Consider the following 70,123-nt stretch of genomic DNA (forward strand, 5'->3'; position numbering starts at 1 on the left):
CATGTATACCAACCAAAACACTATTAGAATCATCTAAAAAAACATCTGATCTTGATGCCATTATGGCCTGGAGTAACCGCTACTTCTCGAGCAGCTCCATCCTGAATGCGGTGCTTTGGTGTTAGCGGACTCCTTCTGCGTGATGGGTTCCAGCATTGCAAGCCATGCTGCGGACAACTCTGACGCATGTCGAGCTTGCGAATATGGAGGAGGAGGTGATCCTCCACTGCGTGTTGCCGTGTTCTCACCAGTGCGGTAGATGGCGGCGACCAATTGGGTTGATTTGGTGCACGATCAGAGGCTGCGGATCTTGGAGAAGCTGAATCATGGAGCGGACAATGAGGCGGCCGTTGGTGGTGGGAAGGAGGTGGTGTGACCTCAGCCAACGGCAGAACGGTACAGAGCAAGAAAAAGCTCAGAGGGGAAAGGGCAAAAGGAGCAGCGCCTCACCGTGGACTTGACAGTGCAGCCTAGGAAGATGGGGGCTCCCGACAGTGTCGACTTCGACGGTGACGGCCGGCTGGCCAGAAGCGGAGGAGCACATCGAGGCGACTTCAGGAGGGCCAATTGGTCGATGCCGAGCTCGGGAGCAGCGCAGGGGTGCAGGAATCACCAGAGACGGAGATCGGGCGGTGATGGAGGCCGGCCACAGACGATGATGCCGCGAGGGTGGAGGATGGTGACGTTCATGGAGGCGGCGAGAGAAGCGGGTGCGGGGGAAGGAGGAGACACGGCGCTGATGACCGGCGACGACGCCGTGAGGCGAAGGGTGGCGGCGGCGGGAGAGGCGTGAGTTGTGGGAGTACGGGGGAGGAGAAGGTGTGGCGACGTACCGCCGCCACCAATTGCGTTTTTTAGAAGAGTAAAGATATATACTCAGACACCTTAGAATGATCAGAATAGTAGTTTTAGAACAGCAGTGGGTGTGGTCACACTACACACCAAACAGATGGGCAAAAATACCGGGAAACCAAAGAAGGGTGGGAGGAATGAACAAACCTTGTCCCCCAGAAAAAAAAAAGATGGGAGGAAACGAGGTGACCAGCCAGCAACCTATCGTACTTTCCTTCTGCTCACGCCGTAGTTCCCTGCAACCTGAAACCAAACAACCCCATGGCGACCGTCCATCCCCCCTATTAAAGCACCCAGCACGCACACAACCAAATCACCGGAGTAAAAAACTTGTGAAAACATCAAAGTGGTAGCAAGGAGTGGTCCTGTGAGGCAGCAATGTCTGGCCTTGGGCTCGGTGACATCGGCAGGAGCGGCAATGGCAGGAGCCATGGCAAGGCGAAGCTGCTGGCCCTGGGCAAGGGGCTCCCTGAGCATGTTCAGCCCCAGGACAAACTCGTTGAGACCTACCTCCAGGACACCCGCTGCGATGATCCTGCCACCAGGGCCAAACTTGAACGCCTTTGTGAGTTCTCTTCCTTTGTGTTGTCTATTGTTGTAGGGTCTGTTCTTTGGCGTTTGAATTTGGATTTGGTGACATAGATGTCTCTCTTTGAAGAGATCCTTCGACACCAGTGAATTGACAAGACCGCCAACTGGTTGTAGCATAGTAAATCTACCATACTTTAGCTCAACTATTAATTAGCATAGGTGGAAAACAATATTAGCACTGTGGGAAAGACAGTAAATTTTCACTCAAGTGTATAAAATGTTCACATGATCACTATTACTAAATCACAGTTGCACCTTTCCTTCAGAAAATAAGCAGGAGCTAACCTATTTTTCAGCATAATATGTGGAAAATTGAATTAGTGCAATCAGAAAGACAACAAATTTTCACCTAGAAATAACATGCACCCATGATAAGTATTGCTCAGTTACAACACCATCTATTTCTGGTGAGAGCTGGGCAATTGACACTACTACAGAACCACAATATATAGACCATATTTGTTTCTTTATGTTGTCGTTTGCACCAGTTCCTCCAATGAATGCATAATGATTCCCGTATTATTGAGCTTTACAGGCAAGACCACCACAGTGAAGACAAGGTACACTGTCATGTCAAAGGAGCTCCTGGATGAACATCCAGAGCTAAAGACAGAGGGCACTCCAACATTGACACCACGTCTTGACATCTGCAACGCTGCAGTGCTTGAACTTGGTGCTGCTGCTGCTCATGCTGCCCTTGGTGAATGGGGTCGCCCTGCAGTTGAAATTACCCACTTAGTCTACATCTCATCCAGTGAGCTTCGCCTCCCAGGGGGTGATCTTTTCCTGGCAACTCGTCTTGGCCTCAGTCCAAACACTGTGCGCACTTCCCTTCTCTTCCTTGGCTGCTCAGGTGGTGCTGCTGCCCTCCGCACTGCCAAGGACATTGCTGAGAACAACCCAGGTAGCCGTGTCCTTGTAATAGCTGCGGAGACAACTGTGTTAGGCTTCCGGCCACCAAGCCCTGATCGTCCATATGATCTTGTTGGTGCTGCCCTGTTTGGTGATGGTGCATCAGCTGCAATTATTGGAGCAAGCCCCATCACTGCAGAGGAGAATCCCTTCTTAGAGCTTGAGTTCTCAACTCAGGAGTTCCTACCAGGGACAGACAAGGTGATTGATGGCAAGATCACAGAGGAAGGGATTAATTTCAAACTGGGGCGAGATTTGCCAGAAAAGATTGAAAGCCGGATAGAAGGGTTCTGCAGGATACTCATGGACAAGGTTGGGATAAAGGAGTTCAATGATGTATTTTGGGCTGTGCATCCTGGTGGGCCAGCAATATTGAACAGGCTAGAGATTTGCCTTCAACTTGATCCAGATAAACTCAAGATCAGTAGAAAGGCCCTGATGAACTATGGGAATGTGAGCAGCAACACAGTCTTCTATGTGTTGGAGTATTTGAGGGATGGGTTGAAGAAAGGGATGATAAGGGAAGAATGGGGGTTGATCTTGGCTTTTGGCCCAGGCATCACATTTGAAGGAATGCTAGTCCGAGTCATCAACTGAAACTCAAAGAGGAGCACATAGGTTTCTATAAGCTATTACATGGCACAATACCATTTCACACTTAGTTATATAGTCTAAAAATCTCATAAGGAGCATAGAGTCTTCATGGCCTATGCGTACTACTTAGTCCCCATTTTATTGTAGTTGATATTTATCAATTATCAAACCATGTCAGGCACTCAAGTTTGTTCCCAAGACACATGTACAAGTCAGGCATTAATACCACACCTTGTTGCACTATATGGCTTGTTAACTTATAATATTTTTAATGTGAATAGTTTTTAATTCGCGCTGGATGTATCATGGGCACAGTGCATAAGCAAAATTATACCAGTCCAACTACCTTCCTCTCAAAAGGAAAAAGGGAAAAAAAGTAAGCAGAATAACTTAATGTAGAGTAGTATCATGACTCCCTTAGCATTTCAACAAATATGTAACATCTTTTTGAATACTACTACAAGACAAAGAAAAGATAGAAGCTCTTACAGAAAAGAGAATATGAAATGGAACTCCTTACCATTCTGCTTCATAGAGACATCCATTACATTCTGATCTAACCTTTGGACCTTGAAAACTAGCCCCAAGATAACACATAGACAACACTAGATCCCATGTGAGTCCCTTCTTTTCATTGTTATTCAAAGGCCAAAACACGTAAATAAAGCAGAAGTAATGTGCATGCCTCCTGCAAATCAAGGATTTGAACTTTGCGCTCCATCTTCAAGAGATAATTCTGCAGCAATCTTCTCCCAAGCAACTATAGCATCCCCTTTCACAAGAAAGTTCATCTTGGCAACAACATCCTTCGCCTCTGTAGACCTCCCTCCTTTCACCAACCCCTCAACTAAACCCTTGACAGCCTCAAACGTTGGGGCTGCCTTCATTGCAAAGCAGCTCTTACAAATCCACAGTGCATCATCAAGCCTTTCATTCTCTACCAAAGTCCTAAAAAGCACCACATATGTCTGCGAGTGCACAGACACTCCCAAGTCACTCCTCCCCTCCCGCCTCTTCATCACCTTCATCCTCTTGAACACCCGCATTGCTGCACCGACATTCCCCTCCTTGCAGTACCCCTGCACAAGAGCATTGTATGTAATGTAGTTTGGTAGCACCTGCTTTGACTCCATCACATCAAGCAGCTCTTCCCCCTTGAATGTTTCACCCTTCTTGGCAAACCACTGTATCCGGCAGTTGTAAGTGACCACGTTTGGCTCCAGCTTGTTTTCATTGATCTCCTTCAGCAGCTTCTCAAACTCCTCACCATCGTCCTGCGCAGAGAACCCAGCAAGGACAGTATTGTATGATATGATGTCCGCAGGCGGGCGGTGCTTAAACTTCTTTTTGGTCATTTCATTGAGCATCTTGCGGGCCGCCGTGAGCTCGGAGTTCTTGACCAGAGCGTGGAGGAGCACGTTGTGGGAGGCGCGGCCAGGGGCGACGCCAAGGGATGATTCGGCAGATTTGAAGGTGTACTTGAGGTCGTCGAGGCGGCCAGCGCGGAGAAGCGCATCGAGGAGGGCGGAGAGGGAGACGTCGGAGCGGGCCTCGGGCACCGAGGAGGAGAAGGCGCGGACGGCGTCGTCTGGGCCTGGGAAGAGGGAGAGGGCGCGAGCGAGGAGGCCGGGGGAAGGCGGGGCGGAAGCGATGAGGAGGTCGAGGAGGGAGGCGGTAAGGTCGGGGCGGCGGAGGCGGTCGAGGCGGGAGGCGGCGAGGGAGAAGAGGGCGCGCGAGGTGTGGAGGCGGTGGAACTCCGGGTTGGAGAGCGCGGAGGCGACGAGGGAGTGGACGCGGGTGGGGTCCGTCTCCGCGCGGACGGCGAGCTGGAGGTCGAGGACGGAGGCGCGGGCGGAGGCAGGTGCCGTGGGGTCGGGCGTGGCCGTAGGGTCGGGCACGGCGGCTGGGACGGGCGTCGGCGCGGGATCGATGTCGGGGAGTGCGGAGAAGCGGCGGATGAGATGTGCGGAGACGGTGGGCGGGTGGGCGTGGCGGCGGCGCAGGAGGGACGCCATGGTGAGCGAGCACGGGGGTTTGCGAGGGTTTGGGCCTTTGGGGGGCTTTCCCCTTCCTGTGCTGTGCAAGCTCGGCGCCTAGAGTGCTAGTCTTTTTTTTTTTTTGAGAGAGAGAAACATCTGGTTTTATTGATTAAGTAAACAGAATGCTCCTCTCGTACTAAATTCTTGACTCAAATTATTTATTCTTAAAAACGTCCAGATACATGTAATATTTCGATAACAATTTAGGATCGAAAGGAGTACCTTTTTTGAGAGAAACATCTGGCATAATTGATTCAGTAAACAGAATACAAAGTATTGAATAAAACCGACAACAAAGATCCTAAAGAAACTATAGGTTACATCGAGATTCTTTGAAATAAAAATCACCGGATATGTCATCCGCATCTTGAAAATTTTCCATGTCGGTCGTGATGAAATTGCTGAAGATCAGATCTGCACAAGCTAAATTAACCTCGTAGGTTTTGAATAGCCGTATGAATCGCTCACCGCAACCGATGAGAAGCTAAGATCGTTGAACGCACTGTGGCCGGGGACACACCCCTTGTAAGACAAGTTGTTGAACTGCTAATTCGTCGAGTCGACGAGGAAGAAGATCAAAATAACGAAATACAAACCGCGAGATCCACTAGCTCCATGGAGTAGATCGTGATGACTACACCAGGACGAGGATGGACACAGGAAACCATTACTGTATAAGTCGTCACCTCCTCCACCATAACGCCCTCGCGAGGACACAAAACACACAAAGAAGGTACACAAACTATAACCAGACGTTGACCTATGGTTCCCCTCGTCACCCGATGCCGAATCGGCGGTCGGAGACGAGGGGAGCCAAAAGAAAATCTTTGATTTGGCTGCACTTGCTTCCGGTGGCTAGTGTTGGAGTGCTAGTCAGTTTGTACTATAGGTGGCCATCGGACCGGGCTTTTGAAAAAAAGCCCAGAAGCCCGGCGGGCCAGGCCCGAGTGTACCAGGCCACAGATTTAATTGGGCCGGGCCGGCCCTTGGTCGGTATGTGCCGAGCCTGAGCTTCATCCTCAGGCCCCTGGGCTGGCCACGCAAAGCTCGTTTATTTTTATTTTTTTTATTTTTTCATATCATACTTCCATCAGCTGGTCCTGGGCCTCTTTCCTACTTCTTTTCTTCTTCTTTTTGGCATCCTCTCTTGCTAGGCTGAGCCCAACTAGCATTATTATTTTGTTTTTTCCTCATTGTTGGGCTGGGCCAGTTAGTGTTTTTTTTATGTTTCTCTCCTTGCTGGGCTGAGACGGGCCCGAGCTATTTTAGAGGCCCAATAGGGCTTAAGGGGCCCGTGCCGGCATGTTCAGGCTCGGTGCCATGCCTAGCCCTGGAGGAAGAGTTTTGGGGCCGGGTTGGCCCCTCTAGCCGGGCTTGGAGGTATTGGGCCATCATTACTACTATAGGTGGTCAATGGGTATAGCAGTTATAGATGGCCATCGGGCCGGCCCGGCCCGACACGGGAGGCCTGGGCACAGCTCGGTCAAGCCCGACAATAGAGGGGTCAGGTTGGCCCCAAACGGCAGCCTCTTGGCCCAGGCACGGCACGAGGCACGTATCGGCCGGCCCGGCCCGGTAAGTACCACGGACCTTAAAACAAGCCCCCTAGGACTTGAAAATCCCTTTTAACTATAATGTCTTCAAAAAATCAGAAAAAATATACTCCCTCCGATAGATATTACTTGTCTCAAATTTGTCAAAATATGGATGTACCCGTGTGTAAAAAGAGTCTAGATACATGTAATATTTCGACAAGTAATTCCAGCCGGAGGGAGTAGAAAAATTCGGAAAAATATATAAAATGTACAACTGAGGGAAAGTGTATATGGGGTAAATGTTAAGCTTTATTAGTTGTGTCGTTAAAAACCTTCCACCTCTCGGAAGGAAAAATAGTGCAGCGCCCATAAGGTTAAGGATTATAGCACAAAATAAAAAGAAAATTATAAATGATCAGTTCTTGGTCATCTTGACGTGCTTGGCGTGGTGCCTCTTCAAGTGGTCGTTTCCTCCGTGTGTGTGGGGAGCATGGTGTCGCACCGCCGGCCACTTGCACTTGGCCTTGGTCACAACCTTCCTGATGAGGGCATCCCTAGTCCTTTGTCATCATTGCCTAATGATGATCTTGCTGTTCAAGATAAACCCAATGATCTACGCATTGGACCAATTACACGAGCACGTGCCAAGTTATTAGAACAACAGGTGAACTCACTCCTAGCTGCACCTAATGTTTATATTGATGAGAATTTTATACTGCCTAAGTCTTTGTATCATTGTGTAATCAGGTTTGAGGCTGAGGCAACCGTGGAGCGTGGAGGAGAGGAGGCCGCGCGCGAGGATCATCAAGTGCTGTTATCCAACATCAAGATATGCGCGAGGGAGGAGAGGGAGGCAGGCGCACCACAAATGAAGATGTAGGATATAAAACGCTAGAAGAGCAACTTGTGTGCAAGGGGCAGCCAACGACAAGAATGATCTGCCCACCACAAGTTCAGTACAAGTATGAGGCGCACCAGGACAGCCTACGATGAGCCCGACACGTCTAAGGGGCGCCCGAACCTGCGAGTCCTTGTTTATGCCAAGTCCTATTCGAATTGTTTGTATGAGTTTGAGTCAAACCTAGTTTGAGTCTGACTCTGAGTCCGTTTGTGTGTTTGGGCTGCCCCTCGCCTATATATACAAGGGGTACGCCTAGTGTTAGGGTTAGACCACGTTTTAGCTTATTCAGAACCTTTTGTTGAATTGCTCCAAGCATTCATCTGAAAGTATATAATTCCTTTTTGTTTCGATCAGGAATTTTACCTACACCATATTCGTTTCGATAGGGTGTTTTATCTACTGAAAAGTTCGAGCGTAATCTATCGTTCCGCTGGGAATTGGAAGATTGCGAAACAGCTTGTGGTCGGCGGACTACTGCGCAAGTGTGCGGTGTTGCGAATTTCCATTGGGTTGCAAGTTCGTCGTATGGCGATGGGTGAATAGCCGGAAGATTTGTAGAATCATACAAGTTATCCACATTACTCTCTGAGAAGATCGGGCCAGCCCATATCATCCACGTTGCATCGTTTTTTACTTGTGTTTAGTTGTTGGTCGTCTTCCTTTGCGTAACTTCTTTTTCTGTTTCCTAGATCTTATAGGTTTGTTTCCGTGTTCTACTCTAAGTCGGCGAGATCAGTTTACCCTTGTTCTAGTCGGAGTCACCGAGATTAGTTTTGTGGCCCGGTCCTTCTTCTAGCCGGCTTGCTGTTTCTGCGTCAAGTTTAGATCGGTTTCTTGTGTCCGATCCGAGTCCTATTTTCAGTCGGCCAGTCCTTCCCGACTTCGAGTACTTTTAGGTTTCCGAGTGCTAGCCGTTTTCCTTATTTGCGTAAGCAAACCTATTTGAGACTAGCATATCTTTTTGCTCACGGTCTGCTCTTGTTAAGAAAAGATCCAATTCATCTGTAAGTTGTTTCCCGGCAAAGCTTCCGCCGCAAGGAAAGAGTAGGGGAGGGCAAAAAAAAAAGAGTCTGAGACTCTCTCTGAATTTTTTTCGAGCCTATACTGTTTTTACCCTTCCGGGATCGTTTTTAGCTATCCGCCGTTGTAGCGGAAATTTTTTGATCCAAAATTTGCTATTTCCAATTGTCGTTTGAGCAATCTTGTGCCCGATTCCTTTGAGCTTTTGCTAGTGTCTCTCCTTGTAAATTGCAACACGAGCTTACCTCCGACGTATCTCATATTTTCAGCTCTTCCATATAGTTGCATTTGCCCCAATTATCTCCACCGTGTGTGTTTCCTGTGTGAGTTGAGTCATACGATCAACATTAGGCCTTGTAAATTTGGTGTTGTTAGGTATCCCAACCAAGCTCCACCTTATACACCTTAGTTGTCGTGTGTGTGATAGTGTTGACCCATAAAATTCGCTTGATCACACACACGTGCGTGTCAGCCACCGCAGCGGTAAGTAGCTTTTTCAATTCACTTCGGAACGGTAAGATACCTTGTTATTTTCAGTTCTGAGTGAGTTGAGAGTTTCCACCTATATATGTACACTTGGTTGCTGTTGTTTTTGTTTCTACCATGTCTACAGACGCTGATCAGTACGATGTGGAGAAGAAGCACGATCCTACAGCCTCGGTGCAGTTCTATCAATATGAGGCGCTTCGCAGGCACTTTGAGCGTCAACTCGGCCTCCAAATTGATCCCCTCACAGAGCAAGTGCAGAACATGGAGCTGAAAGTGGACAATAACGAGAAGACCGTGAATGACACGCATCAATCTATCCCTGCGTTGCAGCAGTCGGTTGACACGCTATAGCAGTCCATTGGTGCTATTCAAACCACTTTGGAAGGGTTGCAAGGTGATGGCGAGAGTGTCCATGGTCGTGAGGAGGAAGATCGTGAGGATGATGGCGCTCGACGTGAACGGTTTCAACAAGACAATCGTGATCGTCGAGTACACCATGACATTCCCAATGGTCGCGGGATGGGTGGTCGTGGTCCGCATGGTTGTGGATTTGCTCATCGTGATGTTGACAGTGATTACAGGCAGCCACACCATCGTGATGATGATGGCTTGGGCAGGCCCAAGTTTACAATTCCAAAGTTTGAAGGCTCCACTGATGTTGAAGAGTATCTCAATTGGGAGCTGAAGGTTGAGAAATTATGGCGCATGCATGAGTACACCAAAGATAGAAAAATCAAGTTGGCGTCCTTTGGATTTGAAGGTTATGCTTTGCTATGGTGGGAGAACCTTGTGCAAACACGAGAAGAGGAAGGATTGCCCGCTATTGTTACTTGGTTGTCCATGAAGCGCGAGATGCGTGAGCGTTTTATTCCACGCAACTACATCCGTTCTCTTTATGATAAGTTGCAGAATTTGAAGCAAGGTACCAAGTCCGTGGATGACTATCATCAGGAGATGGAACTTATTATGCAGCGTGCCTGTGTGCGTGAAGATGCCGAACAAACCATGCAGCATTTCCCTTTCTGGTCTGAACTTCAATGTCAAGCGCATTGTCCGGCATTACCAAACCATGATATCACGGAGTTGCTGCATCAAGCACGTGAAGAGGAGGCTCAGTTGGCGGAGGATGCGAAGTTTGCTGCACGTACTACCGCTGCCAAGGTCGTTTTACACCACGGACAGCGAGCAGCGCGTCTACTCCTAGTACGGCATCTGGGTCACGTGGCACTTTCAATACCAAGCCCGAGGCTACTGTTTCTAATGCCAAGAAGCCAGTGCAGCCCGCTACTAATTCTGCGTCGTCCTCTAATTCTACCGCTCGTAACAGGGATATAATTTGCCACACCTGCGACAGACGAGGCCATATCCAGCGAGATTGCCCCAATAAGAGGATTATGCTTGTGAATGAAGAAACAGGTGAATATGAGTTCGGTGATGAGGTTGATCCCGAATCTGTTCTTGAGGAAGATGAGGAGGATCCCTATGGTTCATTGACCCAATTGTGTCAAAAAATTAATATATGCACTTGCCTCCTAACTCCTACCAATTTGGCATTGTATTTTACATGTTATGTTTTATTGAAAGGGAATTTTGATCCCTAAGTGTTTTGGTATTAATGACAACATGATTAGTGGAGTAATCGTGTGCTTGAGCGTTTCAGATTTGAAATCAACTGGCACAACACGACTTGTTGCCCTAAAAAGGAAAAAATCGTAACGGTGTTTTATGGCTTTTTATTTATTGTTGAATAATATGAAGTCAGTACTATTAAGAGGGAGTACACATGGAAAGGTAATGCGTGAATCAATTTCACGTACACAAATCTACCATATTTGCATCCACATAAAGCCTACCTGTGCGAGAGAGCCACCGAAAGTCTAGCTGTGTTGACAGGTTTGTTCCAGGCCCGGAACTTCCGTCCTATCTCCAGTAGGGCGGAACTTCCACCAAACGTCCGGCCTACCCCCGTGATGCTTCTGTTACTTCCTGTGAAAATGGCGGAAGTTGGACTAGAACAAGGGTAGAACCTCCTGCTCCCATGGGCAGACTACGCAAATGAAGGCCTAGGTACGTGCCCCCGCTGGGAGACTTTCCCGGGGCGTTGTGTGTGCAAGGCTAGGTGGCAACTTGGAAATAGGTGGCGCGCGCCCTCTGCACTCGCCCAACAGCAGCTCAAAGCATTTAATGCTCTTGCATGCTGCAGGCGAAGACTAGGGCTGACCGATCAAGATTGACCAGACGGCTTGCCCCGTCCCATCAGTGCATGTGGAGGGCCGGCACGTGGAGGATGCCCCTGGCAGACCTCGCCACCGCGTCACACAGAGCGACGCGTGTATGGGTGACGTGTCACCCATGTAGCTCATCATGTGATATTCCCTTACAGTATAAAAGGAGGCAACGCGTGTATGGGTGACCTGTCACCCATGTAGCTCATCATGTGATATTCCCTTGCAGTATAAAAGGAGGACCAATGGCAACTTTAAAAGGGTTCGAGTCTCACACATTGAGCAGCACATGCAACTCTGCACTTGTGTAGCGAGTAGTCACCCCCGGGAGCTAGCAGGTGCCCCTATAGCCAACCCCCCGATAGATATAAGCAAGAGCAGGACGTAGGGTATTACGTCTTCGTGCGGTCTGAACCTGAGTAAAATCCTCGTGTGTTGGTGAATGTGTTCTTAGCATTTGTAAGCAGACCCAGCCCTTTTCCTCCACCGAAGAAAAAAGGGACGTGCAACATCCTCGGTGTCGGAATCAAGACACGGACACAATTCCATCGTTGGATCCATGAAAACATCAAGATAAGAAGAGCAGACGAGCCCTTGATTTCTCAATGCAGTTTTTTTTAATGGCATCTTCGTTGATCGCGAAGACAAGATAGAAGACACACACAAGACACAACAACGAGATCTCCAGAAAACACCGGCTCCGAAACAATTGCAGAACCGACCCCCAAACAAAATGCACCTTTCTATAGTCATTGTTATTTAAAAAGAACTTATTGCATGGAATCGGACAAGGAAGAAACCTCCGTGTCGTAGGCCGGGCTTAGACACCGGGGATGCTAGGCACCCCCTTTCAGGTTTGGCAGTGAGCGTTGGGGATCGCTCCGGCAATCGCCGGCGAGATCAATGTCAAGCGCAAAGAGGCACAGGTCCGTTTACCCAGGTTCGGGCCACCCTGAGGTGTAAAACCCGACGTTCTGCTTCTAAGTTTGTATTAGCCAATGAACAAGTGCTTTACAGATTGCGGAGGGAGTCCCCGGATGCTCTCTCCTTTTCTGCTAAGTGGCTACTTGCTATTTCTGTGCTAAAACTAGAAAAAACCGACCCCCCCTATCGTTGGCGTTGGTCCTCCTTTTATACTCGAGGGGATACCACAGGTGCCTCGATGCATGAGGGACAAGTGTCGAGCAAAGATCCTAGGCAGCTTCCCCTCGCTGTGCTGGCATGCATGCATGACGCATGACACAAAGCACTGTACCTGGGGCGGTACGTGCTTTGGATTCACTGAGAGCCACTCACTGTGGGCTGACTTGACAGGGAACCACCCTCCTATCGAAGCATTTAATGCTTACTTGTGCCATACTCTACGCCCTGACCAGCCCTGCTCGCGGGGAGCCTGCCGAGCGGCCACGTGGTGTCAATGCCCTGCCTGCTGCGTACCGACCCTGTGGTAAGTGCCTGCGCCAGGAAGAGCTCTCCCGGCAAGTGACCTTCCCGTGGGACGCCCTGACGGAGATTCTCTTGTTGCCTAACGGGGTGACCCCCGCAGCCCGGCTAGTCTTGCCGGGCCGATGACTTTCCGAGCAGCTCGGACGGTGCTGCCCAGGATGCTGCCTTTGCCAGAGGCATCCGGCAAGTGAGGCAACCCACGCGTTAAGCAACGGTGGTATCCCGGGTGCCACTGGTGCAGCACCGTCCATGCCTACAAACCTTCTTCCTTGCCTAGTAACCTTCTTCCATGCATATCAGTATTTTCTTCATCGGCGCTAGAACGAGATTAACCGTTTGATTCACCCAGTTTGACTCTGTCGCGAGATCAGGCTTCAGCTTCTTCGCCATTCCGTGCAGAACAGGCCAACACTTGGTTTGAAGTGAGAAGAAATGACGTGTGGAAATTTATATCGCAAGAATATGCGGCACGACAACACAAAAGACAGTTCCACGAAGGGCATGGAAATTTATATCGCAAGAATATAAACTCTTGCTACCAAAATTGGCGATGATAATTTGAGGCATTTTGTTACATAGAGTAAGGACCCAGGGGACCCTGAACAACCGGACAGCAAGAATTGCAGGTACAATGTGTATTTTAACGAGTTACCTACGCCTGGGCGGATCAGAGGATCTACGCTGTTGTCGCCCATCAGTATCTAGCTTCTCCGTATCCGACTGTTTAAGTTTTCTTGCCATATCATCTGCATAGCGCCGCCAAATAGATTCTCGGTCTTTGCTTGAAACCTTGTTGTACCTTGGATCAGATCTTAGAAGACCTTTCGCTTCGCTCCAAGAGCTGATTGCAGTCTTTCCTTCATCTGTCGTCCGGGCTGCTATCTCCTGGGTAATCACCTCAGACAGAAGTGCCCGGAAATCACGGACGCAACGCTGCAGGGAATTATATAGACCAGGTCAAAAGCCTGCAATAACTCGGAGCATGGAAGCTCACATGATACAAATTACGAGAAAATAAAAGGATACTTATCTACTTAAATGAAGTAGCAGTGACCGAAGCATTATTTTTTTGACAGGAAAACTGTACGGGAGGCCCATACAGTAAAATTTTATTGAAAGAAAATAATACAAGAATGTTATAAACCCAAGCATCAAAGCTCGAATAAACAAATGTTGGTGGCAATCCAATCACCTATCCAGATTACCTCTTAAGTTTCTAGAAAATACAACAAATAGTTATCTGGTTGGTAGGCATACATGTATCATGATCTTTTGATGTAACAAAGCATGCAATATTTTAAAAAACTTCCGTTGCAGCACACAGACATTTAGTTAGTACTTGTAATAACAGCAGAATTTGATATGATAGTTGAATGTGAATCTGCTAAAAACTTGGGGTGCTGTTCCTTTGATAGTGAAGAAATTAACTGTAACAGGCCAGAGGCTCAGCATCCAGCAAGCAAACCACAATAAGCTTGCAGCCACGAGCCCACGACACTTGAGCAATATGAAATTCCTAATCTAGTATCTGCAGATGATCATAATAGTTGGAATTTACCTCATACAAGTCCTTGACATGGTCACGGAATAACTTTTCAGCATCACCTTGGCCTAAGTCAGGATTTAGTGCACGACCTTGTGGGTCCTTATCAAGTTTTGGTTTGGATTCTGTCCATGATGCCTATGGAAGAAAAATAGCATTAATATTAATTATAATACCACAGCGATGTAACATGCCAATAAGCAAAAGGAACTGTAGTAAGTAAATCCAAATATGCCAAAAGGATGTCGCTTAAGTACCTAAACAAACAGATCAGCTGAACATCAAAACGTGCAATACATACGATGAACCAGAAGCATGTTCAGTTGGGTTAAATGTAGGGAGTAACTCAAATCACCTTTGGGTCTTTTATAATTTCAACAAGTAAGGCCTGATATGAAGACACGGCATCTTTTCTTCGGATCTTCAATTTTACCCTCTCCATTTCCTGCTCTTCCCTTTCTTTTCTTTTGCGAGTTTCACGTTCCCTCTCCCTTAACTTGGCCTGAGAATACGGAAGACAGTACATGTGAAGCCATAGTCAGTAAATAAAGCATCACACAGTTCATTGGCTAAGTTGACTGACTTGTTCATCCACTTTGGCCTTGGCAGCTTGCTCCACCTCCCGTTCAGCGGATTTAAGTTCCGCTATGTATTCATTGAAGACATTTTCTCTCTCTTCATGCTTCACCGCTTTGTACCTTGGATCGCTACGGATATGTTCTTTCACCTGTATGATGCATAGGTATGATCCATCAGATCACAAATAAATACTCCTATATTCAACACATTTGTCTAACAAGTAAACATCGGACCAATAGATTTTACATGAAGTTCAGTAAGGGGAGGAGCTGTTTTAGGGTGAAAACTGGTTCACGGATAAACATAGTGATACAAAACTTATGCCACATCAATGTAAACACCAGGGAGATGAAACCTGACTAGGGTAAGCTAGAGTGTGAGCTATCATATCAAAACGGACATCATAATTCAGAAAGTCCATCCAGATGATACTGGTTAAGTGGTAACTTGGGAAACAATTATCAGTACAGCAACTTTAAATAAATCAGTGACACTTATTATGGATCGGAGGGAGTACTTTCTAACAGGCTATCAGTCTGTCACTAGACAGCAGACCTTGCTATGTCAGACGCAGCAATTGACTTGGCCTTGGCCAGTTTCCACTTTCCAGAAGAGCTGAGCTAATCAACAAACAACTTACACGGCATAGTACAAAATATCCTGTTTAGACAGTAATATAAATTTAAAAATAAGTGGTCTGACAAATCCTGCTATCAATATTGCTCCCTCCGATCCAAAATAAGTGTCTCAGTTTTGAACTAAATGATCAGAGGTAGTAGAAGATAACAAAAAAGATCATGTATCTAAATGTCTATTATACTCTACAAGTACAGATACAGATAAAAGGAAATTATAACAAGGCAGATTACTTTACAAAAATCAGATCGCCTCCTTTGTCTGTTGATCCTTATGCAAGATTTTTAGTGCAGCGAGTAGAAGGAACTTACTTTGGTCCAATGGCTAGTTGAGATTATATCTTTACATTCTCGAAGCATTGATTTGAAGTCAGTTATCAAAGCATTCCGCACAGATTGAACTTTCTCTTCAATAGCTCTCACCCTGCTCAAATATTTGGAAATGCATCATGTAAGTGTACATAACCACTAATTTGATTTGAAAGATGTAACTGAAAATCCTTAATAATAACATTAACATAGAAGTGAGTGGCCTTACTTCTCCTTGAAAAGAGCCTCCCTTTCTTTTCTATCCAAGCCTTCAAATCTTGGATCAGTACCCCTTTTTCTTTTGAATTCCTGGTAGCCTGTTTTGGGATCAATGTCCTGCATTTATGTAAGCATGACATTTAAGAAAGCAGTGGTTTCAAAAATAGGTGACAAATGGAGGCTGGAGCCATTTGGCAAATTTAAAGGAAAACCTCAAATAACTTGTAAAAATAATCAGTAGAGAACCTCAGATGCTTCTTCCAGTAGCTGTTTATATGCCTCCACTGCAGCCTTCTGAGCAGCTCTCTTCTCTTTCCGTTCCTCGTCAGCACGTGTCCGAACAAAGTGGTCAAATATAGTCCGTCTTGTCGAGTGACTTGGAATAGCCTGTAGTGGCCAATCTATCATTAATATCATATTCATTATGGAATTAGCAATGTACAGTTACAAGTAGTAGCAGAAGGATGACCAAAAGCAAATAGATTGCACATTACTAAGCACTATAAAAGAAGTTTCTTGTGTGAGCTTCTACTTAAGTGGGAAGAGATACAATTTAGGGCCTTTTTTGGACATCACTAATTTCGTTTGATCCTTTCCGAACATACAGTATAAGAATCATAAACTATGTACTACAACATGAGGGTCTGCTTCGTTACAGCATAACTGGGACTGGAAAGAGAAAGCACATGAACAGTTGGCATCAATGTGCTGCGCGGTGTTGCGCTGCAGAATTTCCTTATGCACAGAACTTTCCTAATCCAAGTAAACTATTATTGCTATGGATCGAAAGAAGTAATTGCCCATTAATATAATATAACCAGAAGTAGTAAAATTAGAAGGTTGTACGGAAAAACCAGAACCAGAATCCATCCAATGAGAAATTGTCATATATTTAAAGTCTGAATGCAGATCACAGTGAACTAGGCTTGTCCACTTTGCTCTGGTCTCCTTTACAGGAGTTAGCTTATAACAGGACCTAGAAAGTCCAGTTTCCCGCACAGGAGTTAGCCTCTAACAGCGCCTATGACAGTTGTCATTAATGTGCCGTGCAGTGTTGCACTGCAGAATTTCCTTACCCACAAACCTTTCCTAATCCAATTAAACTATTATTGCTATGGATCGAAAGAAGTGATAGCCCATTAATTAGTAAATTTAGAATAAAAATAAACCAGAACAAAACACACACCCAGAATTCATCTAATGAGAAATCGCTGTATAAATAAAGTCTGAATGCGGATCACAATGAACTGGTTTTTCCGCTTTTTCCTGGTTCCCACACAGGAGTTAGCCTCTAACAGCACCTAGAGAATCCAATTTCGTGCACAGGAGATAGCGTCTAACAGCGCCTATTTAGGGACACTTTATGCATTTCCTTCAACGGCAATCAGGGTAGAGTAAAATACACCACTAGTCCATAAACTCGGCAGAAATGAACACTTTAGTCTACGAACTGGAAAAACACATACATAAACCCATAAACTGGGTTTACTGTAACACTTTGGTCCAAAAAATGGGTCAGCGGGGCTAAAACACGCCGGCTTAGGCTAGGACCGCGGGTTGCTACTTGACTTTCTCAGGGTTTTTTTTTTTGCAAAGTTGCCAGGCTGGTTAAAATCCATCTGGAATTCCCCAAAATCGGCGGCAAAATCCTCTTGCATCATTTCAGGTTGATGGAGCCAGCAGCAGCCTATACAGTTGCACTGCTTATTGTCCTGCCTCTTCCTCTTGATGGAGCAGCAACAACTATGTTATCCTGATATGTAGCAACAGCAGCTCTCCCAGACTGGTTTTGGGGATTTTGCTGCAGATTTTGGGGAATTCCAGATGGATTTTAACCAGCCTGGTCATTTTGCAAAAAAAACAAAACCCTGAGAAAGTCGAGTAGCAATCCACGGTCCTGGCCTAAACCGACGTGGCGGCCACGTGGTGTGGTGTGTTTTAGCCCCGCCAAACTGTTTTTGGACCAAAGTGTTGCAGTAAGCCCAGTTTAGGGGTTTATGTGTGCGTTTTTCCATGTTGTGGACTAAAGTGTTCATGTCTGCCGAGTTTATGGACTAGTGGTGCATTTTACTCATCAGGGTAATATACAGGAATAACCAATTATCACATCAATTACAAGAAGGCATTGACCGTGCACTATTAGAACTTGAACTATGTAACCACAATTATTTATTTTGTGAAGGAAATCATATCACTGCCTTGAAAATGAACCACAACTACTTCAAGACAAAAACCTGGTGGAAATGGAACATAAAAAGAATCCTTAGAGATTGTGGCCAGCATTTACTTTGTTATCCGTCTGTAACTGATGTCAAGATGTGCTCATGTTCTCGCCCTCAACGAGAAATAATTAAAAAACAGACCACCGATTAGGTGCAACTTTAGTCACAATATCTAGTCATGCAGAAAATTCAGTAATATATTTAGAAGTGAACTATATATTCCATTGGAAAACCATCTGAATCAATATTTCTCTTTTGTCTGCTATGCAAGAGCTATCCTGTTAAATACTATTATAGCGCTTAGCTCTCAGTACTCTTTGCATTAATTATTAGAGGAAAGATGATCTGTTTCGGACAAGTAGATATCAACTAAAGGAAACCTACATCATGTTACGCATTACACGGAGGAAGTGTTTCCCTAGCATGTTGCCGTGTTGGCAATAAATGAGTATGGCAATTGAATGCAGGACAGCAGGAGTGGGGCCACAAACTTGGTAAACCATATAATGGCATGAAAGGACTGGGATCACGAATTTTACAAACCTTAAAACGTGGATCAAATACTAATTTTGGCAGTTCCTTCTCCCACTTTGAAAATGGTGCTACTCCCCGTTCCTTTAGCATCTCCTGTGAAAATCAAGAATGCATGCATGACATGCTATTACTTCACAACACCAATAAAAATCATCTAGTTTCATTAAAACGCAACTTGTATTCAGCTATCCTGATTCCCATCTACATACAGTACAAAAAATGTTGGCTTACCAAAGAAGCACGAAATAGCATATGGTTAGAAAATACAAACAGAACTGAACAAGTATCAAAAGTTATCTTGAACTAGAATCTCACAGAAAAACAAATTTTGTGGAGAGGCAAAGATCTCTCTTAGAATCTATTCTGGAACCTGGAAAAATGTCACGAGAATCACCTTAAACTCACGAATACAATCCTCTTTACTTGGTCCATGTTCCTCATCATCTGAATCTGAAGAGGAATCTGACATATTTCCATTGCCATTATTATCCTTTGGCTTCTCTCCGTTAATTGAGCCTTGCTGTCCCTTAGGTGCACCATCAGCTGGTTTAGATCCATTCAACTCGGATGCAGTAGATGAAGGAGTAGCAAGAGGAGAGGACAAACTGGAAGCACCAGCATCCTGCAGTTTCTTCTTTATTAAATCCAATGCAGAAGGCGATGCAGAGGCAACTGCTTGCCGAAGTGGCAACGAATCGCGGCCACCTGTCTGTATGGCAGGAGTACTTATTTCAACACCTGTTTCTCCCTTATTTCCTACTGTGCCAGCATCGTGCAGTGATGAATTTCCTTTCAAGCTACCAGAATCAGCATTCTTGTTGAGCTCAGCCACTTCAGGCGGAAGTTGCCAGCTGCTAACCTGTTCAGCATTAAGAGATGAGCTATACATAATAAATTCATGCGAGACTGGAAGACCAACAACACGAACCCAACATAGTAGATGTGTTGACTTTCAAAGTCATCATAAAAACATACCTTTTGTTTATTGTCATAATAATATTTCTTTCCATCACTTGTCGTTACTATGCTCCAATCTGTACCAACAATTTTGTCCCTGAAGAGTAAAATATGAAGTTCAGTGTAGCAGTAAATTTGTGGACATGAACAGAAGAACACATTGGCGTATATGTTATTTAGGAGAAGAGAAAAACAAACAAAGAGGCCAGAGACATTCATAAAGATTGCTGCTTCTAACAATCTACAGGCTGTATGGGACACATGGGTTTCAAACGAGACCACTTAAATCTCACAGGAATCTTTAGAAAACCATGTTTCTGGGGCCTGCATAACACTGGTCCTTATATACAGACGTGTGTTCAGGATAATATCTTGGATTGTACCAATCAAAGATAAAAGGCAAAAAATTGTTCAGGTTGAATCTTAAACATTGAAAATATTGCAATCGCCATGAGCTAGAATATAACATACTAAACATGTTACTCCCTCCGACCCATATTAATTGTCAAAATATTACATGTATCTAAACGCTTTTTAGGCATAGATACATCCATATTTTGGCAAATTTGAGACAATCAATATGGATCAGAGGGAGTAGTATTTTTTGGTATATACTCTGTCCGTTCCTTAAATTGTGACTTATGTGGTTCTGTTGACAGTCTTTGATCAAACATTACTTCATCAACATGTGACTTATGTGGTTCAAGTCATAACCATGAACAAGTACTTTTGAATACGAGTACAATGATATCAATTTTATTTCACACAAAATATATTAATAGACTAATTCTTGGTCAAAGGCTCGGTCAAAGGAAACAATATACGCCCTAATTTAAGGAACGGAGTGAGTAGTTCTTAGCATCCCATAATTGAGAAAGACCTTCTAACAGTTTTCGAAATGTTAATTAATACAAGACCTGGCATTAACTTTTTCAAAAGGGTGACTTTAGATTTTCCAAAATGCGAGATAATGGAACACCTGATAATAATATAACTAAAGTAAGTTTTTAAACTTTGCCATCCATGTGAACATGCAATTTGACAATTTCTCAGTTGCTGTGCAGTTTACCAGAAAAGCATAGGAACAATTTGATTACAAACTATGTGCTATATGATTATTAGAACCCTTAAGGTACACAAGTGGGACATATCAAACTCTACTTACAACCTTCACATACCAAAGATAAAAATTAGTCAAAAACTCAAAATAGCATAAGATAAACAAGCAGTTCCACAGACATACCAAGAAGCTGGTACTGGTTGGGCTGCAACCTTCTCAAGCTATAGCAAAACAGGAAAAAAAATGACTTAGATAAACCGTGATGCTAAAGTGTCATATCACAGACTAGAATGAAGCTATATTACTTGATAAAGCTATTCCTCTGTGCAACTACCTCCCCCATATAACCAGGTGGTCTTTGATAAGTTGATTCTCCAGTCAAGGCATTGTAATAATACAAGACACCTGCTTCTGTTTTGTGTGCAGACCATGCATCTGAATCCTGTATTCCTGTAGATCTTTTGTCCTCCAGCTGATCATTGACTTGGTTTCCATGTCCTTCAGCATTACACATAATCATAAGAAATGAACAATTAAACAGAACACTAAGGCTGAATATCAGATCCTGTAAATTATAATACCTGTTGGATGGGGCACAGCTGAAGTATGAAGTGGCTGCTCAGATCCTGGATTTGCTGGTGGTAGCTCCTTGGGATCCCCACCAATTGTTGTGACGCCAGGTGGTTGGATGTTGGTGACAGATGTAGTCACAGCAGAAGTTCCAACCATTGGCCTACCAAGTGGTCCAAGAGGGCCCGGTGGATACGACTGGAAGGGAGACTGCAGAAAACTAGTAGGATGTGGAGGATATCCCCATAAAGGTTGAGGCGGAACAATACCAGGTGCTGAAGGATATGATGGATAGAACTGTTGCTGGGTAGTCTGTGGAACGGCACCTGGAGCAGCACCTGATGGTGATGTTTGGGGCAAAGAAGAAGCAGATGGGGCTACAGGTCTCCCAAGGAGGCTTGGTGGAGCAGACAAGTTTGAAGACCGTTGTCCAGGTACAAAACCTCCAACAGCCCCAAATACCTCAGGGCCGGAGGCAGGCAGTGACTGCATGGTATGGGGACTTGCCTCTGAGGCACTTGGAGCATCCAACTTGGAAGCACTAGCATCCAGATTACCCTGTAACAATAATTCAAAAGTTATTAGTACCACATTCATAAGATTCGGGCATATAGAAGCAAGCTGACTGAAGCATGCAGTGATTAAAGAAAACCAGGAGGCTTGGGACTGTGCCTGTTGTGGGTTTGAACCATAAAGAATATTAGATGTCCTGGGTGGCACTGGAAACGGTGATCGGATAGATCCAGGAAGATTTGGTGTCATAGCTCCTGGGAATGGTGCACTTGGGCGAGGTAATTGCCCAGGAGCTGGAGGCTGCAAGGATGCTGGCGGAGCAAACATAGGAACTTGAACAGCACGGTTTGTCCCCTGGAAGAAGTGGCATTAAGTATTAGAGGATCAGTGCGGTCAGATCATTAACATGTGAGAAAAACTAATGACAAGAACGACAGTAATGCTAGTAATAATAAAGCCATGAGAAATTACAGTGTCAAGTTGAAACTGCTGACCAGTAGGCAAGCTAGCATTGGCATGTGAGACTACATTATATGAGAAAGAAGGCCTGTTCCCAAAATACTGCTGCGGTGCTGGAGGCTGAAGAGCTGCTGGAGGCATTGGAGAAGCCTGGAAATGAGAAAAAAAATGATAAGAGTACTACTTACAATAAAGATAACTGTTGAGTTGTTTGAAGCAATCATAAATTCGGTAAGAGTTATTGCAGAAGCAAGATGCAAAAACATGCATTCAGCCCCAGACCCCCCCAGACCTTGCACCGCGCCACTGGACCCCAATCCCCCTTGTATTGCTCACTCTTGTCTCTCTTCTCGCTCCCAACCCGATCTAGGGTTTGGCACCACCGCCTCCCCTGTCACCCCTTCCCATCCTCCCTGAAGTGAAGGCCCACAAGCGACCAACTCAGTTCAGATCCAGGAGCCACCTACCCACCCCGTCCACATCGAATTGGCTGGCCATCCACCCCATGGTCGCTGGCCACCCCCAAGCTTGACCTTTGTCCTGAGGACGTCGTCCAGTTCCACTGTATCACAGGTATCTCACTGTCCAGCTCGTTGCCACACACCGCTAGGCTACTCCTCTGTCCAGCAGCCAGTCCTGCAGCAATGTGTCAGCTCTCCCCCAGTTCACTAGCCTGCACGTCACACAGCTCGTAGGATCAGTAGTAGTTGTTCAAAGTTCAAACTGTATCAGGTTTCCCCCAGTTCGTCTAACATGTTAATTCTCCCTGTTCATAACATGCTGTACAGGAATCGCTAGCGATTGATCCACTTGATCATTGTTTGTCCAGTTAAACTCCATGACTGTTCTCCTTGTTGATTACATGTCAATTCATATTTTCCTTCCTTGATCAGTTGCTAGCAATTAAACAATTATTAATCCTGGAGATATGTGTAAATGGTCTAATGGATGGTTCTAAATTTCTAATCATCAAGCTTCAGGTTTCAGCTAGAGGCTGGAGCAGATCGTTTGTTTTACAGAGCTTGATGTCAAATGAGAGAGCACCCCAGTTGTATTACTTCAGTCCTCACAAAATAGTATGGTATTATAGAGCTCATATCCGAAGAAATTCCAGCATTAACTAGTACATCTAGGTACACTTGGAAATTTTCAGGCGTACTTGTTACGAACTGAGATACCACTTGTTGTCCATCTTGCTATGCTATTTGGTTATTTGGTGCCTTGTTCCTCGCTGATAAACTGATACCTCACTTGGTTATTTGGTGTCTTGTCGTTTGCTGGTACGAACTGACTTCATGTGGTCTTCGTCTTGTTATTAGAGGTTTGGTGCAAGGGATCTGGAGAATTAAACCTGTGACCAATTTTATCTTTCCTTTACTTTTGTCTATGCCTTCTTTCTTCGATACTACCTCCACTCCTAAATATAAGAAGTCTTAGCTTTGTCCTAAAGTCAAACTTCTTCAAGTTTGACCAAGTTGATGGAAAACTATATCAACATCTAGAATATCAAATAAGTATACTATGAAAATATATATCATGATGGATTTAATAAAACAAATTTAGAGTCATAGATGTTGGTAAATTTTTCTATAAACTTGGTCAATGTTTAATAAGTTTGACTTAGGACAAAGCTAGGACTTCTTACATTTAGGAACATAGGGAGTATTACTTTGAAGATGTTGAGGAAAGTAAACTAGAACAAGATGTTCATATATGTATCATTGTATATAGTGAAAAAAAGATGTATATTTTGAGATGCCAATGCCTTCTTTGTAATACTAGGTGTTTATGCTGACAGATGTATATTGTAACATTAAGACCTTTCTTTTATTTGACTTGCACTCAAGACCTCAAGTAAACATTGAGAACATGTTTTTATTATGACATTGAAATTTATTGTGTTCGAAATTCATCTTATTGCTTAGTTCTGTGGTAAACAGTAAAAAAAATATAATCAACTAAATATGAAACAATTGAATTCCAATCGTACTACAGACTTTTTCTACTCAAATCAGATAATCCAGAAGCCTAAAAGAAGGGAATAGACAGTTTCTCAGGGCTTCACGTGGCAGCAGCTTCTTTGAGAAATTCAGATGAAGCTGGCTTCTTGGGAGGCTGCAGCTGAAAAGAGGGGGCCAGAAACTAACAAACCCACATACTACTACTGCAAGCTTCAGCATCACTCTTGGTAAGAGGACTAAAGTAGGGATGACGTTATGCATTTGCGATTCCCTATAGGATATCTTTTCGGCATTCCATGTAAAGACTGTGTCATCAATTAACTCAGCCATACGTCCGTGGCCCAGAACTTGTCACCAGAGTTAACCAAGAGACTAGTCCCCACAATGTTAGCGCCATATGTCCTTCCAGGAAAAAATTACAGTGCTATGTGTGCATTAACACACCAAAACGTAAAACGAAAATAATTCTCCCATATGAGCGCATATAATAGCTGGGTAAAGCATGTAAGCTGAAGAACAGGATGAGATACTCCACCGGAGAGGACGATAGCTGCTGGTTTGGCACACCGCCACTCACCTGCCGCGGGGGTGGCGCCCTGGGCAGAATGTTGTAAGAGAACGCGGCCGACGAAGACGACGACGGCGGAGTCACGTACGCCGCTGAGCCGGCGAACGGCGGCCGTGGGGGCCCTGGAGCGGCATGCGAGGCAGGGGAAGCCGGTGGAGGTGGCAAAGTAGCACTGGAGGTGGAGGGGGGAGCGGGCGCGGACGGGGCATCTCCAGCTGCCGTCCTTTCCACTGCTGCTGCTGCTGCTGCCGCCGCAGCGGCGCCAGGACCGGACGCTTCCGCCACTGGGGCGGCCGACTCGGGCCGAGGATGCTCTGCTGTAGGTGAATTGTCCTCGTCAGAGGAGACCACCGCCGGCGTCGCCATGGGAGTATACGCTGGCCTAGGGTTTTGCGAGGTGAAAGGAACCCGACGGCGCGTCGCGAGAGAGAAACGACCGACGGAAGCGATGAAGTGCGAAATTGGATAGCAACGATGTTACGGGTCGGAAACTTTGGCCCGTGGGCCGTAACTCCTAGTCACGCATATTCTGCGTTTGCCGCTCTGTGCCTCTGCTCTGAATGGCGAATGCCTCGGGCGGGCATAGCCCGGGCCGAGCTTCACAAAGCCCGCACTAAAAACCCGAAGCCCGGGCCCAGCCCGTCCGGCCCAAAAGCTGGAAAAATTGGTCCTTTCGGTATTAATCATTTTCGGGATAAAATGATTTTTACACCTATTTTCTAAAAACCATATACTTTTAACCTATTTCGGGCTTTCGAGCCGACCTTGGGCAGGAAAATGAGGCCCGGCCTAGGACACCAGGCTTTCGGTCAGGCCGACCATGCCCATGTCTACTTGAGCGCGGTGTGTCCCCGGCTTGAACAATGTTAGTGATTTTATTATCTGAGGTGGATGACTCATGTGGCTTTTCAAATATTCCAGCTTGTGCTAGCATGGTGCTCTGAATTCCGTCACCAAATCTATGGAGAAATGCCAAGATGTAAAGGATGGATCTAGAGGCATTTATTTTAGAGGATTGTGATGGAGCTTTTAGTTTTATCGATGTCCGTTTCGCTTGTATTATTTTTTACGAATCAATAGTTCTAAAAAAAGCAACGGTGTGTTCCTTCAGCTTCAATAAAGTCAGACTGTTGTCCTAAAATAAAAGAACGGTGTATACCTTGGACAGAAGCGCTCTCGGCACGACAGATGTGGATGTGGATGTTTTTTTTCTTGTAATCTAAGACTTAAACTCCAATAGTGTTTGAACTAAATTGCAAATGATTTTCGTTGTTGGAAATCTATCAGGTGATCTTAAGATCTAATTCACATACAGATATGTGTTTTGACACACAAAAAACATTTTTCATTTTTGTCCTACCTTGAATGCGATTATATAGACGCTAGAACGTGCAGCTGCAATTTTTCCGTCTCCCTGGCGCACACAAGTGACGACCTCACGTTCTCATGATGCAAACAAATCCGTTGATACATTCAGACACAGGCAGCGGTGGGCCCCGTTAAAATACCAAATCCAAACACCTATTCCTTTCTCCCCCAACATGGTTTCCCAGCCCCGATCCGCCCCACGACCAAATCAACCTGGAGCGGCTGGAGCCTCCAAATCCGCCCGAATCCACGCCGGAATCGCTGCAATTTCACGCCGCCGGCCGTGTTAACCGCGGCCATCGTCCTCCGCCGTCTCCCCTGTCCCGACCCACGCCGAATCAGCCTTGATTTGGCAGCGCCGGCCGCCTACCTGGCTAGCCGCTGCGGCCCTCATCCTCCGCCGTCTCCCCTGTCCCGACCCACGCCGAATCAGCCTTGATTTGGCGGCGCCGGCCGCCTACCTGGCTAGCCGCGGCGGCCCTCATCCTCCGCCGTCTCCCCTGTCCCGACCCACGCCAAATCAGCCTTGATTTGGCGGCGCCGGCCGCCTACCTCGCTAGCCGCGGCGGACCCTCATCCTCCACCCCGCACTAGTCGCCTCCTCCTCGTTGGCGGCGGCAGCGGCCCCAGCGGAGACGGCAACACCGGCCCTGACGCCGCGCGAGATGTGCTCCAGGGCGACATCGTCCTCTAGGGCGTCGAAGACGAGGGCCTCCGGAGTGGCGTCCCAGAGCTGGCTGAGCTGCTCAGGAGCGTCCAAGGCGGCCACGGATGAGAGCTCGTGAAACGTTGCAAAGAGATCATCGAGGAGGAGCGCATCCAGTTTCGGTGAGAGATCTTCGGTGGCTGTACTCGTGTCCGTTGATGCTTGTTGGCTGCTCGGAGTTGGGGCAGGCTGGGATGGTGGTGGTGGAGCCCTGCGTCGACGTGCTAGGCCTAGGCTAGGCTAATTGTGTTAATTAACGCATGTGACTTAGTCCATAACCAACCTCATGAACTGGTGTGATCACACGTTCTCTGTTTTCCAGGATGAGCTCGTTAGTGATCCAAATTATTAGGAGAGTTACTAGCTTATACACGTTGTAAACTTGTACCTGTATTTGAATCGATCCGGTGCAGCGAACACGAAGTTTGGCTGTTCCCAAGGGCGGCCGGGAGCCTCGGCGGGTTCAGCGAGTGGTTGGCAGGGCTGTTGCTGCCCACCACAAGCTCCTCCATGTGCAAGGGCCAACCGGAAGAATTTAGTGAGATCTGAAAAGATAGTTGTGTTTTTATCAAAATTAATTTGTCACACTCGTGTAAAGTTGCGAGAACGGCTGACAAAGTTGCCAGCTTTAGAAGAAAATTGTCTACATAAAAGATAGCACACGTTAGCAAAAGCAACGATCGGACACACCAAAGATGTTTGCGATGGGGTGAAAAATTCTAGAGTGGAGCAAAAACTGTTAGCGGGTGGAACCAAAGTTGCTAGTATGCCGATCAAAAAAAAGTTGCCAGTACGTGAGTCCAAGATGTCTGTATAGAAAACAAATTAAGTTGCTAGCATGAAAGTCAAAATTGTCAGTATATTAGCAAAGTTGCTAGTCTGTGAGTGAAAATTGCCGATATAGAAGCCAAAGTTACCCGCATGTGAGTAAAAGTTGCCGGTATAGTAGCAAAAGTTGTTGGCATAAAAGTCAAAGTTGCTAAAATGCATAATTCATTGCTAAGATACTCCAAATAGTTGCATAATGTTGATCCGAGTTGCCGCATCTTGCACAGAGATAGGACCGTGCTTGAATATAAAGTTGCTAAAATGCGCAATTAGTTTCTAAGATAGCTAAGATATGCCAAATAGTTGCTTAGAACTGACCAAAAAATTGTTGCATCTTGCACAAAGATTGGATCGTACTTGAATAAGTTGACAAAATGTGTAATTAGTTGCTAAGATACGTTACAAAGTTGCTTAATGTCGATCCAAAGTTGCTGCACATTACACATAAGTAGGATCATGCTTGAATACGAGGTTTGCTAAAATGTGTCATTAGTTTATTAAGTTACATCAAATAGTTGCTTAATATTTGATCCGAAGTTGTCGCACCTGCACAAATATAGGATCGTGCTTGAATGCAAAGTTGCTAAAATGCATAATACGTTACCACAAATAGTTGCTTAATGTACATCCAAAGTTGTCGCATCCTGCATAGAGATAGGATCATGATTGAATGCAAAGTTGCTAAACAGCTTAATTAGTTGCTAAGATATGACAAATAGTTGCTTAAGATTGATCCAAAGTTGCTGGTATAGAAGCAGAAATTGTCAGTATGAGAGTGAAAGTTGTCGATATAGAAAAAAACAAAGTAGCTAATATGTGAATCAAAGTTGCCGATATAGCAGCCAAAGTTGCTAGTATGACAAAATTTACCGGTACAGCAGCCAAAGTTATTAGTTTCTGAGTAAAAGTTATCGGTATGCACTCAAAGTTGCTAATATATGAGTCAAAGTTGCGAGTATAATAGCCAAAGTTGTTAGTGTGTGAGTGAAAATTGTTGATATATTAGTCAAGTTGCTAGTGTAGCAGAAACTGCTAACAGGTAGTAAGAAAAGTTGCTTGTGTGAGAATCAACTTTGCCAGCATATGAGTTAAACTTGGTAGCATATAAGTCAAAGTTGTTGGTATAAAACACAAACTTACTAATATATGAATCAAAGTCAAACGACAAAGTTGCAAATACATTAGCTACAGTTGCTCGCAGTCGAGCAAAAGTTGAAAATACATGAACCAACGTTGTCTATATAGGAGCCTAATTCAATGGGTGTGGTAAAGCGAAAGTTGTTAGCGGAGGTGCAAGAGTTGCGAAAAAATAGTATAACTTGCTTAAATTACACAGAAAGTTGCTAGCCAATAAAATTTTGTCAAAAAGTACTCACATGGGGTCTAGTTTTGAAGCACTCGTCGTGAGAAAACCAACGGTGAAAACAGATTAGAATTTTGATGCTCAGTTTGAAAGTTATGTCTTTTCGAAAAGTTTTGAAGAAAAGAAATTCACATGGTGGCATCAGTACTTCCCATGCAGCCAGCTTGAATGTATGGCATTAATTAATGGGTTAATTAAATTATTTTAGCATGCCGCGTGGATGGGTTAGGAGAAGAATCTGCGGAGTTTTTTCTGTCTCGTGGGAACTTTCCTTTTTAGGAGGCCGCTCGGAAGCCCAACTGAGCAAACGTTTGCTCCCTAGTCGGGTTTTGGTTTGTTACTTTAAAAGACATAAAACAAACGTAGAACAAAGTCAGAGGGCAGAACAATTTTGTGAGACAACAAACTGTACAACTATAGAACATAAAAAGGCATGACAATTATGAGACATGGCGTGTCGGACGAAAGACAGAGGACATGACATAGAACATCATGTGACATAAAGCAAAGCAACATGTACAAAAGAGATGACAACAACGCCAAACCTCTCGGTACCCCCCACACTATCTATCCCCACCGTGCTAGCCTGCCATGTGTCCATTTTTAATTTACTTCTCGCTTTAGTCTTTGTTTTCTCTTTCTTCTCGCTAACACATGCATGTTCCTTTGCTCTTCCCCACATGTCTCTTTCTCATTTCTCTAACACATTTATCTTTCTCATTCATGCATGGTCTGTACATCAAACCTCAACTATTTGTTCGAAAAAAAGATACGTGTCATGTACTTTGATGTATCTTGATGTACTAGGAGAAAAAGTTAAATATCGTCCAATGTTCATATAAAATTGATGATAGATTTGGCATGTACATGTCATGTACTTTAATGTATTCGTCATGTACCTTGATGCATTTGTCATGTACCTTGATGTACTCATCATGTACTTTGATGTACCCGCCGTCCTCTACCATGTACTACACATTGATAACGTACTTGTCATGTACCAGGATGTACTTAGGCGGGATACATAACCACACGACAATTACAAGACACCATGCAAAGCAATGACCAAGATATATATTGTAAGACCACATGCGGAACCAAATAAATGTGTTCAACACATTTCGATGGAACCTATCGACAAGCCGTTAGGGAGCACCGGTATGACTAAATTAATGGTGAAAACATAACGTAATTACAATGCTCAATTTCAAAAAATATTGTATTCAATTTCTAATCTAGCAAATACATACTACCTCCTTCCAGCAATATTAGGTGTATTTGTTTTCCTTTGACTAAGCTTTTGACTAGAAATTATACATTGATATATAATTTATGTGGCATAAAATTGTTACCATTGCATGTGTATTACGCTCGAGAGGTTGCGCCACACTTATCGTGTAGAGGGTGCCCGATCGGGGAGGCTACCATTTTTTAGCAAAACCGAAAAAACACACACACACTGAAGCTAGGTCTTTCTCCAGAAAAAGAACTATTGAGCCAGATCTCCTCAAGACAAAAAGGAAAGGAATCTAATGAATCCTTACAGAGAAAACTATACAATTCAGCTTACAAAATTTAAGTATACAATTTACCAGCAAGCAAATAAAATATAAACTCCCATCAGAAATATAGTAGGCAACTTGAATGCCTTTCCCTTATCCACGCCATGTTGTGCACCGGTGTGACAAACTAATTTGGGTTAAAAAAAAGTTACACAAAAACATAGGTTGTTTAAAAACTACGCAGTCTGAATCTCTGAATAGAGAAGGAAAAGAGAGGCTACGCTACCCAAAAAAAGGGTTACAAAGACAACACGGAGTATTAAAATTTCAGTAGCCTCGACACCGCGCCATGGAAAACAAAAAGTGAAGTACAGTGCCATAGTGTAGCGTCAGCAAATATGTGCAAGATCCTCTAACTCTCCGGCCACTCCAAGTGCTCAATCGGCTGTCCACTAACATGCCATGCGCCTTCAGATAGTTCGTCAAACAGTTGGCTGTATCCCCAACCCACATAGCCGAGGAAAAACCACAAATCCTCGGCAGATTGCTGGCCTGATTTGATCCCCCTGATTACCCGGCTTGTGGCAATTATATTTCCATAATAGAGACCGGGTATGACTTGTGCATACCCCTCGAAAACGACTCTCGACAAACTCACAAGGTGGTAACCCTGAACCACAACAGGTCCACCGTAGAAGAAAGGGGCGAGCTTGATAGGCTCCATGGAGCTGTCCAAATTCTTGAAGGCACCCCAGCTTAACCGTTTGTTGATGATTAATCCATGAAAGCCCTCATGAGAATCAGCCGATACAATGAGAACTTGGGCGTTATCGAATGGAACAGCAGCACCGAGCTTTTCGGTGGCAGTGAGGATGGACCCTGTGACGATATGCACCTTGCCCCTTTCTGAATGACTTGGATGGGACTGGTGACCAACACTGCTGCTGTTCTTATCGCTGATGTGAAACTGGAATGATTGCGGTGCTGGTGCATCATGTCGCGTCACCATCTTCTTCCGCAGAAATCCTGTGTGCCAAAAAGAGCAAGGCTTTAGAATACTTATCTGCCATAATTATACTGAATAGTATCATTCCAAAAAAATAATTAGTATCCTTTGCAAAAATAATACTTGGTAGATTCACAAAACTATCATATGATCTTTGCTGTAAGATTTGAGAATGCATGAGTCAGCTGTAAACTAGTCAAATAATAAATTATCGAGTAATAATAGGCAATATAAGTATATAACCTCAAAAGAACTTTGAGCAGATCTTTGTTGATGTGGCATTCCCTGAGGTTCGAGGACTACCAGGTATGACGGTAGTAACCTACAGTTGTATACTGGACAGCACATGTACACAGTGGAGAGCACAGACTTTTGTATTGTACATGAAATGGTAACTTTTACGAACGACGAGTATCCCTACTACTTATAAAGTTTCGAGTTGGTTGTGAGTTCACTCCTCGCCTCTCACTCGTACTAACACGTGAGGCCATAACATTTTAAAAAGGCGCAAATAAAAAAAATTGGAGAATGGAGAGGAGACTTGAACTCAAGATATTACATTCACTGACATATGACATGGAATAGAGAAGCAAATTAATGGTTTTAACTTATTCTAATCCCATGCGACCAGGTCTGTACCGAGAATTCAGCCAATCCTTGTCTTCCTACCTCCTTTCTTCCATGTTTAACTATTATTATCTTGTTATATGTGAAGTGTAATTGTTTGTTGCATACAACTGATGGTACTGCTGCTCTTTTTTGTTTCGTAGCATTGCACGGGCACTATGCTAGTAGTCAGCAGACAGTCACAAGATGCTTTTGCACCAACCTATATATCCCGACATATGGTGAGAATTGCTTGCATGAGACTCCAGAAATTCAATTAAATTAGCCACTGACATTCCTCCTTCATATGATATTGCGCTTTTCTTCTCCGCAGGAAAAAGTAACACCGTAGGATAAAACTCCTCCTATGTGAACATGAAGGTTACATTAATATTAGTCAACATAATCACTACAATACTAAAAAATGGTGATATTATACAACGCATCAATTTAAAGACAGCTTCGGAACCAAAGGTTTAATCAAATATCATGGTATCCACTGAAACTTTGACTGTTGAGACAAGACCAAAACTCATACCAAAGCCCTATGAGTGGCAGATCTAAAATTTCAGTGATGTCGGGCCATTTTCACACCAACAAAGTTTTAAAGGCATAGCACAATTCGATGATTTTATAGAGTTTAGGAAAACTAAACATGCATTTTGAGTTCAAATACTAAACCGAATGTGCTGCACAATTTAGAGACTGTGAATGCATTTTAGTATTTTACGGTGTAAAACAGTTCAAGTGTGCTATGAAACTCTAAAATTACTCAGGTTTACACATTTCTACATAAAAATCTTGAGTTCATCATCAGTGTTTACTTTCAAAAAAGACTACATGTCAAATTATTCAACAATTGACCACCCATGCTTTGCCTTGAAAAAGTACTTTTAAACACGAACCAAATTTGTCAGTAGAAGCAACACAACTTGTAAATGTAGAGGAACTTTTTTCAGCAAGCTTAATAAAATGCTCGACGTTGTATATTTTATTAGATTCTTGAACCTATCATTTTGTTGGATCTTGCGGCTCCATGCATCAATAAACTAGTTTCATCTTGCCATCAAATGTAACTAAGTTAAAGTAAGTCTCCACAACAATAGACTAAACTAAACATACCCATGCCCCCATGGGCTCCGCACTAGATCCGCCCACAAACCCTATAGAACTCTCAGAAAATTGGTCCGCCTTGTAATGTAAGGAGTAGTTTATTGATTGATTGATGATGAATGGGTACATGCCTCCGTTTATTGAAAAGCTAAAGAACTCTCAAGATGTGGAGAATTTTTTCGCCGTACATGCTACAAATTTGACAATGTTTTTATTTATTTTTACTAGAAGATTTGGGCTCTGTCATAGAATATATAATATTCTTCTGTAAAGTTGGGAAAAATTAACAGATAGCAAATATGTCATAGAATATATTATAACTACCTTGCCTGATGATTTTAGTAAATGATGGCAGTCATTGGTTGTGCAGTCCATCAAGTAAATAACTGGAAGGCCCATCGTAGTAGATTCTCCATTTTTCTCTGCAACTTAAAGGATGAGCATTAGTTTGAAATATTACATAAATGATGTTTAGCAACATCTGGAGGAACAGGCCATAGTAAGATGTTCTCTAAGGATGACACGGCATATATATACTACTACAGTGGTGTTGCATTAGTATTCGTACAATTTGCCAGTCTAGTTTATAAGTTGTACATTTTATTATATTCACTTTAAAACAAGTCATAAAATGGTATGATTCACTGGGTGATAGCATCATTTTCTTATAGAAAGTGCAAAGCTTGCAATTTCAGACTTGTCATGCATTTGACTCATGGGCTATCATTCATGACATCTAGGATTCTAGATAAGATTCATTTTCTGATGCTAATCAGCATAAATGGAGTACAGCAAGGTGACTAGCATTACATCCGGAAATCCAAAAGGGAACTTAAATAGCAGGAGAATTTTGCACTGTTTGAAAAGACAGAAGGGCAATGGAAGCTCTCCACTTTCAAGTTTCAACTGATGAGTTTAGGATAGTACCTTCGGTCTGCAAATTTTGAGTGTCTGCAAATTGAGCGTTCAAACTCATAAAAGTTTTGAATGATTGGTGCAACTCACGGACAACAAGATCTATTCGCTGGCAAAACCCACACCAAGGGTTGCTGAAAAGCACCAGCACATCTTTCTTCCAAGCAGATGAAATATTCTCAGTATTCAGAAATGACATTCCGTTTTCTGAATCACAATCTTCAAATCCAAAGACCAGGGGACAAAAACTAATTGCTGTCAATAGAGGGATGGAATTTGCCTCATGGAAATCAAGATTGACAAAAGGCGGCCTGGGAAGCTCCTTTGAACTTATGAAAGTTGAGGCCGAACGATAATATGAGGAAAGATTTTGATTCACAAAATTGTCAAAATAATTTTCTAAAGAAGGGTAACTAAATTCACTTTCCTGAGGAAAGACATAATGCTTTTGTTGAACTGGATCAACTATTACAAGGGATGGAACTCTTGATCCACCTGTCAAAGTTCTCAGAAGCCTAGAACCACCATCAGAAAAGAAGAACGGACCAATAAAACGGTTATCTGATATGCTTGAAGTTACCTGCTCTGTATAGTCTGTGTTATCACTTGCAAGGATACTGGAAGAGCTAAATGTTGCATCTGGAGAATATTTGCTGTCACGCTTTTCTGACTGTTCATCTAGATTAAATAAATCACGCTCGTAAATGAAACTCTCAATTGTTCCAGATTCTTGACCCTGGACTGAAAATACATCTTGCTTATTTCGTGATCCTGATTTCTCTGTGTTCAAATGCACATTTCTCCCATCAGGTTCCAAGATGTCCAAATCTTCTGCAATTGTTTTCTCATCTCTGTAGTTCAGATCGGGGCTTACATCTGAGGCCTCAGCTTCTTGTTGTTCCTCTATTTCTGTGTCACTACATTCATGATCATCATTATTGATACCACAGTAATATGCAGCAGTTTTCTCGAGTATACTTGGTGCTTGTCCATCGTCAATATGTTCAACCTTTGTTGCCTTGTTTTCATGCATGGAAACTTCAATGATACCATCAGTGCCAATGTCTGACCTAGCAAATGAATCAGCCGTTCCTTCATGTTGACTTTCTTGAATTGAAACGGAATCGACCAATTGGACTTCAGAGTCATCAGAAAGCAGCTTTAGGCCAATATCTTTTCCAACAAAACTTATCCTTGTTTTCTTTGACCTATGCGCTGGTCTTGCTTCACGGACCAGTTTTGTTAGAATATCATATAAAGGGCTATTGGTACTACCTTGGCTACCACTTCTGTATGAAATAGTTTCTCCATCTTTAACTACCATTACTGACATTTTATCCTCTAGTTCCATAAACTTCGAGGCCAAAGCATGCAACCTAGTTTTTTCAGAGTGGGCATCTGACTTACTTCTGCTTGGTATAGAAGGAACAACTTCTGAGCGCATTATGGAGTAACCACTATTTAGATCATCAGAATTGACATAAGGAGGATAATTATCCTGAACATACTCCCTTAGTAACTTGAGAGATAATTTACTTTCATCTCGAGTTTTTGAAGAATCAGATAATCTGTCGATAAATAGAATAGCAGAGGGCCTATTTGAAGGAAAGGTAGCCTCACCCCCACTCTCATCAACTTCAATCTACAAATATAACATGTAATTTGAAAAGTCATGTCGTGATGCATGTGCAGTTAAAAACTTTGGATATTTGGACATGTCGTAACAAGAACAAACAAGATAACAGAAACTCACATAAAACAATGCATTTTCTATTAAACAAGGTATCCTGTCATCAAGATCAATAGATTACATAAGGCTTAATATATAAGATTATGAACAAATTGGATTGTTTACTTCATCTACAGCTTAAGAACATTTGTTCAAGAAGAGAACCAAACATTTGCAATAAAATTAAACCTGGTTCAAAGAATTGATAAACAAAGGAAATATAAGCAAAGTAACAAGAAAGCATTTGGTACAGCATTGTATTTGTCTGACATACATTCTCCACAATTACATACTAATAGCGGCCACACTGAAATGCATGGAATGAACAACTATCTTCGCCTTTAGCACATATCAGGTTCTTTTAGCAAAGTAATAAAGTTCATGAAATGGATTTTCACTGACCTCCTTAACATCGAGATTATGATGAGATTGCAACAGGCTTCTTAGGTCATCCCCTTCTTTTGCAGTAACTGAACAAGTTGCGCATCCCAGATAATGAACACTAAGGAACCATGTCTCGGAATTGCCTTCATTGATAATGTCTAATGAAGGTAATAATGACTTTTCAGTTATAAGACCAAATCTAACTTTCTCTGGCGGAAGGAAGTATTCTCTTGACAGAGCAGTAAGCTTTGTGTAGAAGCTTTCAAACTGTTGGAACTTTTGCACTGTGCACAACTTTCTATTCTCATCAGTTGATATTTCACTTTGATCTGACAGGCTTCCATTTGCTATGGTAAATCCACCTTTCCAAGGAGAACCAGTAAGCTGGCCTCCACCTCCAAAGGTCAGTTCTTCATCCTCTATAACCTGTTTGTCATCTCAAATAAGCGCATTTCAGGGATCTTTCTCCTGATATATGCTCAATCAGTCATAGTTCAGGCAGACAGGCTGTCAGAGAAATATATCAGGAATAATTAACCAGAGATAAATGTGACCTTCTTTGCTATACTTACAAGCTCTAGTTGTCCATCTGATTGTCTGGTTTGTGTCTTCCCAGAAATGCCAACTGTATGATATCAATTATTATAGGCATCAAAATAGAGTGGAGTTGAAATGAATTACCATCCATTCAGAAGTTTTATGACAAAGAGAACATTGAGCATGTTGAGAATCAAATGGACGATGACAAGCGTAGGTAAGTTTGAAATAGTAAAGCAGAAAGCCAAAAACTGCACCATCCAAGATTCCAGTTGTGGATATATTTCATCATCTCACACCATATGTGCATGTGGCATATTAAAAATCATTTATTTATTATTAACCTTAATCAAGATGGGTGGGTGCCCAAAAGATAAGCTGTTTATTCTGTGAAACACCTTGTCAAAAAAGCAGCAGGAGAATACATCAAAGTTGGATGAATCATCAGCAGAAGATGTCAAGATGCACAGCTGACTAACCATTCTCTGTGTGATTTTTTGATGAAGGGCCACCATTGCTTCTGTTGCTTCCACCACTAGCCAATCTGGTAAACCATCCACAGAATTCAGATAAAAGCACTGCTTTATCGGTTGATTCAATAAAAGCTTCCACGTCTTCTTTCGTATGCAAAACCTCAAAAGGGGCCTCCTCATGCTTAAGTGACATGGTATGGTGTATTGAATATAGTATATCTCGAGCACGAAGCTTTCCTTGATATTTGAACCGTATGGATTGTTGATAGTATATGAACTTTGTTCCTTCAGTGGCCTCAATAGCATCCGACAGCAACTTCTCATGATTTCTGTACACAACCATCAGTTTGAGGTGACCAAGCCCCCGCTCATCGGTTGCAACCAGATGTTCTATTTCTGCCATTAATGATCTTGACTCACCATACCCTGCAGATGATCACAGGAAATGTCTGACTTAGGAATGAACGTTGTATCTGGGAAAATTAATTTCGGAACTCTTGGAAAATATAACTTAGTTTAAGTAGCAGCTCCAATTAAAACGAACAAAATAAGTGATCGGTAACATCTATTCCTCCGATCCTAAATTCTTGTCGTTGTTTTAGTTCAAATTTGCGCTAAAACAGCGACAAGAATTTAGGATCGGATGGAGTATATTTCCAATTCAGTGGAGACAGAAAACTCTCGACTGTGGAGTACAATTGAACTGCACCTACTTGACCTTAGCAACTACGCAGCCCATCGGAAACCTGAGCTTTCAGCTAGACACGGACAGGAAGGCCGAAGGCTCACATGGCATGGTGACGAGGACGAGGACGTGGGGGTGGAGCCGGATCTGGGAGGAGAAGTTGGCCCTGGTCAGGACGTGCCACTCCGCACGGCCGGCGGTGGCACCGAAGCTTAACGCCGCCTTTGATTGCAACGCGACGAGGAGGGGGAGGAGGAGGGCGGCGAGCAGGCGCGGCATGGCCGCGGCGAAGAGGCGGCGCATGGCGGCCGCCGTCCTCGCGCGGCCGGAAAGAGGGAAGCGGCGGCACCGGACCAGCGCACTACTTGCCGTGAGTTGTGACTTGTGACTTGCGAGGAGAGGAGTCCAGCCGGGGTCCAGCCGGTCTGGTGCTCTGGTTGATGTTGCTGCCTGGTCTGGTTCGTGCGTCGTTATTAAACACTTTGTATTTTGACAAACCTCGAAGGCTGGAACACTTTGTCGGTAACGAACCGATGGCGTGTGCAGGGTACGGCCAGCAAACGGGGCACATGAAATTTGAAGCGAAATACGGTATGACTAAGACGCCTGATTTTGAAACAAAATGTTTAAATCTCAGTCGATCGGAGTCGTCGAATTAAGATTTGCACACCATTTTCACCCGTTTCTCTTTCACATGTGGACGTTAGATTAATATCCCACGGGCAAGCAAGTCGACTATAATTAAAAAACAGTCAATGTCTCAATAGCAAAATCACTTTTTAATGTTTAGACCTTGGTTGGGACCGTTGTTTTTCTAATGTTTTTAGAGCATTATCCTCTCCAAATTCAAAACTACCGGAAGCTCCAATCCAAATGGTTCTTGAAAGGATTACAAGGGATCTTCTATATATAAATAGGAACATCTCGCTACATTGTTTTTCTTAACATGCAATCATGCCACCTTATCAAACGCACCCGCCATGTCGCCATGCAAATCATGCATCTCTTTTTTTTCATGTACTTATTCACATTTTTCGTTAATCTATCAATTCAAACTATGCCACCTCATCAACTCAACCATGTTTCATTTACATTTTTCATTAATCTATCAATTCAAATCATGCCACTTCATCAATTCAATTATATTTCATTTTTTGGAAAAGTTTTTTTTACATCATTTTGTCACATAATTCTTAGGTCTTTTTTAAAATGTGAAACAAAAACACTTAGATATTTTTCCCATTAGTTTTTGTTAATTTTAAACATTTATTTATGCATTTGTGCTTTAACCCTCTTCCGCAATAACGCGTGGGATATCATCTACTTATCCTAGATTCCCCCACAAAACACCTCATTTTTGTTGAAGTATAAATAGAATTGACCTCCTTTCCCCATCAACTTTAGCTTTTGGGTGAATTGGTTCGGTGCACGAAACTCTCCATGGTAACAGACCCAGGAGGTTTCGAACTGACACAATTAAATTGCAGTCCATTTTCGGTCCATATTTAGACCCGTGAGAGCCACCCGTGAGGGGGAGGGGGGTGTTGAAGTATGAGTGGATTGCCCGCCTTTTTCCATCAACTTGAGCTTTTGCGTGAACTAGTTAGTTGCATGAAATACTTCAATTCTCGTATCAATTTAAAACACTTCTCATAGTGGTGTTTGGGGTGAAGATTCGAGAGCATCAATACCAATACACTTTGACTAACAAATAACTAGTACCAAACAAAGCCTTACCTGATAGTCTATTCCTAACAAAATTTATCATCAAGTGTTTGTCTAAAAAAATGACAGCCCCTGCTGATTTTTAGTAAAAGTGACAGAGTCCCTTGCTGACTTTTTTTTAGTTCCCGAGAGTTAGACACGGGCTTGTGTTCTTTGTGAGGTGATTTACACCCTTAGGCCCTTTATGGATTGTAGGGTTTTTAAAAGAATTTGAAGGGTTCCAATCCTTATGAATTTTTCATATACGAGCCCTCTGAATCATAGGAATGGAGTTGACAAAATCACATGAAATTCATCCTTTTAGGCTCAATTCCATAAGAATTCTAACATGAGCTCAAACTCATTCTTCTTTTCCTTTGAAAACTTCAATGCATTTTATCTCAGTATCTCTCTACTCTCTCTCCTAATTCCTATAAATTTCCTATGTTTATTTCCTATGCACTGTCCAAAGACACCACTACAAAAATCTCGTTGACGAAGTTGAGACTTCGACAATGTCCATATTGGTGAACTTATATCTAGGAAAGATTTCGAGTGTATGTGTTGGCGATCTCGTCGGCTAACAAGGACATAGGGGGCACGATTTACCCAGGCTTGTGGCCCTCAGAAGGTAATACCCCTACGTCCTGTTTGTCTGATCTAGTATTGATGAGTCGATTACAAAGGGTGCCGCGGAAGGCTAGATGCACAGATTCGATCTGGCCAGGGCGTCTAGGCGGCTTCTATCTAGATTGGTTCTCCCTCCTTGGCTCCTCCTCCTGGTACTTTATATATGCAGGAGGCCAGATCTCAGGTAGAGTCCAAGTCGGTTACAATGAGAAGATATACTCTAATTAAGCTTCCTCATCTTGAGTCGCAAGATTTGGCATATGGACTTCTGGAGTCGTAGTAGGCTTCCTTCTGGCCCCCCAGCTGGGTCACAACGGGTATAGTATACTCGGGTCGAGTATGTGGTTAGTCATAACCACGTCACTCGTGTTTTGAAATCGTGTATGATTCCAACGTACATGACATTTCAATTCCATGTTTTTCTTATTTGTATGTTTTCTAATTCGTACAATCCAAAGAAAACCCTTAGGCGTCTTGTTTGGCACTATGTATTTTTAGTGGCAAGTTGATTGGGTATTTGATGGATTGGATGTTCACCCAACTAGATGATGCCCTGTGCATTGTTGCGGAACCGTGGAGAAATTTAAGAGTTTTTTGTTCTACATTTCAAATCAAGAAAAGCTAAGAAATATGTGACAAATGATGTAGAAAAGAGGAAGACTTTCCTAAAGAAAATAAGACATAATTGAATTGAACGATGGCATGGTTTAAACAGATAGATTAATAAAACTAGTACCGTGCCCGTGCGTTGCCACGGACTCTTAAACATAATACACACGGAAATTCACATTTATAGAAAAGAGAACAACATAATCTCTACAGCAAGTGTATATCTCTTAAAAATGAATCCTCGTAAAAATAGACTTGGCCTCCTATAACCCTCGTTTTGAAAACCGGACCAGTGACCGAATCGGCGAGGCTCTCGGTTCAGATTTTTCCGGTTGAACCACCGGTTCATTGCTTGAACCGGTCTGGTTTTTTAAGATATAAAATCATATATTTTTAACTAAATACTGCAAAAAAAATAAAGACATGACAATATGAATAATAGTGCACACAATAATTTACTTGTCTCATTATTCTCACACATAAGTTCCTTTTTAATTTTTGAGCTTGGTTGTGAATGTGCACAACTGATCGATCTGGACAAATAAAGAAGAAAAAAGAAACTATCTCGAAAATAGAAAAAAGATCAACCGTATCTACCTTTCCGTGGGGCCTTGGGCTGATCGTTGATTAATTGGGCCTGCCTTGTTGGGACCATACAGCAAGGGAATGCCTCTCATTTTGCCGCTCGATTGCTACATCGTGGAAGGCTGGAACGAGCTTGGCTGGCTTCCGACATTGTGTATAGTACCACCTCGGCTGTATAGAAAAGAAAATCTCAACCTGATCTACCTTTCCGTGGGGCCTTGGGCTGATCGTGGATTGCTTGGGCCTTGGGCCCATACAGCCAGGGAATGCCTCACCTTTTGCCGCTTGATTGTTACAACGTGGAAGGCTGGAACGAGCTTGGATGGCTTCAGGCATTGTGTTTAGTATCACCTCGGCTGTCTACATGAAAGACAAAGCACCACAAGCCTATAAATAGAGTAACGCGAGGCTGTACCACCCCGAGTATCTGCACTAGCGGTTAGATCATGCATAGGGGCCTGCTGTGTCGTTCATCTGCAATTAAAGAATACTATTTTATGTCTAGCAGACTGTTTTGACGTGACCTTCTGTCCTCCTCCTGACACCTTTTCTTTTTCCTTCGTTTCTTTCTCTACTTTCTGTCTAGCACAGTATTATTTTCTTTTTTATTGCTTCTCTAATATGTTTTGTTTTTTTTGTAGATGAAAATTTTGGGGAGCCATTTATTTATCTTTTACTAATTTTATTCTTTGGTACATATTTCATCGCGTCAGGTACATGTACACCAAACATAGTACATAAACAAGTTTTTAAGTACATCATGGTATATGAACTGTACCTTAGCAATTTTTAAGTACATTGTGGTACGTGCATGTACCTTATTCGTTTTTAAGTACCTCATGTATATGAACTTGTGAGATAAGTACATCGTATGCTACATCACATATATTACGAAAAAATCACGGTACAAGCATATCTCCAAACTTGGTACCTCTTATCAGACGAGTACATTGTAGGTACATCACATGTACCTTAACAATTACCTCGTCATATCAAGAGTACATCAACTCATAGCAATCACCAAGAAACAAATAATAATACAGAGAATACATGAACTCGTGAGATGAGTACATGATATGATACAACACATATATCACGAAACAATCACAGTATAAGTATCTCTCAAAACTTGGTACCTCTTATGAGACGAGTATATCGTAGGTACATCACATGTACCTTAACAATTTTTAAGTACCTCATCATGTCAAGAGTACATCAACTCATAGCAATCACCAAAAAACAAATAATAATACACAAAATAAATTTTAGAAGGTACGTAAAGCACGAAGGTACATGGAAAATTGGTATTTCCCATGGTACACGATGGTACTAAAAAATGAGAGCACAAACATTCAAAAGAATCTCCCATGATACATGATGGTGCTAAAAAATCGGAGCACAAACATCTCAAAAAGAAACCACAAGACTCAAAAGAAGAAACCACAAGAAATCACGGCGGCCCGGGGCGGCGGTAGAGGAGGCCGAGACCAATCGACGGGGATGGGGACGGAGGCCGAATGAATCCTGGAGGGCAGCCAGGGCTGAGTCCATGGCCGGCGGCCGAGCCCCTCACCTCCTCTTCCCGGCTCCAAGCCAGCGACCGTGCCTCTGACCTCCTCCTCTCCCCATCTCCAAGCCAGCGACATCTCCCCTCACTTCCTCCTCTTCCCTGCTTGCGGGGCGGGCGAGCGCCCGAGCACACGGCCCATGGAGGCAGCTGCGGGAGAGACGAGCCTAGGAAGGAGAGAAGAGCCCAGCAAGGAGACAGAGGAGAGAGAGAGAGCAGAGAGATAGAGTGGGCAGAGATAGATTATTGCATGCGTCCAGACAAAATTGGACCAAGTACTAATCACAGACAGAAATACAGAGGGACTAAGAGAAAACATTGGCCACGTGGTTGGACAATACGATGGGGGTAGATAGTTGGGGTGACACCGTGTGGTTTGGCTAAATAGAGCCGACCCTTAGCGAAAGTTTAGATATTCGCTCGTGCCAAACACATCGTGTGGCTCAGTGGAGCGACACGTTACGTATTGCGACTGCGCCCTTACCATCACCACCAACTCCGATTTAATATATTGGTATAGATAGTAAATAAATGCTTGACTTTGTGAGTTAATATATTGGTATATATAGTAAATAAATGCTTGACTTGGTGAGGTCTTTTTAGTTTGTTGCCCTCCGGTGCTAATTATAGTGCTAAATATGCTCTTAGCTTCTCTGGCAAGGCTAGTGCAGCAACAAAATATAGAGTAAATTTCACAAAACGACACATATTACGGCAGTCTTCTCACGAAGGCATCACTTTTGCTAATTTGTCCGAAAAACCACACATTTCCGGTCACAATGTAACAACAAGCCCGTAATGACGTGATTAAGCGAGTTGACAGTTTTCCTTACAGGTCGGGCCCACATGTCAGATGACACGTCGGATGAACCCAACCTGACCCGTTAGCCTGATAACCACACCCTAGGAAGATGCTTTCTCCATCAATGGCTCCGGGAGCGAGGGGAGCTTCCCAAGCTCCGGCCTGATGGGGCACTCACGGGCAGGCTACGGAGGCGGCGCACAGGCATGCGGCGGCATGCGGAACGGCGGCCGCGGGCAAACAGGGGTGCGCGCGAGCGGACGGCGGCCGCGGGCGCTGTCGCACCAGTGGCTCCCGGGGTACCACCGTTGCGCGACGCGTGGGTCACATTGCCGAGTTCCCGGGAAGGCGTCATCTCGGGAAGCAGTTAACGTGCTGCCTAGCAAGCCATCAGCCCGGAAGGGCTAGCGGGGCTTCGGGGAATATTCCCGCCTGGCCACCTCTCGGAAAGTCACTTGCCGGGAGGGGGGTTCCCGGGCGCAAGCTCCCGTCCTGGGAGCGGGGCCAAGCAAGCAGAACAACGGCGCCGCGTGGGCGTGCGTCAGGCATCCCGTGCGCAGTTCCGCCAGGGCGAGGAGTGAAGCGCATAACGCATTTAATGAACCGTCAGGAGGGGAGTTACCCGTCTAGTCAGGTAAACAGTGGTTGTCCAGAGCTAATTCTTAGGCCTTAGGCCCCTAGCTGAGGAGTTGGCACCCATGCATGCCACCAGCGCACCGAGGGGGAGTTGCCCTGTCTTCCTGCTCGCCACTTGTAATCCATGCACCGTGGCACCTGTGGCATCCCCTTGGCGATAAAAGGAGGATCCCCGCCGACGGTCAAAGGGTTGGTTTTTTGGGGTTGGTTGGTTCATTCGAGTTTGGTTCGGTCGGTTCACAGTTAGCTTCCAGCATTAGCAGAGAATAGGGAGGAACACTTAACCAAAGGAAGAGAGTACCCGGGAACTCACCCGGCAGCCTGTAAACACTTGGTTTTATGTGATAATACAAGCTCAGACAAGCAGGACGTATGGTTTTACACCTCCGGGTGGCCCGAACCTAGGTAAAAACGCTCGTGCATGTGTTCTTTGCTTGCATGCACTTTGGGTGTACCTCCTTTCAGGTTACGTACGCCATCGGCCACGCTGGCGATCACCGGGGCGATCCCCGACGCCCCTGCCGAACCTAAAAGGGGGTGTGCCAGCACGCCCCCGGTGTCGGAGCCCCGTGCGACGACATCTGGCGCGCCAGGTAGGGGGCGCGAGAGGAGAGCTCGCCGGTGACCGCCGGCGGCAGTATTTGCATCGGCATCGGCTTCGTCTTCTTCGTCGACGGAGTTTGCCACCATGCCCCCCAAGTGGGCTGGTGACCCTCGGATAGACACACGTGAGGCCCCAGCGGCACGCACGCGGTCGCATGACGCGCGGCCCATGTCGGGGGCCCAAGAGAACCCTGAGCCCTCGCGAGCGCAGCAGGCACAGCTGCCTGCCCCGCCTCCTCGGCCGTCAGCAGACAATCGACCGAGGGGACCAGCGGCCCCCAGCGCTGGGGCCAGCCGCGCGAGCGGGCACGATGCCGCCCGCATTGGCCAGCGAGTCGAGTCGCGGGCCGAGGACACGCAGCGACAGCGGCATCATGAACACACTGCGTCGTGAGCGACGCTCGAGGGCTCACACCCTGCGCACCCGGAGGCGTCCGGGGCTAGAGCGGACAGCAGCCGCTCGGGAAACCGGCTGCCTCCCACACGAACCCCGGCGGAAGCCAACATCGCCCCGCGCGTCATTGTGCGGTATGAACCGCAGCAGGGCATGCCGGCACATGAGACGTGGGGCGGGGAGTTGGACGCGCTCCTCGCTCTGGCCGCCCAGTAGCCGCAAGGCGAGGGCGTCCCGACAGGCTCCGGCTGCGGGCAGAACCCGGAGCGCGGAGATGCGCCCCACGCCTCGCTGCAGAGGGACAACCCTCCCCCGCGGGGAGGCCAGGGAAACGGGGACCCGGAAGGATCCTCGAACTCCAGGGAAACGGGGACCCGGAAGGATCCTCGAACTCATGACCCACCGTTGCTCGGGGTGACGCGCGTGGCATTCTGAATGCCCGCCAGCAAGAAGATCTGCGCCAGCGCCTAGAGCGCCGGCGTCGGCGCGAGGTAGAGTGCCAGCGCCCGGAGGAGCAGGAGGATGCACCCATGGGCCTCGAGGATGGCTGCACCGCGTTCACGTGCGAGCTGCGCCGGGTGATGCATGCCATCGGCGCCGACGACAAGGTTAGGGCCAACTGGTTCCCGATGGTCCTAAAAGGATCAGCGAGAACCTGACTGCTCAACTTGCCCGCCGGGTCCATCGCCACTTGGGCGGACCTGCGCGAGCAGTTTGTGAGCGTGTTCCAGGGCGGCTACAAGCGCCCGGGAACCATGGCGGAACTGCACACCGTCGTGCAGAAACCGGGAGAGACGTTGTGGAGCTTCGTCAACCGCTTCTCCAACCTTTCCTACTCCATACCGGAGGCGGAGGCAGCGGTCATCATCAACACCTTCGCCATCAACGTCCGCGACCCCAAGATGTGCGAGAAGCTGAGCACGCATCGGATTCGGACGACGCAGGATTCATACGCCTTGGCGCACAAGTGCGCCCTGGCCGAGGAAGGGCGCCTGGCGCCCGAGCTAGCAGCCAAGGCTGCCACGAGCCCTGGCGAGGGCTCGCAGAAGAAGGGTTCCCGCAAGCGTAGCGGGAAGCAGGTTCTCGCTGCGGACTCGGGGGCTCCTGCCGCGAGGCCCGCAAAGAAGGCCTCGCCGGGTGGCGGGTCTGGTGGCAAGCAGGGTGACGCGCCCTGCTGCCCCATCCACAGCAACTCCACCCACGACGCGCAGGATTGCCGCATCCTGCAGGGGATCAAGCAGCGGCGCGAGCAGCGACATGAGGAGCGCCGTGCTGCTAGTGCCTGCTTCAACTGCGGCGACATCGGGCATACTCTCCCGAGATTGTCCGAACGACCCCAGAGCGGGGCCGAGGCCTGCCGGCGGTAGCGCCTGCAGAGGCGAACCCCAGGGGGACACGGCCAGGCCCGCGTGGGCAGGGAGCGCCCTCCCCGGGGACGCGACAGGGCCCGCGCTAAGGAACAGCGCGAGTCCGACTGCACGGGCGGCGACGAGCCGGGCTTCCAGGAGCCTCTTGGCGTCGCCTGCATCAATGGGGGAGCCTACGCTCTCCCATCCCACACCGCGGTGAAGCGCCTCACCCGCGACGTGTGCGCATGTGCCAATCACCTTCAGCGCCGACGATCACCCGGCACGGCAGCTGGGTTCGGGGGTAATACCCTTTGTCATCTCACCGATCATCAGCAACATGACGGTGACCAAGGTGCTGGTAGACAACGGAGCAGGGCTCAACCTCCTGTCCGCCAGGCTGGTGGAGAAGCTCCAGTTGCCGGTAGATCAGCTGAAGCCCACCGAGCCATCCCGGGGAGTAAACCCCGGGATCGTGCGCCCCCGGGGCGCATCACGCTACCGGTGACCTTTGGGTCCCGGGAAGCGTTTGGAACCGAGGACATAGTGTTCGACGTGGCGCACACCCCGTTGCCCTACAACGGGATCCTTGGTCGGCCGGCGCTGATCAAGTTCATGGCGGCTACGCATTGCGCCTATGGCATGATGAAGATGCCGTCCATGTATGGAGTTCTCTCCACCAGGTGCGACCTCAAGGACGTGGCCTGGTGCGTGGGCGAGGTCGTCAGGGCCGCCACCGCAGCCGACACCGGTGACGAAGGCGTCGCCGGAGACGAAGGCTTGCCGGGCGACGGCCCAGCAACAAAGAAAGCCCGCGCTGCACCGCGGGAACTTGCGGCGGGAAGCGCCGGCTCGTGCTCGTGCCCCGGCAAGGGCCAGAAGCTCCAGCAGGGTGAAGAAGCTGCCCCTGCAACCCGGCAACAAGGACGGCACCGTCACCGTCGGTGCGAACCTTACTGCCGAATAGGAAAGCGTCCTCATCACTTTCCTCCAGGAGAATGCCGACGTGTTCGCTTGGGAGCCGTCAGATCTTCCCGGAGTCCCCAGGGAGGTGATTGAGCATCGACTCGCGGTGCGCCCGGACACCCGCCTCGTCAAGCAGAAGGACCGCCGGCAGGCGTAGGAGCGGAAGGATTTCATCAAGCATGAAGTGGACAAGCTTAAGGCTGCCGGGGCTATCAGGGAAGTTCTGTACCCCACTTGGTTAGCTAACCCTGTAGTAGAGTCTAAAGCAGGGAACAAGCTTCGCATGTGCGTAGATTTTACTAATCTTAATCGTGCATGCCCTAAGGATCCCTTCCCTGTACCCCGCATTGATCAAATAGTTGATTCCACCGCTGGTTGTGACTTGCTGAGTTTTTTGGATGCTTTTTCCGGCTACCATCAAATTAAGATGGCGGTCGAAGACGAAGAAAAAACAGCGTTCATCACCCCGGTTGGCTGCTACTGTTATACATGCATGCTTTTCGGGTTGAAGAACGCGGGCTCAACATTCCAGCGCGCGTTGCGCGAATGCTTGGGACCCCAGGTAGGCCGGAACGTGGAGGCATACATGGACGACATCGTCATCAAATCGAAGCGTGGGGACTTGCTGATGGATGACCTGCGGGAGACGTTTGATAACCTCCGCAGGATCAAACTCAAGCTGAACCCTGAGAAGTGCACCTTTGGTGTGGACTCGGGCCAGCTTCTAAGTTTCTTGGTTTCACATAGGGGGACACAAGCCAACCCACAGAAGATAGAAGCTATCGAGAAGATGGAGGCCTCCTGCAAGGTGAAGGATGTCCAGCGCCTCAACGACTGTGTTGCCGCGCTGGGCCGCTTCATCTCAAGGCTGGGCGAGCGTGCCCTCCCTTTCTTCAAGGTAATGAAGAAGAAGGGTCCGATAGAGTGGGCCCCCGAGGCCGAAGCGGCGTTCCGGGAACTCAAGTAGTACCTGAAGTCGCCCCCCGTCCTCGTCGCCCCCAAGCCGGGCGAGCCGCTGCTACTCTACCTAGTAGCGACTCACCAGGTGGTCAGCTCGGTGCTGGTTGCCGAGAGGGAGGAAGATGTTCCGGGGACTAAGGCTGTGGGGCAGGGGGTTGAGCGGCCCCCGGCAACCGCCTCGGAACCAGGGACCACCCCAGAGCCGGCAGCTCCAGCGCTGCGCAAGCGGCTCGTGTAGCATCCCGTGTACTTCGTCAGCACGGTGTTGCACGACGCCCGCACAAGGTACGCGCAAGTACAGAAGCTCCTCTTGGGGGTTCTCCTTTCGTCCCGCAAGCTGCGTCACTACTTCCAGGCGCACCGCGTGACGGTGGTATCAGGGTTCTGCCTCGAGCGAGCCCTCACCAACCGCGAAGCCACTAGGAGGGTGGCCGAGTGGAGAATGGAGCTGTCGGAGTTCGACCTCCACTTCACCAACTCCAAGAGCATCAAGAGTGTGGCCTTGGCGGACTTCGTCACGGAGTGGACGTCGACGACTGTAGAAGAGGATGAGCCGGAGACTAGCCTGCCCGGCAAGCTGGACAAAGACCACTGGGTCCTCTACTTCGACGGCGCGTTCAGCCTCCAAGGAGCTGGCGCCGGGGTCGTCATCGAGTCACCAACAGGGGACCAGCTGAGGTTCGCTGTCCAACTCGATTTTCCGAACTCCACCAATAACACGGCGGAGTACGAGGGTTTGCTCGCCGGGTTACGGGCAGCGATCGCCCTCGACATCAAGCGCCTGATTGTTCGTGGGGACTCCCAGCTCGTGATCAACTAGGTGAACAAAGACTATGACTGCCCGCAGATGGCGCTGTACGCGGAGGAAGTCCGCAAGCTAGAACGCAAGTTCAAGGGTTTGCGGTTCGAGCACGTCAAGCGGAAGGACAACTTCGCAGCTGACGAGCTGTCCAAAATGGCAGCAGAGCGCCGGAAGCCTTCGGCGGGGGTGTTCTGCCAGAAGCAAGCGGCTTCTTCAGTCGCCTCCTAGCCGGTTGCCGGGGACGCCCCTCTGGCAACTGAAGGAAACCCTGCAACTGCAGGGGTCCATGCCGCTAACATAGCGGCATGCGTTGGCAGGGAGACCCCTCCCTGGGCAGTGGAAATCGCCTGCTACTTGAAGGGGGAGGCCCTCCTGGAAGACGACATCGCCGCAGAGCGAGTGGCGCGGCAAGCCAAAATGTCCACTGTGGTGGATGGAAACCTCTACCGCAGGCGTGCGAATGGGGTCAAGCTCATCTGCGTGCCGCAGGACGAAGGGCGCGCGCTGTTGGAGGAAATACATCGAGGCACATGTTTTCACCATGTGGCCTCCCGGGCTCTAGCCGGCAAGGCATTTCGGCACGGTTTTTACTGGCCCACGGCCCTGGTAGACGCGGAGCAGCTGGTGAAGACGTGCGAAGCGTGCCAGTTCCACTTGAAGAAGAGCAACCAGCTGTCGCAGGCCCTACACGTCATCCCGGCCTCGTGGCCGTTCGCGGTCTGGGGGCTGGACATCGTAGGCAAGTTGCCCAGGGCGGTCGGCGGCTACGAGTATTTGTTCGTGGCCATCGACAAGTTCTCCAAGTGGGTGGAAGTGGAACCAGTGTGGTAGGTGATCGCTCAGGCGGCCGTCAAGTTCTTCAAGAACATTGTGTGCCGGTTTGGTGTGCCTAACGGCATCATCACCGACAATGGCATGCAATTCACGAGCGCGGTGTTCCAAGTCTACTGTGAGGGCATGGGCACCAAATTGCACTTCGCGTCCGTTGCTCACCCGAGGAGTAACGGGCAGGCGGAGCGAGCTAACGCAGAAGTGCTGTGGGGGCTCAAGACGAGAACCTTTGACAAGCTCAAAGGCCTAGGGAAACACTGGATTGAAGAACTCCAGCCCGTGCTGTGGTCCATCTGGACCACACCTAGTCGAGCAACGGGCGAAACTCCTTTCGCCCTTGTGTACAGGACAGAAGCGGTGCTGCCCCTCGAGCTCAAGCACGGATCTCCCCAGGTACGCGCGTACGGCGACACTAGCCAACTCGAGCAACGGGTCGATGATCTGAACTTCATCGAAGAGCTTCGATGCCGGGCTGCTGTGCGAGCGGCACGCTACCTGCAAGGACTCCGTCGTTATCACGACAGGTGAGTCCGTTCCCGGGGGCTCGAGAATGGATACCTTGTCCTGCGCTGGATACAAGGAACAAAGGCCGGGAACAAGTTGACTCCGAAATGGGTGGGCCCCTTCCGGGTAGTGCAGGCGACCAGGCCGGGGGCTGTCCGGCTGGAAACCGAAGACGGCTTGCCAGTGCAAAATAGTTGGAATATTGAGCACTTGCGCAAGTTCTACCCGTGAAGCGGCGGAGCCCGACCCTCAGGTGATGCCGCTGATGCATACCTCTCGAGCTAGTGTAACCGGGCAGCCCCCGTGTGTAAACCACTAGCTATTGTGAATAAAGATAAGTGCTCTTTTCCTGAGTTTAAAGATTGCTCCCTTTATTCGCATGTTCTTCCTTCTTCTGTCTCCTGCTTTAAGTGCACAGAAGTGTCTTTCCATACTTGGTTGTGAGCAGGGGGCTACCGGAGCCTCGAAAACATAAACTCGTTGCCGGATCGTTCCGGCACGGGACATGCTTTTGGCGGGCTTCCCGCAACGTGCATGATCGGACGTGCAGTTGCCGGGCTCCCCGCAACATGCACCGCGCAGTCGCTGCGCCTGGGAAACGGAATGCTCACATCCAAGTTTGACATCGACTCTTCCGTGCCCGGGGCCTGGGAGGCAGGAGATTGTGGTTATCCATGCTGCTTTGAGTTTTTCGTGGATTTCGAATTTTTTTTGCAGCATCTCGGACCTAGTAAGAATCCAATCTGGAGGGAAAAGTGGAGTCTTGCACACTGCAATACCCGTGGGCTGCCCACGGGACGCGGCGTGTAGCAGTGCCTTGTGGTGCGGGACGACTGCACCACGAGGAACTTACCACATTTCGAGGCTCTTGACTCGGGAGGGGGCCGCCACGCGTGCCACAGCAACTTGGCATGCAAAGTGGCGAAGACTATACCACACTTCAAGGGGAGGCGTGCCGCGAGTGCTGCGCTGATCCGTCGCGCGCCGTGGCAAGCCCTCCCTCCGTGCCTATAAAAAGCGCGCCCCAGCCATGGAACAGCTCAGAGCAAAGCCAAGAAAGGGGCTGCTAAGGCAGGCGGTGCTGCGGAGGCACGATGGGAGTGCATGCCATCAGGGCCTGGCGCCGACGGGTGCACTGCCATCGCGCCCTTGCCGCATCGCCCCATCGAGCCTACTCCGAGGGACGTCGCAGAGACACGGTGGTAGTGCATGCCATCAATGCTCCGCGCCGACGGGTGCATTGCCACCGTGCCCTGGATGCATCTTCTCTAGCGAGCGGCTCTGGGGCAAGGGCCACCGACGGGTGCACTACTGCAGTGCCCCTGCCGCGTCCCTCCAGAGGGTATCTCCGCAAGGAGCGGGGGTCGCTGTGGAGACACTATGGTAGTGCATGCCACCAGTGCTCCACGCCGACGGGTGCACTACCATAGTGTCCCCGCCGCGCCCCCCTAGAGAGCGCCCCTGCGGGCGGGGGTCGTCGCGAGGACGCTGTGATGGCGCCGGTACCGGCGTTCGCCGTTCGTTCCGGCCCATCACCGCGTCCCTATTGCGGCCCTCGGGCAGTTTTTTCCTAAGCAGCGAGGGCTGCTGCGGGTATTGGTGGCGAGGACTCCACGGTGTACATGCAGCACCCCTCGGGACGAGCTCCCTAGAAAAACCAGGTCTCCCCGGATGCGGGGGCTGTCGCCGGGAGGCTATAACTTCCTCGCCACCCGCGCCTGCTGCTCCAGGTGAGGTGCAGCAGGCGGCGAGGACGTTATAGCCGTCTTGCGGCAGCTCCCAGAGCGGAGTCCTCTAGGGCCAGGGTTTCCCCCCTGAAGGCGAGGGTTGCTGCATGAGTGTGGGGGTAGCATCGTCGTCCGCGCTCGCCGCCGGCGGCGATCCTGCCACGGCGTTCCTGCTGCATCCCTCAAAAGCAGACCGCCACGGTGCTGGCGGCCGCCGCTGGGGTGGATGTCGCCGCTGAGGCTCCGGCGACCCCCGGGGGCGTGGGCACCGCCGAGGTACCGGCGGGCGCCACTAAGGCGGCTGCTGCTGCGGCGCCGGCGGCCACCGTCGGGGCGGATGTCGCTGCCGGGGAAGATGCCGCCGCGGCTGCCGAGGAGATAGCCGCGGCCGCTGTGTGCGCCCTTGATCTCCTCACGATCAGGGGCGCGTCGTCACTGTCCTCGTCATCATCGTCCACGGGGATGACTTCCGGGGACGCTGCAGGCTGGCCCGCCTCGTTGTCTAGGGACTGGAGGGAGGGCCAGCTGATCTCCGACTCGCCCCCGCTCTCCACGAGCACCTGCTTCCCGCGAGGCGCGGGCACGGGAGCGTGGGGGGTCCGGGTGGGGGTGTCGTCCATCAACCCCCACTCGTTGCAGGGTGGGAAGGCGGCAACAATGTCGTTGAGCGCCGCAACGCCGGCGTGGAGGGAGAAGATTCCCGGCGGGAACCTCGTCGATTGGAGGTTTTTGCCGGAGATCCCCTTCACCCACACCTTGAGGGATTCCAAATCCACGCCGTCCTGGTGAAGGCGTGTCCTGTCCCCGGGACCCGTGTACATCCACACGGCCGAGAGCGCAGTTGGAGCGGCGCGATGCGCCGGTTGATGAAGGTGCGCGCCACGTCCACGTCGGAGAGCCCCGCCAACCGCAACGCCTTGATCTTCTCCACGATGGGAGGAGATTGGTGTCGCGGTGGTACCGGTCCTGCTAGCCGTCGTGGGGAACCGGCAGCTCCGTGGGCAAGAGGATGAACTCCTGCGGGTCTTCTACCTGGACCCAGCACCAGTCACCTCGCCACTCCTTCTCGATCTTCTTCTCCGACCGGACGATGAACTCAGACTTCATCCGGTCGCGGGCGTGGAACACCACCCCCGACGACATCGCCCTCGCGTTCTCTATTCGGGGGTAGAAGTAGTGGCGGAAGAGCGCCACCGACGGCATCACCCCCACGAACGCTTCGCAGAGGAATTGGAAGGTGGCGAGGAGGAAGAGCGAGGTGGGGTGGAGCTACGCCACCCGCAGCTAGTATGATTCCATCAGTGCGTGGAGGAACAACGAAAATGGCGGAACCAACCCGATGAGGATGAAGTGCCCGAACACCCAGAAGTCGTTATCCTAGTGCTCGGCGCCAACAGGGAAGATCCAGGTCTCCCCGTGCTCATTAAACCCGGAGGCGACGGCATGCTGGATCTTGGCCAGTGCCTCGCCATTGTAGCCGGGTCGGTAGAAGGCGAGCGATGCCCTCATCGCCCGATTCTTCTGGTCTTTGTCGGCGGCCTTGGCGGCCGCCCCGCTCTTGCTGGCCGCCGGTTCCTTTCCCTTCCGTGTGGTGGGAGGAGCCATGGGAAGCGGAAGCGGGGGCTGGTAGAGCTTCTGAGCGCAAGATGCAAAGGAGGTTGAAGGCGAAGGCTGTGGGGAGCAGAGTGTTTTCCCCTTTTGGCAACAGTAAAATCTTTATAGCGCTTGGCCGTTTGGTAACGGCCGGTTCCGTACCCTACGAGTGCGCGGGGATTACTCCTAATCGGAAGGAGTAATGCGTGGAGTGACCTTAACTTCCTTGTTTAAGGGGGGAGGTTAGGGCGGAAATCACGCGCCCACTACTCTGTCCGTAACGGCGGGAAATGTGGGGTGGCGAAGAGACGCGGGCCCAGGGCAAATTGGGACCCACGCGTCGGTTGGGGCGTTGCCCGGCAACCGACCAAGGGAAAAACTGGTCCAGGAACAGGTGTTGCCGGCCCACGCCCGGGGGCTACTGTCGCACTAGTGGCTCCCGGGGTACCACCGTTGCGCGACGCGTGGGTCACATCGCCGAGTTTCCGGGAAGGCGTCATCCCGAGAAGCAGTTAACGTGCTGCCCGGCAAGCCACCAGCCCGGAAGAGCTAGCGGGGCTTCGGGGAATATTCCCGCCTGGCCACCTCCCGGGAAGTCACTTGCCGGGAGGGGGGTTCCCGGGCGCAGGCTCCCGTCCTGGGAGCGGGGCCAAGCAAGCAGAACAACGGCGCCGCGTGGGCGTGCGTCAGGCATGCCGTGCGCAATTCCGTGAGGGCGAGGAGTGAAGCGCACGGCGCATTTAATGAATCGACAGGTAAACAGTGGTTGTCCAGAGTTAATTATTAGGCCTTAGGCACCTAACTGAGGAGTTGGCACAGATGCATGCCACCAGCGCACCGAGGGGGAGTTGCCCTGTCTTCCTGCTCGCCACTTGTAATCCATGCACCGTGGCACCTGTGGCATCCCCTTGGCGAGAAAAGGAGGACCCCCGCCGACGGTCAAAGGGTTGGTTTTTTGGGGTTGGTTGGTTCATTCGAGTTTGGTTCGGTCGGTTCACAGCTAGCTTCCAGCATCAGCAGAGAATAGGGAGGAACACTTAGCCAAAGGAAGAGAGTACTTGGGAACTCACCCGGCAGCCTGTAAACACTTGGTTTTCTGTGATAATACAAGCTCAGACAAGGAGGACGTAGGGTTTTACACCTCCGGGTGGTCCGAACCTGGGTAAAAACGCTCGTGCATGTGTTCTTTGCTTGCATGCACTTTGGGTGTACCTGTTTTCAGGTTATGTACGCCATCGGCCACGCCGGCGATCACCGGGGTGATCGCCGACGCCCCTGCCGAGCCTAAAAGGGGGTGTGCCAGCACGCCCCTAGTGTCGGAGCCCCGTGCAACGACAGGCGCGCGCGGAGGCGGCCTCGTGGACAAGCCACGGGGGCCGAGCTGCATCTGGCCGAAGACCACGTGCACAAGGAAGAAGAAGCATAGGGAGCTTTGCCGGACAGCAAGAAGAAGATGGACAGACACAACGGGCTAACAGGTTTGACATTTCATCTGACATGTGGGCCCGACCTGTAAGGAAAATTGTCAACTCGCTTAGTCACATTATTACAAGCTTGTCCTTACATTGTGACCGAAAATGTTTGGTTTGCGGAAAAATCAGTAAAAGTGGTGGCTCCATGAGAATACTGCCCCAGTACATGTGGTTTTGTGAAATTTACTCCAAAATATACTACTTCGTATCATGTGTGAGCGTTTTTTTAACTTTTTTGCCGAATTCATTGAATGATTGTCAATATAATCATGAATAATGAAGAACATGTAGCAATGGTAACGTTTATCACTTCCATCCATCCAAGCCGCTCGACCTCCCGTGTGGTGATGATTTCAACATCAAGCATCGGTATATCGATCAAGACAACAAGCAACAACAGCCATCATATAAAGCAAGCGGCAATATAAATCAGCCTTCCTGCTCTCCTATTACTCCTACTCCCTACTTTATTTCTCAAATAACTTCCCCAATTTCTCTCGCTCTCCCTCTGACTATCTTCTCCATCCACCCTAAGTGCAAACTCCTCCTCTCACCGTCCCGATTCATCCCGCCACCGAACATTGCGGCCGCCCGCTTGTGCGCACCACCTCCGCCCATAGATTCCCACTATTCGTCCGCTCCCACACGCTGCCCGGTACGCCTGTGCGCCCTCTCACAGCCTTGTCCGCCCGTTGGCCGCGCCCGCGCGCCGCCCACACATCGCGTCTGACCAATGGTTGCCGCGCGCCACTGCCCGTCGAGAGGGCCACCAATGGCTCGCGCCGACGCGGTCCCTGCTGCCCTGCGTCGGGCCACCGCCATCCCGGCCTTAGGCTCATCCCATCACCGTCCAAGTCCCGCGGGGAGCCACCAGCGCACACGAGCCGGTGGAGGTGGCGGTCGGGGCACGCGACGGAGCCGCGGGTCCGCAGCCGCCTTCCGCACACGGCCGCCGCCGACGCGCACGAGCTGGTGGAGGCAACCAAGAGTGGCGGCGGGCGTTGGCGAGATCCGGATCGGGTGGGGGTGAGATTCGTAGGAGAGGAGGAGCGAGGAGGGCTCTGTTTTTTTTTTGTTTTTTGGACGGTACGTGTTTTTTCTGCGCTTGAGGACCGCGGGAGCCGGGATTAAAAGGCGCGCAAGGACAACGGTGGCAGATTCGTAATTTCGGTGAAGTGACGTACCGTGACAGCCGTACCATCACCACCAACTCCAATTTAATATATTGTATAAACTAGTAAGATGCCTGTGCTTCGCGACCGAACATATCATCTTCATGTTCAACTTGTAAGAAAACAACAAAATAAAAATATTATTATCAGAAACAACAAAAAAACAACAACATATCATCTTCATGTTCAACTTTGTTCATACATATATGGTTACATAAATAAATAAATAAACATAATATGAATATTCAAACATGTCATAAATGATTCTTTACATGAGGTCCGAGTGCATGATACAAATCCTCCAAAGTTATATGGATTGAGCAATTTCATATGGATGTAGCTCCAATGTCTATACATGTATCAGGATTTTGTAGATTGCAGAGAAAAGGTGGAAAACAAAGAAACGGTAACTTCATGTCTAGAGCAGAAATTTTTACTGGTTCAACAATTCTAGTTGAAAAATATACATACTCCTAACCCTCAGAATAAGCCACCATTTTGCTTGGACAGCCCATACCTACAAAAGTAATTAGAATTCCAGCGATAAGCCAAGATAAACACTTTATGTAAGCTCCTAAAGTTGATTTAAAGAGGCTAGAAAGGTGGAAATATAAGCATGACTATCTAAAGGATGCAACCTCTTGCATGGTCGTGTGTCCTTTGACCTTTTCCTCCTCCCTGCGCTCAATCTCATCTCTCCTTCCCTAATTGCCATCTCTCCCTGCCTCGCTCTTAACTGATGGACATTTTGTTGAGGCAATGTAGACACTGAATGTTGCATTTTCACATGAAGACAACAGTTTAGTTTTGCAGGTATTGGCTCACAGAAAACCAACAGAAACTTAGATATTATTATTGTAAATGATCGGCATTAGTAAAAAATGACGGAAAACAAAGTACGAGCCACAAAGAGAAACTTATGTCACATATAATACAGAAGTGGCATCAGCAACAGTTAACTGGACCGTGGCACCTCGAAGTCTCTCGGCACCGTGATGTCTTGCCGGTGATGGTGCCTGTGCCTGCTGGACCGGACGTTGCCGGCAGAAGGTGTCATGCGCCGACGTGCGGGCCCTGGCGCCGTCTGCCTGGTAACCAATTAATCCGACGAACATGAAGTCTCGATCGATTTTGGTTGCACCAACGCAGCCCATCGATGCTGCTGCAGAGCGGAGGGCCGAGAGAGAGCAGCGTTTTACCCGCAAAAAGAGAGAGAGAGAGAGCAGAGCAGCGTTTGCGAGCGGCGGCGTAAGCCAGCCTGGCAATGCCCAATGGGCTGTTCCATTGACAGGCTGGCAAAGGTGGACCCAACAGGACTACCGTAACAGAATTTGATCTCCCCGCGCTCCCCTTTCTTCCCCGTCCTGCCGGCAACCTCCGCTGCTATTCCCACCGCCTCTCTCTCTCCCCCCGAGCACAGCAAACAATCCACCAGCCCACGCGAGAATGCCGGGAGAGGAGGAGGAGAAGACCGCGGCGACGGGGGCGGCCAGCGACGTGGCTGCCGGCGGGAGCCAGCAGGGGCTCAGCGCCGGCGAGGTCTCCACCTCCCGCATCCGCGCCTCCTTCCCCGGCCCTGTTCTCGGAGCAGGAGGCCAGCAGGACCGCGTCGCCGGTCAGGCGGCCTCCCTGCCCGGTGGCGGTCCTCTGATCGTGCCGGCGGCGCCCGTCTCGGCCATCTTCCCGATTGAAGGTGCGTTCAGTGGTTCCTGATCTCGCGTACGATGGTTCCCCATTGCTTCTGGTGATAGTTGTATTTGCTTATTGCGACGCGCGGCGCAGGTCCGCAGCATACATCCTCGCCGCCGCAGCTCCCGCCGGGGGGCGCCTCAGTTCGCGGAGGACCCAGCGCGCCCGTGATCTCCGTCGGCGACGCCACCCGGCCCAGCAGCCCAGGGCTCATGGCGGCGGCGCCTCCTTCGTCGGTCGAGGTCATCCTTGCCGACCAAGGTGCGTTCCGTTGTCCCGTCCCGTGTTTGCCGTGGTGGGTTCCGTCCGTCCCTGTCTTTTGCTGTGCTGATACGTGCATTCCTTCGTCGAGATGGTCAGGTCTGCAGCATCGGACGTCCTCGCCGGCGCTGCAGCTCCCGCCGGGGGCCACCCTGCCCAGCCCCAGCGCCAGCGCCATCCCCAGCGAAGGAAAGCAAGCGCGCCTGGATCGGTGGATATCGGTCGCGACCGACTACGTCAAGAAGAACATGGGCCCTAAATCACGCCCTGTTCTTTCTTCGTCCACGATGAAGGGCGCAATCCAGCCCGTACCTCTAGCTCCTGCTCTAGTGATTCATCGGCTGCGAGGTTCGTAGAGTACCCTGATCCGCATAGATGCCTGTGCTTGGCATGCCACGAGGCTGGCAAGACCGCCACAGGCTGCCCCTTTTGCCTCCGTGGGCGAGCCCTGACTGGCCGGCAATTTACTCGGTTTCAATTTTGCTAGGGTTTTAGCACGAGTTTTGTTCATACTTGATACGTTTTGTCCTTCCGGGAGTCTGTAGAAACTCTGTTCGTGCAAAGCAACGCTGGACAGGAATTTTGTGCACAAGAATTTTACCTGGTTTATAAACATATTACTTCAGTTTGTTGTGAGATTGTTGTCAAAGTATGCAGTATTGCTCATTTATGCTACCAATACATGAATCTGAGACTACTTTTATGGATAGAGCTATGGATCGGAGGGAGCAGTTTACTCATAAACTACTCTCGCTACGGGAAAACCTGACTTTTCCGGCGGCAATTTTTCGGGCCTCCGGAGGCAAAATAAAAAAGCCTCCGGCAAAGAAAAAGCCTACGGCAAAGAATACAAAAAGCCTCCGGCAAAGAATAAAAATGGCCTCCAGCAAATAAGGTGACCAGGTGGACTTGACGCTGCAGTAACGGTGAGAAAACGGGACCGGTCTTTGCCGGCGGCCGGGCCCACCGCAAAGATGTTTTTTTCGTTTTTTTTCTTTCCTTTCCCATTTCTCTCTTATTTCACATTATGATGTAAACCACCTCTTTTTGAGTTGAAAATTTTACTGTACTTCCATTTGGCATTGATGATGAGTAATGTGAATTAAACTCATAATTGTTTATGTAAAAATAATTATTTAACAGTTTCTAGAGCCGTTTAATATGAAAAAAGGAAATAATATTAAAACTTTGTCAAAAAATCACAGTTTTTGGCATGGTACCAAGTTATAGGTATATAACACTGGGATGAAAATTACAAGTCAATACGCAAAAATAAAATGGTACATACTTCACAAAATGCACGATCTCGAGAGTGAACCTCCAAATTTGAATCCCGAACCACGTGTTGGATTAATTTGACCCATTCTTGAGTTGAAACTTTTAGTATAGTTTCATTTTTCATTAATGATTACTAATATGAATTAAAATCACCACATTTTATGTACAAATAATTACTTATCATTTTCTAGAGCCGTTTAATAGAAAAAATCAAATAATACTAAAACATTGTCAAAAAGAACAAATTTTGGTTTGGTGTCATTTTATGGGTACATAAACTTGGCATAAAAACTAAAGGTCTATACGCAAAATCAAAATGATACATGCTTCACAAATTGTAACATCTTCGTGTAAGCTACCGAATTTAGCTCTCAAACGTCCAATTTGAGTTTTGAACCAAGTTTGGCTATAATGTTTTCACTTTTTGAGTTGATTTTTTTGCTGCAGTTTCATTTTCTACTAATGCCGAGTAATGTGAATTAAAATCACCAACTTTTATGTAAAAATAATTAATTATCACTTTTTAGAGCCGTTTTATAGAAAATATTCAATAATACTAAAACGTTGTCAAAAATTAGCAATTTTTGGCATGGAGTCATATTATGGTATATAAGGTCAGGGTAAAAATTTCAGGTTAATACACATAATTAAAATGGGACAAACCTCATCAAATGTGTACATGCAAACAAAAAAACAAAAAAAAAATTCTTTGCCGGAGGCTAGGCGTCCGGCAAAGACTATATTATCTTTGCCGGCGGCCTAGCCTCCGGCAAAGACTGTTTGCGACGTCAGCGATCCGCGTGACCGCGCCTCGGATCGGTGACGTGGCGTGCTCCTAACCGTTCATCTGAAAGCCGATCCGAAGGCTCCCAGACACTATCGTCTCTCTTATCTCTCTGTCTCCTCTCCCAGCCACACATCTCTCTTATCTCTCTCCCTCCATCAGCTGGCCGGCAAAGCCTTTGCCGGAGGCAAATGGGCCTTTGCCGGAGGTTTTGGGCCTCCGGCAATGCCCGTTTTTCCAGCAGTGTGTTTACATTGTTTAAAATTAGGCCCAATTCAGTATTTCTTCATTTTAGATTTTTAGTCGAACAACTAGTGTGTTTTCTTATCTGCAGCTCTTCATTTTAGTTTCATATCTGTAGGTATGAACTAATTTCGTATCAGTTTCACCCGTCAGCAAATAATTTCATATTTTAGTTTAATCTCTAAAAACGAGGCCCAATTCAGTATGTATCTTTTATGCTATTCCCTTGTTTGTTTATCTGCGGTTCATGCATACAAGAAAAGTTGATACCGCGAAGATTCAGGTTCTTTTTTATTGAGGCAGTTGGAATAAAAGCTCAAAAAAGTATTCCATGTCAAGAGAGTGAAACTGTTGTAGTGTTGTATAACTTCTAAGTGTGAGGACTGGATTAATTAACAGCGTCAACATTGAATTTTTAGCATTGTATTAGGTAAACTGTAACTCTGTTTCATAGCACCGTATTTTCTTGCAATCCTAAATTTCTTTAACATCTCAGTGTGAAGTTCTGCAACCTTGTTATTTGGCATTTTTCTTCTGATCAGAATATCTGAAATGCAGTCTCCTATGTTTCTTCTGATCAACAAACTAGCTAGCCAGGGAACAAACCAACAAGGCTTATTGAATATTCACAATTATCGTCCGGTGATCTATGCACGCACTCCAGCTTGTTATCCTGCATGTCATAGTAGTAGGTCGATATAATGGGTTCCCACGTCCGGCCAAGAACTTGGATCCGACTGCCTCTCTCGACGCCGTTGTCGCTAACTCGAAGACTGTGAAACCCACTGGCTTGAGCGATTCCATGCCAATCCTGATCAAAAGTAGCTTCCTCGGCAATGCAACGAGATTAAAGTAGTCGAAGTCCACTGGATCAATTGTATCAAATGGATATAACTCGGAGAAAAGTTTCGACGTCGATTGGGGCACATCAATTGAGCAGAGGAACACCAGTGTAGTGGCGTGGAACACCGATGTGGCGCCCTTAGATATCAAACCGTTAATCTTGCGTTGAAAGCACGTTAAATCAACGAATTCGTTGCCAAGAGACGGGCATTGTGCCAGTCTCGTCCAGGCCGCATCCGGGCAGGCAGAGACCTAAGCTCTTTGGACCCAACAACTACAAGTTGCCCATAATGATCATCATGCCATCTGTTGTTGCCGCTGTTATGAACGCGACAAGCAAGAACGAAAAATGAAGAAGAAATCACAGCACAAGGATACACGGATTTAACGTGGAAAAACCTATCAAGCAACGAGAGGGAAAAATCACGGGCGCCAGCCAGCGAAACTTCACTATATGGGAGTGTTTACAACGCCTGAGAGATTTCACGAACTCAACTCATCCCAACGGTGCTTACAAGGGGTATATATAACAGGAACATTAGGACAAGTTAGATCCGTAATTGTAACATCCCAAAATTTTCAAACTTTTACATGTGCACTGCATCCATGAGCATTATGCCACAATTGCATTTTTGAATTCAAATTTGAATCTCAAAAGGGTTTTGGAAAGATTTTATTTCAATTTAAACCCTAGGGTTTTCACCCATTTGAGCTTTGGATCTTCAAACCATTAAGGTTTATATATACAAGGAGTTTATTGCATATATAAGCTATCCTATAATTTTTGGATAATTATTTGGAGTTGAAAAAATATTTTATTTAAATAGATATATAGCCCTAAAGGGATTTATAGGGAAAAAGTATTTTCTTTATATTTTATTTTGAGGGAAATTACTCCCAAGAGTTGAAACATGATTTTACAAATTTTCTGGAATTTATTTGGGCCAATTTGGAGTTCAAAATCAAAAGTTATCAATGAAATAAGGAAAAAGGGAAAAAGAAAAAAAAGGAGAACTGGACCGGTCCGACCGTCTTGGGCCGAACGGGCCGAGAACCGACCACGCCCGACCGCACGCGAGCCGGCCCCGCCAGCCCGGTCCGCCCCGCGCGTGCGCCCGCTGCCACTGACAGGTGGGGCCCACCTGTCAGGGCTTTCTTCCCCGATGGAAAGCGCCCGCGATCCCCGCGCCGCCTGCCTTCTCCGCCGCCGCACGCTCACCGCCGGAATCTCCGCGCTCCGTCCATATTTCACAGCCCCGCCCGCGTCCTTATAAAGCTCGGAGCTCCCAGCCTCTTTCCCCTCCGTTTGTCCTCGCTCGCACGCCCCCAGGCCGCCGGAATCGCTTGCCGGAGAAGCTCCACGCCCGCCGCCGTTTCGCGTCGCGCCGATGAGCTCGGTGAGCCATCCTCCTCGCCGCCTGCCTCTTCTTCTTCCTCACTCTCTTGCGCGCATTTTGACGCGACACGTTTTGCTTTTGGGACACCGTAGGATGCCGTCGCCGTTCGACCGAAGCTCACTGCCGGCCGCCGCCTCTTCGTCGTCCTAGGCATCGCCCCGTGCGCTCCCGGAGGATTTCGTCGCCGTCATCGGGACCGCCTCACCACGCCGCCCTCGCCTGTCGCCTCCCCGAGCTCCGGCGACAACCGGAGACCCCGCCCGCCGCCCGCCCGTGCCCGCGCCGCCGTCTTTCCCGTCTCCGACGACCGCCGGCGCCGCCCGGTAAAACCCTAACCCATCTCGGCCATTGGATCTTGATCAACGGTCAAGATTAGATGGCACTTTTTAATTTTAATCGAACCGGTACCAACCAATCAGGAGCTGCCATGTGGCACTGCTTAAATAAAATAAAAATCTAATTTTAATTCCCCGGTTTAGAATAAAGGACACTTTTACAGTAAAGCCCCTGTAACTTCAAAAGCTTATAACTTTTAAACCCTTTTGCCAAATTTGACAAACTTGACCTTTTTGGAAAGTTCTCAACTTGTAGAATCTTTTGAACTATTTAAATTTCAATTTGAACTTTTAAATCACATTCATATGACATAATAAGGTTTTACCATTTAATTCATAACTAATTATTTAGGAGTCCTTTTTAATTGAAACCAGTGCCCAAAAATTTGTTTTATTATCTTCTGTCCACTGGGACAGAGAATTAAATATTTTGAATTAAATTATTTGGCTGATGCCAATAAAACTATAATTTAGGTTTTTAATCAATTGTTTTTGCCTTTTTGTTTAAAACCCTAAGCATGTGTTTTAATTACCAATGCTTTGGACCAGTTGATCACCCAAATAAAATAAACCAAGTCATGTCACATGTTGCATTGCATCATAGCATATCTTCTTTTGTCGTGATGTGAATTGTGTGTTTATGTATGTGTATGTTTGTTTGTCTCGTATAGTTCTCTCGGAGAGCGAACCTCGTGACTGTGACGAGTGTTTGAATTCAAACTACTGTGACAAAGGCAAGTTCACTTTGATCATATCTTATTACTGTTTGTTTTTAAAATACTTATGCATTAGAGTTGTTTTTAGAAATGTATTGATAAGATTATTACTCGTACTTATGCTAGCTATGATTTGACCTATTAGTGATAGGATTACCTTTGCCATTACCCTTCCACCAATTGCCATCGTAAGTAGTTGATTTGCTACGCTATGTTAGTATACGTGGGAGGGAACCTCAATTACCTTGAAACAGTTATTATGAAGTATTTTGGAAACCTGGCAAAAACAACTTTCAATGAACCGTTCTGGGTGGGCTGCTTTGAGGAATTGGAGATGTATGCGACGTCAGGTCCATTTCTATGGGTCCATTTCTATGAGTCGTCTGGCCATTTCTATGGGAGCGCCTGCGTTGCAACTGAGGAATGCCACCTGGGGTAACCAAAGACTGGACTAGTTTCCTGTTTAGTAGCTTCCAGTACAGCCACATCGTATTATGGGCTCTGCCAGGATGGATGTAAGAAATATGAACCCGGATCCGAGGTGACATCGATATGTAGCAGTGTAGGTTGGAACGCGTCCCTCAGGTGGTTTGGGGGAATATGTTCTGAAAATTCCTGTAATCGATGCCGTTTCTACTCTACCCTGAGGACAGCAAGGGATTAACACGTCGATTTCTTGTGGGTAAAGTGTACCACCTCTCGAGAGTGTCAAACTAAGTACTTAGCCGTGTCCCCGGTTATGGACAATTATGAGCAACTAGATATTGGGGCTGTAAGGAAGGTCTCACTCATTCCAATTTCTTGAATAAAATGAATGGTTTGAACAGGGTAGGGACACTTGATGTTTCTTCTCAATGTGCTCTAGGTTAATAGGAGCATGGGTGTTTCTACCCCGTGTCCATTACTTAACAATATTGTAACATTCATTTGTAGTAGGATAAACTATGTTTTGCTACCACGCCATAAAGCCTGAATCCCACTATACCTCAATTGCATATACTTGGTAGGATCTGTTATAACTTCCAGGTGATCTTGCCAATACATTCAATGTATTGACCATGTAGTGGCTGCAATTACTTATGCAGGTGAATCTGACGAAGCGTGAGGTTCGTCGATGTTCTTTGGGTCATGTGCTTACATTCCAACATGCTCTCTCCTCTGGGAGTAGATGAGGCCCTTTTGCTCTACCTTTCCGCTGCAGTTTTATGATACAATGTTATCCTGGTTTTGAAACAATATTTGCTTATGCTGGCCTAAGAGGTCATGAGTTTGTAAGTACAATTAAGTTCTGGATGATACGATGTAATAAAGTACATTTGATCTTTGTATCTTGGTATTACATCCTGAAACTGTGTGTGCTAGTGAGTCGATTCAGGGACTAGCACAAATAAGCAGAGAGATTGAACCCTTGTAATGGGGAGGATCGCTTCAGTAATGGGCACACCGGAAGTTCCGGTTGGAGGCCGGAAGTTCCGGTAATTCTTGAATATCCGGAAGTTCCGCAGCAAGTTCCGTATTTTTCTGAAAAGTAACAGAGAGCGACCGGGGGTTCGGCCGGAAGTTGGGCCGGAACTTCCGGCACCTGGGAATTTGGATCACAATCAAACAAACTCCACCTCGAGACAAATTCCTCCGTATAGCAAATTCCTCCTTGTAGCATGAACAACAACAACTCCTGAAACAAAGAAAACACTTTCAGCGCCAACAGCCACTTGGGGCTAAACAGTTATACCAACTAAGCTTGAGCATAGCTCAACCTTAGCAACAGGAACAGACTTTGTCATCATATCAGCATGATTTTCATGAGTGCTGATCTTGCATACCTTCAATTTACCTTGTACAACAACGTCGCGAACAAAATGGTACTTGACATCAATGTGCTTGGTTCTCTCATGGAGCATCTGATCCTTAGTAAGGTAAATAGCACTTTGACTGTCACAAAACAGGTTAATGCAAGAAACATCTTGACAAAGTTCAGCATATAAACCTTTCAACCAAACAGATTCTTTGTAAGCTTCAGCAATAGCCATATATTCTGCTTCGGTTGTAGATTGAGCAACAACTGGTTGCAATGTTGCCTTCCAACTCACAACACATCCACCTACCGTGAACACATAATCTGTCAGAGCATGGGTCTCCGGCACCAGGGATGCCGAGCACCCCCTTTTTGGTTCGGTGGAGGGCAAGGCGATCGCTCCGGCGATAGACACGAAGTGTAGACACGAAGATTTACCCAGGTTCGGGCCACCCGGAGGTGTAATACCCTACGTCCTGCTTTGGTGTTGTATTCCTTAGTATGAGTGTTACAGGTTGCCGGGGGGTTCTCAGGCTTTTCTACTTGTCCCTCTAAGGGCTTGGCTACTTGGGTGAATGCTGAACTGGTCGGAACGGAACCTTTTGACCGGTGGCATCGATCCTCCTTTTATAGACAAGGGGATACCATAAGTGCCTATGCATGTTGCGTGACACGTTTTCTAGACACGTATCACAGCCACACGAGATACATTTTTGCTCATCCATGCTGGACGCCATGCAGCGCCCAGTCCACTGTACACGGTAGAAAAAATAGATCGTGGGGTAGTTGCCCTAGCCTTGCTAGACAAGACTAGGCCTGCTGATAAGACTCCTGTCAGTGCATTAAATGCACTGCACTCGCCGTCTTGTCTAGTCTTCACTGTTCTTCGGGCCTCGCCTGCATGCCCGAGCGCGGGTTGCTGGGGTGCCCCTTTCCGGCTAGCGCACCTGGCTCGTTGCCGGGAGGCATTTCTTCAGCTTCCCGAGACCGGGGTTCCCGGGGGCCTCTTGTACTCGGCCCTTAGCTTCACCTCCACCAAGGGCCGTTTCCTCAAGGCAGGCTCCCCGGACTCATCGCTTCCCGGGAGGCCTTCCTGACGGGGCTTTGTCACTGGCGACCCACGCGTCCCGTATCAGTGGGACCTCATGGGCCACTGGTACGACAGTTGCCCCCGAGCGTGGGCCGGCAGCCTTGAAGCTCCCAGCAAGTGCTATCCTCGGTCGGTTGCTGGGCTACGCCCTATCCGATGCGTGGGTCCCAAGGGGATTACCCCTGGTACCCGGCCTTGTGGGCCGCATTTACTGCTCCACTCCTCCTAGCGGAACGGTCGGGCACACGATTTCGTGCCTTATCCCCCTTAATCACCAGGGAGTTAAGGCCACGTCGCGCACCCCCCTCTTAATCTCCGATTCTTTAGGGCTCTTTATTGCCGATCGTGGGGGTGTCCGGTACAGCCCGCCAGCCCCGATAAATACCCAAGGCCGGCGGCGGACACTCCCCATTGCCTTTTGTTCCTGCCATTGCCTCCTCCCAAGCTCCCCGCGCCCCAACTCCAACTAAATCACCTCTCCACCTCCGCCGATGTCTTCCAAGGGCCAGAACTGTCCCAAGGGGAGCACCAGCAAAGGGGGAAAGCGCGAAAACGCCGGCAAGAAGGAGCTGTCAGAAGGATGAGGAAATGCGGGCTAAGTTCGCCTTTTCTCCCCCGGGTACAATGGCGAGGGGGTTGACAAGCTGGTCTTGGCGCTCGCCACCAAGCACAACGAGTACGGGCCGACGCGGGTTCTCCCCGTCGGTGTGGAGCGCGACGGGCAGTACTTCTGGATCTTCGAGATGTTCATCCTTGCCGGGTTCGTGCCGCCGCACTCCTACTTCCTTTCAGCCATCATGGAGACCTATGGGCTCATCATGGCACAGCTTCACCCCATGTCGTTCTTCACATTGGCTGTCTTCCAACACCTCTGTGAAGCGTTCGTGGGGGTGATGCCGTCAGTGGCGCTATTCCGCCACTACTACTACCCGAGGGTGGAGAAGAAGGCTCCCCTGTCCTCCGGAGTAGTGTTCCGATTCTGCGACAGGATCAAGTCGGAATTCATCGAGGTGGGGAAGAAGAAGATCGAGCACAATTGGCGCCGCGACTGGTGCTGGGTGCGCACCGATGAGTGAAAGGGCATTTCGATCCCTAATGAGTTTTGGTGTTAATGACAACTTTATATATGGACTAACCGTATGCTAACTGTTTTCAGAAATTATATAGAATCAAGCAAAGCGGTTCGTTGCCCTCAAAGGAAAGAAGCGTAGAAGGATTTACGGCTTTTTATTTTATATTGAGTCGTAGGAAAATCCGTACTATAAAGAGAGAGTCCATCTGGGAAGGCTTGGGTGAATCAATTTCACGTACACACAACCACCAAATTGCACCCACCAGATAGCCTCAATCCCACCGGTGAAGATTAGCTAAAACCTATTCTTGAACCAAAGGGTTCTGCAAGTTTTTCTGTCCAGTGCGGCAGTACCGGTCATCCCAGGCCGGTAGTACCAGTCGCGGTAGTACCGCCCGGTACCGCACCAGTGCTATGAGGTAGCAAAACGCTACTGACATATAGCGGCACTGGTACGGTACCGGTGCTGCACTACCGCTCGCGGTAGTACCACTTGAGCTAGCGGTAGTACCGCCCTGCGCAGAAATTGCACATAACGGGCAGAAATCGGGGATCCCCAACGGTTGATTGCTCCATTTGTTGCAAGCGTTCTTCACCTCCAAAGCTTCAAATCTCGAGATCTCTCTCCCTAGTGCTTCCCCCTAGCTAATAATTTGAGGAAGGGTTGAGAAGAGCTCGCTCTAGGGTTTCACCAAATCAAAAGTTGATTCCCCTCGATTTTCTTGATGGATTTTGTTACTCTTGGGATTTTGGGATCCCTAGCCGGAAGGTGTCTCTTCAAGCACTCCAATCTTGTGAGGAGGTGTTTGAGGATTTGGGAAGGAGCCTCCAATTTAGTTGTGGATTCGTGCCCTTCTCCTTGTTTGTAAAGGTTCGGCGTTCGCCTTCAAGGAAGCCATTAGTGGAACTCCCTTCGCCTTTGTGGTGTTGTGAGAGCTCATTCCACCTTTGTGCTGTGGTGAGTTGGAGAATAGAGTGAGCCTTTGTGGCATCTCTCCCTTTGTGGTAGAGCACTCCGACAAACGGAGATGTACACCGATCCCAATAGCTGGAACTCCGATGAAATCTTCGTCTTCCCGTGTGGTATCATACTTGCCTCTTTACTTACTTGTTTTACTTCATTGTCTATACTTTGCTTCGGCTAGTGCTTCGGCTATTGCACTTCATATTAGGGTTGCATTTTTTTTAGAGAATTTAGTGAACTCTAGGATTAAGTGTTTGTATCTTTCAAGAAAAGGAAATTAAAGAGTAAAACTTTTTAGTCGCCTATTCATCCCCCCTCTAGTCAACCATACCGATCTTTCAATTGGTATCAGAGTCTCGTCTCTTAATTAGGGCTTTACCGCTCTTAAGAGTATGGCCGGTGATGATGGGGAACCCACCGTGAAACCCCAAGAAACCGAGTGTCGTAGCACGGGGCTCAGACACCGGGGATGCTTGGGCATCCCCTTTGAGGTTCGGCAGTGGGCGACGGGGATTGCCCCGACGGTCGCCGGCGAGACCAATGCGAAGCGTAAGAGCACAATGTACACGAGATTGTTTACCCAGGTTCGGGCCACCCTGAGGTGTAAAACCCTACGTCCTGCTTCTGAGTTTGTTATTAGTCGGTGAACTCGAGTTTACAGGTTGCCGGGGGGAGTCCCCGGGCGCTCTCTCTCTTTTGGCTAAGTACTACTTGCCACTCTTGGCTAGTGCTAGTATGAATCCGAGCTGACCAAACCCTTTGATTGTTGGCGGGGGTCCTTTTATACTGAAGGGGATGCCACAGG

General features: G+C 47.6%; 5 protein-coding genes across 11 annotated transcripts; 2 read left to right on the plus strand and 3 right to left on the minus strand.

Moving 5' to 3' along the window:
- The first annotated feature begins 1,148 nt into the window (after positions 1-1,148).
- On the plus strand, positions 1,149-3,192 carry LOC100822254 (type III polyketide synthase A). Its single transcript, XM_003574036.4, has 2 exons — positions 1,149-1,417; positions 1,979-3,192. Exons 1-2 carry the CDS (start codon positions 1,231-1,233, stop codon positions 2,950-2,952), a joined length of 1,161 nt encoding a protein of 386 aa, XP_003574084.1. The 5' UTR covers positions 1,149-1,230; the 3' UTR covers positions 2,953-3,192.
- Positions 3,193-3,343: 151 nt separating this feature from the next.
- On the minus strand, positions 3,344-5,047 carry LOC100822564 (pentatricopeptide repeat-containing protein At1g61870, mitochondrial). The gene has a single exon (XM_003574037.3). The coding sequence runs from the start codon at positions 4,962-4,964 to the stop codon at positions 3,645-3,647; it is 1,320 nt and encodes a 439-aa protein (XP_003574085.1). The 5' UTR covers positions 4,965-5,047; the 3' UTR covers positions 3,344-3,644.
- An 8,044-nt stretch (positions 5,048-13,091) lies between these two features.
- Positions 13,092-25,193, minus strand: LOC100837275 (pre-mRNA-processing protein 40C). 6 transcript variants are annotated; one of them, XM_010236539.3, is made up of 16 exons: positions 24,743-25,193; positions 22,217-22,354; positions 21,905-22,099; positions 21,244-21,790; positions 20,997-21,160; positions 20,846-20,883; positions 19,621-19,699; positions 19,040-19,504; positions 18,655-18,738; positions 16,136-16,276; positions 15,900-16,006; positions 15,674-15,785; positions 14,731-14,874; positions 14,503-14,649; positions 14,163-14,285; positions 13,092-13,537 (listed from the first exon to the last, which is right to left on the minus strand). In XM_010236539.3, exons 1-16 carry the CDS (start codon positions 25,097-25,099, stop codon positions 13,253-13,255), a joined length of 3,126 nt encoding a protein of 1,041 aa, XP_010234841.1. In that variant the 5' UTR covers positions 25,100-25,193; the 3' UTR covers positions 13,092-13,252. The 6 variants fall into 6 exon arrangements, with proteins under 6 accessions (XP_010234841.1, XP_024316737.1, XP_010234842.1 ...); XM_024460969.1 differs by having other exon boundaries at positions 24,701-25,193; XM_010236540.3 differs by having other exon boundaries at positions 22,240-22,354; positions 24,743-24,881.
- Positions 25,194-30,523: 5,330 nt separating this feature from the next.
- Positions 30,524-38,379, minus strand: LOC100837578. 2 transcript variants are annotated; one of them, XM_024461286.1, is made up of 8 exons: positions 38,053-38,379; positions 37,270-37,689; positions 36,826-36,878; positions 36,272-36,679; positions 34,153-35,782; positions 33,550-33,653; positions 32,336-32,477; positions 30,524-31,526 (listed from the first exon to the last, which is right to left on the minus strand). In XM_024461286.1, the coding sequence occupies exons 1-8, from the start codon at positions 38,249-38,251 to the stop codon at positions 30,913-30,915; spliced, it is 3,570 nt and encodes a 1,189-aa protein (XP_024317054.1). In that variant the 5' UTR covers positions 38,252-38,379; the 3' UTR covers positions 30,524-30,912. The 2 variants fall into 2 exon arrangements, with proteins under 2 accessions (XP_024317054.1, XP_010234843.2); XM_010236541.3 differs by having other exon boundaries at positions 33,550-33,647; positions 38,053-38,378.
- Positions 38,380-58,297: 19,918 nt separating this feature from the next.
- On the plus strand, positions 58,298-60,552 carry LOC104584159 (translation initiation factor IF-2-like). The gene is made up of 4 exons (XM_010238314.1): positions 58,298-58,544; positions 58,634-58,801; positions 58,901-59,149; positions 60,527-60,552. Exons 1-4 carry the CDS (start codon positions 58,298-58,300, stop codon positions 60,550-60,552), a joined length of 690 nt encoding a protein of 229 aa, XP_010236616.1.
- The last annotated feature ends 9,571 nt before the right edge of the window (positions 60,553-70,123 follow it).

This window comes from Brachypodium distachyon, chromosome 3 (genome assembly GCF_000005505.3).
Source record: "Brachypodium distachyon strain Bd21 chromosome 3, Brachypodium_distachyon_v3.0, whole genome shotgun sequence".
Lineage (NCBI taxonomy): Eukaryota > Viridiplantae > Streptophyta > Magnoliopsida > Poales > Poaceae > Brachypodium > Brachypodium distachyon.

Bases quoted from the DNA above. Each gene is read 5' to 3' on its own strand.
- LOC100822254 (XM_003574036.4), top strand. From the start codon at position 1,231: ATGTCTGGCCTTGGGCTCGGTGACATCGGCAGGAGCGGCAATGGCAGG. The intron at 1,418-1,978 runs GTGAGTTCTCTT...TGAGCTTTACAG, and splicing joins GGCCAAACTTGAACGCCTTT to GCAAGACCACCACAGTGAAG.
- LOC100822564 (XM_003574037.3), bottom strand. From the start codon at position 4,964: ATGGCGTCCCTCCTGCGCCGCCGCCACGCCCACCCGCCCACCGTCTCC.
- LOC100837275 (XM_024460969.1), bottom strand. From the start codon at position 25,099: ATGGCGACGCCGGCGGTGGTCTCCTCTGACGAGGACAATTCACCTACA. The intron at 14,875-15,673 runs GTAAGTTCCTTC...TGCATCATACAG, and splicing joins CAACTAGCCATTGGACCAAA to GTGAAAGAACATATCCGTAG. The intron at 14,650-14,730 runs GTCAGTCAACTT...CCGTATTCTCAG, and splicing joins AGGCCAAAGTGGATGAACAA to GCCAAGTTAAGGGAGAGGGA.
- LOC100837578 (XM_024461286.1), bottom strand. From the start codon at position 38,251: ATGCGCCGCCTCTTCGCCGCGGCCATGCCGCGCCTGCTCGCCGCCCTC. The intron at 33,654-34,152 runs GTACTATCCTAA...TCATCCTTTAAG, and splicing joins TCAAAATTTGCAGACCGAAG to TTGCAGAGAAAAATGGAGAA. The intron at 31,527-32,335 runs GTTGGTGCAAAA...TTTGGCACACAG, and splicing joins CCATATGTCGGGATATATAG to GATTTCTGCGGAAGAAGATG.
- LOC104584159 (XM_010238314.1), top strand. From the start codon at position 58,298: ATGCCGGGAGAGGAGGAGGAGAAGACCGCGGCGACGGGGGCGGCCAGC. The intron at 58,802-58,900 runs GTGCGTTCCGTT...CGAGATGGTCAG, and splicing joins GGTCATCCTTGCCGACCAAG to GTCTGCAGCATCGGACGTCC. The intron at 59,150-60,526 runs GTTCGTAGAGTA...TTTTTGCTGCAG, and splicing joins AGTGATTCATCGGCTGCGAG to TTTCATTTTCTACTAATGCC.